At 43.2% G+C, this 51,567-nt stretch overlaps 1 protein-coding gene across 1 annotated transcript; it reads left to right on the forward strand.

Annotated features, from left to right (window-relative positions):
- The first annotated feature begins 2,413 nt into the window (after nt 1–2,413).
- ubl3a (ubiquitin-like 3a) lies at nt 2,414–43,544 on the forward strand. Its single transcript, XM_056409804.1, has 5 exons — nt 2,414–3,071; nt 37,530–37,638; nt 39,258–39,344; nt 40,706–40,783; nt 41,751–43,544. The coding sequence occupies exons 1-5, from the start codon at nt 3,045–3,047 to the stop codon at nt 41,801–41,803; spliced, it is 354 nt and encodes a 117-aa protein (XP_056265779.1). The 5' UTR covers nt 2,414–3,044; the 3' UTR covers nt 41,804–43,544.
- Nucleotides 43,545–51,567: the final 8,023 nt, after the last annotated feature.

Raw genomic sequence — 51,567 nt, forward strand, 5'->3', positions numbered from 1 at the left:
CTGTTTCATATTTATTTTCTTTGGCTTAAGACTGTTGAACACACAGTTAACAAAAACAGATTCACTCACACCTTGTGTGTGTTTGAGCAGGCATACATACGCTTTTGTGTGTGTGTGTGTGTGTGTTTGTGAGAGTGTGTGTCAGACCCACTACCCCCTCTCCACTCTCCCTTTATGGTGGGGAGATTAGGAGGTTAATCCTGTAGATCTCAGAGAAAAGCCACTCCTGATGCCACAATGGATTTAACTCAGTCCACCAGAGAGAGGACAGACCTGCTGCCGATACGCATCGCCACGGAAACAGGAAACAGGGCCCCCCCACACACACACACACACACACACACACACACACACACACACACACACACACACACACACACACACACACACACGTGCACACACAAGGCGGAGCACTTCATCAAGGACAGGATATTATATTACATATGTATTAGATGCATGCTATAAATAACATCACAACCTTATTGAACTAATATTATGAAACTGTCATGGCTTTTTTGCACTCTTTAAGATAATGCCTACTGTATACTGTGTTTATTCCATTAAATACTTACTATATTGTATGAAATAATATATCTATCCACTAAAACCAATTATTCGCCTCAATAAAAGTCTCTCGGGCAGTTTAACAAAGGCGATTATTGCTCTGCCGGACATTCTTCAGCCTCCATGACAGCACATGTAAGGCTAGATACTGATTTGCTTATATATTGATTAAGTCATTACACAGGGGTGAACAGCCTTTCCCATTTATTATCCTCCAAGTAACTAATCACATCCAAGGCAACAACTGTCACCATGCATGGCTGCAAATACTAGTAAAAACAGTCCCTTTTGAGTGGTAGCCTACTAGCAGTGCTGTTCTGCTGAGTCTGATCTTTAACCTTTCCAGATGTGAGAGGCAGTTTAGAGTTTTCTTAGTGGTCAATAAAGTATCATGTTGCTAATATTGAGAAAAGCCTTGATTATGACATTTGTGTTTGGATTAGCATATAAACATTACCAACAGTCTGTCATGAATTTCTTATTTTTCTCAGAAAGGAATTGATTATCTTACCTCTTTTTTTTTACAAGAACCAAAACCCTCTCCATGCTAGTTTCTGAGGTGTGTGTGTGTGTGTGTGTGTGTGTGTGTGTGTAGTTTTTCTTCCATCTAAACTGCCCTCTCTCCCTCTCATGCTCCCACTATTTACAGCACTCTCTTTCCTGTTCAAGCACCCATCTGGGGACTGCCGCCATGTTCTTAAAGGGGCTGCATCAAGCAGCACGTTGAGAAACACTGAACCCGGATGTAAAGTAATTCTGACTTCAAGATAAAACATAAACTTAGACCGTAACATCTAAATACACCTCAAACACGATGACATATATAAACATTGTTTTTGTGAATTTTGGAATACATTAAATGTTCATTTATAAATGTATTATATGTTTATGTTATGGGTAGTTGTTAAGTCAATCTTAATCAACTACAACATTAAATACAGCTTACATGTAAATACGTCGTTGATAATGATGAAATAATACGACAATGTAACACTGACAGGGCGTCTATTCACGCTTAAACTTGTCATACTTTATTTCTGTACCTTTAATTATGTAATTACAATTTTAAATTGGGGTTTTACTTGTAATGTTGCCACAACCTGGCGCTTGAGCCATGACATACATGAGAGACCCACATGTCAATGGTTTAACACAAATTAATTTAGTATTTTGCACTTTACTGATTTAACATCATTTTAACCCCATTTCACCCAACCTTGCACCTCTTCTATTAATGTGTCCCTGCTTTTAGAACAGTGCTAAGGAGTAAGAGTATCAATGATATACAACCTACCTTTCTCCTACTCTTCTGGTATTATTCACCATTATAGGAAGTGTGGCGATTTCATCATATTTAGGCTGATATATGTCCATGTGAATACACATAAATGCAGGAAGTAACACAGATATATATATCTATATATATATATTTGGATGAACATTGTTTTGTATAATACCTCAAGCTATTTATTCTGTATATTGCTATTGCCATAACTTGTACCTACACAACAGCTGCACTTGTTCACATTGTTCATACTATAAAGGTAATATATAATGGGATATTCATATCACACTGTACTTCTTAAGGTATTCATATCTCCTTGTTAATTTGTATTCCATATATTCTATTTATTATCTGCTCTTTCTGGCTTTGCCATACTTGTGCTCTGTGCAGGTAATATAATATTCCTTGTAATAAAGTAATATAATCACCTACAACAACAACAAAGAAAAAAGAAGGGCATCCTGCACAAGAAAGATTGGAAGCAGTTTTATTTTCTAAACCAACACCCGGAAGTCACATGTCTGTTTCCACTGCTGCATTGACGCTAGTTTGTGAGAGGCAGGCTGACAGCTGAACCGGTCGCAAAGGCTCAGCGACGCAGTCTGCAACATTAGCTCCGTAACAATCACAACAAACTCAAGGAAAAGCACCGACAGGTTCCGCCGCGTGACGCGTCTTCTGGACCAATCCGCGGAAGTGTCTCAGTTCACCAGAGGACGGTTCAACAGGGGTAACCTTGCGGATATTGTGGTGTTCTTTTCCAACCAAGAGAGAGAGCGAGAGAGAGAGAACAAGATCCGTGTCCGGATGTGCCAGCAGTGTTGGCTTTTTCGCAGAAGCAGGATACTCTTGATGTTCCGAGGGTCGGAGGAGGAAGAGGAGGCCCACCGGGTCGACGGTGTGTCCCGCTAACGTTAAGCTCACATGCGAATGTCCCAATTAGTGCGGGGAATGATCCACGGAATGGTTGCGCAATAGAGAGGAAGAAGCGTCGCAGAACATCCCTCACTTTTGCGCCTGTGGAGAGAGAGAGAGAAAGAGAGAGAGAGAGAGAGAGTCACCAGGATTACGTTGCGTTTGTGTTTCCTGCTCCGAACAACGACTTTAGTTTGAGCTCTTTGGCTCCTTGTCCTGTGTGTGTGTGTGTGAGTGTGTGTGTGTGAGAACCCATCCGAGGATCGGGAGAACCTTCACGATGACGGGCAGCACCCCGGCGGACATGGTGAGAGCATTTCATCATTTACATCCATGCTTTTTCTCCAGGGGGGTTGAGAGGGTTCTCCAAGAGGGTTTATGTATCCTATTGGAGAACATGTCTCGACCCAGTGTGACCTCTTTGATTATGAACTATAAAACATCGTAGTGGGCTTTTAAAGTTGGGTTTGTGGAGCTACAGTGCAACTCGGAAAGGAAACTGGCAGTTTAACTTTATTATTTTCAAAGTTTGCAAGTTTTATTTCCTAAACTGTAAACTTGTGTATCCCTTTATGCTTTGCTGCATTTTTTATTTGTTTTTATGTATTTTATGGCAGGTTTTATTCCTATAGTTCCAGGTTCATTGGCTGCCATTCCAGTATGAAACTCTATAAGCACACTACATCTCCATGATCTGTAATCTACCAAGTCTGCATTAATATTTGAGTGTCGCATCACCTTAACACCAGACATTTAATTCCCGGTTGGATTTGAACGTTTCCACTGAAATGCACCAGGAAGTTAGTTAATTAATGGAAGTCTGACTAGATAAATGCAGACTTAGAGGTGACACGGTGATATTATATAATAAGTTCATTGGGGAGATGTACGCCCACTTTTGATGACGGAGTAGCCATTTATCAAGTGAACATTAGCTGGTTGCAGCTGTTAAAATGTGAGGATTTGCTGATATTTCAGTTTTTTATATGAACTGTATGTCGAACACATTTTGTTTCAGACACATTAAGATGTCAACATGAGCTTTGGGACATTGTGATGGGCTTCTGCCAGTATTAGAACACTTTTTTTGACGGACTAACTGAGTAATTGGGAAAGTAATGGACAATAATATCAGCAATAAGGAATAAAGTTAGTGCCCTGATGCCCACAGCGATGGTTTATTCCTGTGAACCTCGAGCGTCGCAGAAAGCCAGACAGGAAAGCCGTGGAGCAGAAGGCGAGCTGCTCTGTTGCTGCTCTGAAGTGCTCATACCCGCTAATTGCATTGCTTACTACAACCCCATTATGTCACACCCACTGATGGAGTGGTGCTTTTAAAGGAGGCTGAACTATGACTTAAAGTCTGTGGTCACCATCAGGTGACTTTATCAGCTTAACCCCGCCCCCGCCCTCTCAGGACACTATCCTTTTTTAGAACGTATTTTACCTCACTGACTGTTGTGTGTGTTTGTGAACTCTCATCATAAAGATTTACGTCGGCAGCACGTGGGCAAGCTATTCCACAAATTAAAAGGCGCGTAAAATGAATTTAATTTGGCTCGGCGGGTCTTAAACGTGATATCTCCCCTCTGTCCGTCATCGTGCGCTCCGAGAAAAATTCCAGGTCTATGTATAGAAAGGATAAACCACGTAATGTGCCCCTCCACCACGTAGAGATCAGCTAACCCAGCTGTGCCTGGACTCCTGAGTCCAAGTCTATGATCCCCTGGACAACAGGTCCAATATGTCGTTGGGATAATACCGCATGGAAGTCAGAGGTGAGCCGGCCTCTACTTATACAATATGTGGTCCAGTGCGGCACATCGCAAAGAATTTCTGTGGACAAAATCACGAGTTGAATCTTTCATCCCCTGACCTCTCGTGACCGGAAGCTAAATAAAAAAATACAAAAAGTTTACAGAAGGTCTTTTCTAACATCAATATCTGTGAGGTTTTATATTATGATCTTTAGTCGCAGTGCTATGGGTCAGTTTATAGTCCCTATGCATTTTTTTCTTGTGTATTACATACATTTATCATTCATATAACTTTGATAGATGACTCCAGTCAGGCGGCTGAGGTGTCTTTACATAACACACACGGATTCCCTTGCCAGCTGGTTTATAGCTCATCCTTTTGCTGTGAGAATTTCCCTGTGAGGGGGAAGTATCACATTATTATCGCATCATTTATCGTCAGTGTCGGGCGTAAAGTTCAACGGGAAAGTAATAATATTTCAAACCGCCAACTCGCAAGCTTTGTTTGATATGGTTTATTAAAAAAAGAGAATGCTGTCTTCAGGCTCATGTTATTATTAACATTCATGCAGAAGCAACACAGAGGTCAAAGTCCGCACACAAGGAAGACGCTTCAGGATTACTGCCGGTGGAAATCTCCAGAGCATCGCTTCAATCTATACGTCGAACTAGCTCCTTCCCCGAGGAAATATGCATTTAACTCGTCCCACGTTCTTGATCCCGGCAGCAGGTGCACTCTTCGTTTTCCCCGTCAACTCTCACTCAGTCTGGGGAATGAGCAACACACACGGACACGCACACGCACACACACGGGCACACTTCTAAAGGCCGAGTGTCGAGTGGCAGCGAGAGTAGGAGGAGAGGAGATTGTCAAACATTGTGGGTGAATGAATCTGAGAGAAAGAAAAAGAGAGAAGGAACAGTCATGCCTCTTGAGAATGGAGGATGGGGATTTTTTGTTGTTCTTCTTCTCCTGTCCTGAGAAAAAGAGGAAGGGTGGAGGGATAGAATGAGTGAAGGATGGAGAGGAGGGAGGGGGGGGGGGCTAATTGCCTCACTCCGGGTGGACCTCAGAAGTGCTGACAGGGGCTGAAATGGTTCCCATGGCAACAGTGGGACGCTTTGATCTTTCGAAGTCTGGGTGCCCGTGTGGAGCGCGTGGAAATGGTTGGGCCGGGGTGCACTGCAGCTATGTGAGCAGCGCCGAGCCGACGGGAGAGGAGCACGGGAGAAGCATAAAGCACCTCTGTTTAGATACGATGAATGAATACGCTCCAGGAAAAAGACTCGAGAGTGAATTTCAAACATGAGCGCTTTCGATACGTCTCGGCGCGGCAGACGAGACGCGGAGAGCTAGATGTAGACACGCATGGAGAGGGAAGGACATGGGAGTTCAGCCCGTCTACTTTTATTAATGTTTCATAAGTTAGTTACTAATACTTGTTATTTTACATTTAAGAAGAAGAACGTGTGGGTGAGGCTGGTTTCAGATCTTGAAATCAAAGGGAAAATGAACGGTTTCTGAAAAATTGCTAATTTCCTTTGGTGGAGAAATTATTTTGCCCAAAATCACAAATCACAAATGTGCCTCTTAGGGCTTTACAATCATACAACATCCTCCGTCTGATCGACCTCACTTCCCCCGAGTAATTTCTTAAATCTCTCCTCGGACCTTGTTTTCCCGACTCATATTTATTTTTTCTAGCTTCAGAAATGCAGAACTTGTCCGAACATGTTCTAATAACTGATGTATGAAACATGAGGTAATAACTGAGTCATTAATGAAGCCAAAGCCCGAAGGGTTAGCAACATGACTTCTCCTGCTCGGACGTGTTTACTTAAGTTGTACCGGCACCCATCTGATACTGATATGAATAAATAAACACTGTTTCCACACGTACACACTCTGTGGGTAGTACTCAAACACCCCGTCATTTGTGCTGTGGTGAGTATGTGTTGATCTGTGTTGGAGGGTAATACTCACCCAGACCATGAGGTACGACATGATTAACCCTTCAGATGTCAGGTGAAATTGTTTATGAATGTTCTTATTACCTTCGCATTAAAAATGCGGAAGGTTATGTTTTGATCGCCGTGTATTTATTTATTTGTATTTGTATGCGTGCGTGTTTGCGTGTTATTCGCATAACTCAAAATGTATTAAACCGAATCACATGAAATTTGGTGGGATGATTGGTTATTATCCGGGGACCATTTGATTCGATTTCGGGATCGATCGGGTCAAAGGTCAAGGTCATGAAAAGGTCAACATCTTCTTTTTACCATAGCGCGGTCAATTTTTATCCAATTGGCATGCAACTAATGCCAACATGTTCATAATTCAATGCCCAATCTTGTGATATGCGAAGGTATGCGCTCTACCGAGTGCCCGTTCTAGTTTACAAGTGCGTCGGATCATAAATTCTTGACTGAGAAGGAACCAAAGCATCCCAGACGATTGATCACTTATACTCACCTCATCATTCAGTCATTTAGTCCGGCAGCACCACACGAGGTCTACGGGCTCAGGAAATCTGTGATGGAAACATTAGTAAATAATGTTAGTATGACACAAAATGTTTGACTTTGTAGTTTTTTTTTTAGGGCTGCGACTAATGATAAAAAAAGAAGAAGAAATTTAGATCATCAATTAGTCTCTAACATGTCAGAAAATGGTAAAAACAAGTAAAGCTCAAAGCGATGTCTTTTAAATGTCTTGTTCTTGGGCGACAAATAGTGCAAAACCCAAAATATTCAGTTTAGTATTGTAAAAGGTGAAAAGAAACAAGCAAGAAACCACATTAGAGAAGCTATAACCAGCGATGCTACTTTACATGTATCAACATCGATTCAGAATAGTGTATTATTGTGTTATTTCACCAGTAGTTGGCTAAAAGCGAGTTACCTCTGCTACTCTGTGTGTGGCTATTTATAATGATGGTGCTTTGAAAGCAGTCTATAGTTCATTCCCACATTGTCAGAGAGTCCCCTTGGGGACATGCGCACAAACACACACACGCACACAGGAGTCAAAGGTTGGGGTCGAAGGTCAGCGTTATGTTGGTTGCGTATGAAAGAACAACACGGGGGGGGGGGGGGGGAGGAGGATCCCCTGTCTCTCTTCCCAACTCGAGCTTAACTCAGCACTTATGACATCGGGTAGCCAGAGACGGAGAGAGATCAGCGGGCGGGTCTTCAGCCTCGGGCAGGAGCTGCCGACGGGGCTTTGATTGACACCTTCAGTGGGAGAAATATCGCTCTTAATTCCTGACTGTCGGACGAAGCGTGTCAGGGAATATGTGCACATGTTGCAGACGCCATGTGTCGCAAGTGTGAGTCACAGATCAGGATTACATCACCCATGCAGGACTTACATCGTCACATGTAGGCCTCGCAGGCGCAATGGCAACTTCTGACAGCAGTTCTAAAGATGTGTGTGTGTGTGTGTGTGTGAATGTGAATGTGCTGGGTTTTGCATAAATTTCAAGCATATCAAGAAACTGATGACTCAGAGTTGAAATGCTGACGGATTGTGTCACGCTGCAGTGAAAATATCAGTTTAAAACGAATGACGTACACCCTCACAGTTGTTAATGGTTTTACCGTCCACTGAGTTGGTGAATAATTAATTCACATTTAATAGTTGTATTGATAGTTGCTGGTATTATCAAGCTTCAGCATGTTGTCGATGTGTATGTCCGGCAGCCTTCTGTGATTTGGTACCATCCATTCAATTGTATCGATGCATGTCCGCAGCATAGGAAGTGCTATAGAGAACCTCTCATCCATCGGTTGCTTATGTAACTTTTTTATTTGCATTATGTTTGTCTGTGCATTCTTCAACGCGCATGTGTCGGTGCATGTGATGTCCTCTGTGAATAATGACGACCACTCTACATACCTGTCAACACTCCGCTGTGGCTTTTTCCATCTTTCATCCAGCAGATCACTTATTCATGATAATATGCCCTGTTAGATGCATGTTCCCCCTGCGGGGTTCATATTACTTATGGCGGTGAAGACTGTTTTGTCGGAAATGTATGGGGGTGTGGCCTCTACGTATTTGATTTGGTAGCCGGTGTTAGAGTTAGAGTATATTCTAGATATATTCCTTTATTTCAAGGCTATGATATATGATGCATAATTTGCTCCACTTTTACTATTGGGAATCTTGCACTATAAGCATTTTTTGACTTTTCACTCTTCACTTTGTGGCCTGGTGGTAGTTGAGAAGGCACCAAAAGTTCAAAGGTCACACATGATCAGGACCGTTTTTGTATTATTTTTACGTCGCCAGACAACACATTTTATTTCCGTCATGAAGATGGATAATATCTCGTGGTCATTCTGTCGAGACCTAAAGGAATGCTCCGCACATAAGCAGCTCCGCATGAATTAGCAGGCTTAACACCTAACCACCAACTCGGGTCGTTCCCTCGCGTCCTCGCTAAGTGTCCTCGGCATCTCAACCGCGGCCGCCCGAACGTGGAGTGAATTTTGCCGTTTATATTCTTTCAACCGATCCCATTAAAAGAATATGATGGAGAGGCCGAGCGACTGACATGTTTATTTCCTGGTTAGTCGACAAGGGTCCCGATTGGCCGGACTTCCTTGTATCATCAGCTAATAAAAAAACTGTTAATCTCACACACCCTGGCGTAAAAAGCCAAAGTATGGAGAGCCATTTCGCTTTTTCTTCCACTCAACTCCGACTCACCAAGTAGATTGCAAGTTTTTTTGCCCGAGGATTTGCGCCCCAACACAGTCGTGATATTTAGAGCTTTCGCCCAATGATGCACACTTATACGATATTCATCTCTACGTTTTTTAATGACTCTCGGATACTTGACAACCAAATCAAAGAGAGAGCCACTGAGGAAGAGCGAGTCGGATGGTTGCAACATCATTTAATCACCTTTACCAGAAAGCGTTATTTTTCTACCTTTCCCCGTGGTTACCTGAGGATGCTGCTACAGGCCCAATTTAATTTCTTGACTTTTTTCTTTGCAATGCTTGAAAATGAAACCCTCCCAGTTGACACGTCTGTTCTCTTTAATTAATGGAATATAAAGGAAGTAAAAGTTCATCTTTAGTTTTTTTACATTTTGACGCATGAAGATGAATCCATAATCGAGATTCCCACCCCGACCGGAGCAACATTTCACAAAGCAAAACTGTAATAACCACCCAGATTAAATCTTTAGGATAAAGCTAGCTATTAGATTTCACTCACGAGGTCTGTAAGTGCGACCCTATCTCCTTTTGATGTTGGTTTCTGTTTCTGATCCTCCCAGCTAAAGGACAAGTCCCGATCAAAGATAACGCCAAGATTCTTTACAGTGGTGTTGGATGCCAGGGCAATGCCGTCTACAGAATCCACATCACCAGATAATTGATCTCTGAGGTGCTCAGGGCCGATTAAAATTACTTCGTTTTGTCTGAGTTTAACATCGAAGTTGCAGGTCATCCATGTTTTTATGTCTTTAAGACATGCTTGAATTTTACAGAGTTGGTTGCTCTCCTCTGGTTTTATCGATAAATATAGTTGAGTGTCATCTGCATAACAATGAAAGTTTATGGAGTGTTTCCTGATAATATTGCCCAAAGGAAGCATGTATAAGGTAAATAAAATTGGTCCAAGCACAGAACCTTGTGGAACTCCGTGATTAACGTTGGTGGTTATCGGCGTCATCGTTTACAAATACAAACTGAGATCGATCTGATAAATAGGATTTAAACCAAATTAGTGCCGTGCCTGAAATGCCAATCGACTGCTCCAGTCCCTGTAACAGGATGTCATGGTCAATGGTGTCGAATGCAGCACTAAGGTCTAACAAGACCAGGACAGAGAGGAGTCCTTTATCTGCTGCCATTAAGAGGTCATTTGTAATTTTCACCAGTGCGTCTCGGTGCTGTGGTGTTTTCTAAATCCTGATTGAAATTTCTCAAATAAACTATTATGATGTAGAAAGTCGCACAACTGATTTGCGACCACTTTCTCAAGGATCTTGGAGAGGAAGGGAGGTTAGAGATCGGTCTGTAGTTAGCCAATACCTCTGGATCCAGAGTGGGCTTCTTCAGGAGAGGTTTAATAACAGCCACCTTGAAGGAGTGTGACGTGGCCTGTTAGCAGAGACACATTGATAATATCTAATAGAGAGCCGCCAATTAAAGGCAAAAGCGTCTTTAAGCAGCCTCGTCGGGATGGGGTCCAAGAGACAGGTAGGCGTGTTCAAGTAGAAACCGTTGAAAATAATTGGTCACGGTTGATAGGAGAAAATCCTCAAATATACACCAGGGCATACAGCGGTTTCCAAGGCCATTCCACTTGAGAACAGATTGGCACTGGTTATGGGCAAGAGATTATTAATCTTGTCCTAATAGTTAAAATCTTTTCATTAAAGAAGTTCATAAAGTCATTACCACTAAGGTTTATAGGAATGCTCGGCTCCACAGGGCTGTGACTCTCTGTCAGCCTGGCTACAGTGCTGAAGAGAAACCTGGGGTTGTTTTTATTTTTCTATTATTGATGAGTAATAGGCTGCTCTGGCATTACGGAGGGCCTTCTTATATGTTTTAAGACTATCTCGCCAAACTAAGCGGGATTCTTCGAGATTAGTTGAACGCCATATGCGTTCAAGCTTTCGTGACGTTTGCTTCAGTTTGCGGGTCTGAGGGTTATACCAGGGTTATACCAACTCGAGCTTAACTCAGCACTTATGACATCGGGTAGCCAGAGACGGAGAGAGATCAGCGGGCGGGTCTTCAGCCTCGGGCAGGAGCTGCCGACGGGGCTTTGATTGACACCTTCAGTGGGAGAAATATCGCTCTTAATTCCTGACTGTCGGACGAAGCGTGTCAGGGAATATGTGCACATGTTGCAGACGCCATGTGTCGCAAGTGTGAGTCACAGATCAGGATTACATCACCCATGCAGGACTTACATCGTCACATGTAGGCCTCGCAGGCGCAATGGCAACTTCTGACAGCAGTTCTAAAGATGTGTGTGTGTGTGTGTGTGTGAATGTGAATGTGCTGGGTTTTGCATAAATTTCAAGCATATCAAGAAACTGATGACTCAGAGTTGAAATGCTGACGGATTGTGTCACGCTGCAGTGAAAATATCAGTTTAAAACGAATGACGTACACCCTCACAGTTGTTAATGGTTTTACCGTCCACTGAGTTGGTGAATAATTAATTCACATTTAATAGTTGTATTGATAGTTGCTGGTATTATCAAGCTTCAGCATGTTGTCGATGTGTATGTCCGGCAGCCTTCTGTGATTTGGTACCATCCATTCAATTGTATCGATGCATGTCCGCAGCATAGGAAGTGCTATAGAGAACCTCTCATCCATCGGTTGCTTATGTAACTTTTTTATTTGCATTATGTTTGTCTGTGCATTCTTCAACGCGGCATGTGTCGGTGCATGTGATGTCCTCTGTGAATAATGACGACCACTCTACATACCTGTCAACACTCCCGCTGTGGCTTTTTCCATCTTTCATCCAGCAGATCACTTATTCATGATAATATGCCCTGTTAGATGCATGTTCCCCCTGCGGGGTTCATATTACTTATGGCGGTGAAGACTGTTTTGTCGGAAATGTATGGGGGTGTGGCCTCTACGTATTTGATTTGGTAGCCGGTGTTAGAGTTAGAGTATATTCTAGATATATTCCTTTATTTCAAGGCTATGATATATGATGCATAATTTGCTCCACTTTTACTATTGGGAATCTTGCACTATAAGCATTTTTTGACTTTTCACTCTTCACTTTGTGGCCTGGTGGTAGTTGAGAAGGCACCAAAAGTTCAAAGGTCACACATGATCAGGACCGTTTTTGTATTATTTTTACGTCGCCAGACAACACATTTTATTTCCGTCATGAAGATGGATAATATCTCGTGGTCATTCTGTCGAGACCTAAAGGAATGCTCCGGCATTAATAAGCAGCTCCGGCATGAATTAGCAGGCTTAACACCTAACCACCAACTCGGGTCGTTCCCTCGCGTCCTCGCTAAGTGTCCTCGGCATCTCAACCGCGGCCGCCCGAACGTGGAGTGAATTTTGCCGTTTATATTCTTTCAACCGATCCCATTAAAAGAATATGATGGAGAGGCCGAGCGACTGACATGTTTATTTCCTGGTTAGTCGACAAGGGTCCCGATTGGCCGGACTTCCTTGTATCATCAGCTAATAAAAAAACTGTTAATCTCACACACCCTGGCGTAAAAAGCCAAAGTATGGAGAGCCATTTCGCTTTTTCTTCCACTCAACTCCGACTCACCAAGTAGATTGCAAGTTTTTTTGCCCGAGGATTTGCGCCCCAACACAGTCGTGATATTTAGAGCTTTCGCCCAATGATGCACACTTATACGATATTCATCTCTACGTTTTTTAATGACTCTCGGATACTTGACAACCAAATCAAAGAGAGAGCCACTGAGGAAGAGCGAGTCGGATGGTTGCAACATCATTTAATCACCTTTACCAGAAAGCGTTATTTTTCTACCTTTCCCCGTGGTTACCTGAGGATGCTGCTACAGGCCCAATTTAATTTCTTGACTTTTTTCTTTGCAATGCTTGAAAATGAAACCCTCCCAGTTGACACGTCTGTTCTCTTTAATTAATGGAATATAAAGGAAGTAAAAGTTCATCTTTAGTTTTTTTACATTTTGACGCATGAAGATGAATCCATAATCGAGATTCCCACCCCGACCGGAGCAACATTTCACAAAGCAAAAACTGTAATAACCACCCAGATTAAATCTTTAGGATAAAGCTAGCTATTAGATTTCACTCACGAGGTCTGTAAGTGCGACCCTATCTCCTTTTGATGTTGGTTTCTGTTTCTGATCCTCCCAGCTAGAAGACTGAATAGTTCTGTGAGTAACTGGGAGGGTTTCGAAGAAAAAGAAAGTCAGTGTGTGTGTGTGTGTGTGTGTTGGGATAAGGGCTTATTCTGCTGGAAAATCCCCCTCTTTTCAGCAGCCAGTGTTGGCAGGTATGGCTTTGCTCAGGCTGAGGAATGTGTTGAAGTACTTCACTGGTTTTGGGGCTCCTGAAGTCCTGGTTCAAGAGAAGACTTCTGGTCTACACTATTGATTCTGGTCCTGATCTCTTTTGACGGTGAATAAGCACTTTTTTTTTTAATGCAACATGTCCTCATACCATTGAACATTAATATCCCAGAAGCAAAGATGGCGATGTACTGAGCACCAAATTCACAGCACTAATAACTCATTCCTGATCATTGGGTTCTTCTCCTCTGTACATGCTGGACACCTCAGGACAGGTTTTTCTAAGATATGATCATTAATTTTTAGAAAACATGCCTACACACATGAAGCCATATCCATTAAGGGTCAAACAGTGGAACGTGTAGAATCCTAATAATATCTGATGCCAAAGCCGCGTGCAAAAAGGGGCACTGGCGTTTGTTATTTGAGGAAACTGTCATATTTCCACATGGACAAAACCATGATGACCTTATTTTATCATACTTTTATTGAATCAATTTGATCTTTATCTTTGATTTCATGGTTTTGAGGTCTGTCTTTAAAGAAAAAAAAATATTTACACCAGTGTAGGAGCGCGGGAATTAACGATATGGACAAAGTCACTTTCTTTGGCTGCACACCTCTGTGGCCGTTTATTTCCTCACACAAAACATTTCACCCGTGACACTGACACCTCGTGACCTTTAACCCCCTCGACGCCACCCCGTTGCCCTGGTTATGCTCCCCGGTCACGTATCCTGCACACCATCCTACTAGTCTTGTGAATTATGTGCTCCCAACAGAGTCCCCTACATACGCCCCCCCAGAATTCACCAAGACTAAAGAAAACAAAAAAACCACACTCATAGTCTCGGGGCCCGAATCAACCGTCCTGCCCGACTCCTTGTTACTGGAGCCGGAATTGGAGGCAACGCGGCCGTTGCCGGCAGCTTCTGGGCCTTGCAGCGGCGTGGTGGAAATATAGGATGGCGCCCGCGCCGCGGGGGTTCGGCCAACCTTACCGGCTGGTCTAGGTCGAGCTGTGCTGGTTTAAGGCGATCAACCGACAATTGCTCCACCTTACCGCCAACGTCGACTTTGAAGGTTTTGTCCCCGGCCTCTAGAACGCGAAACGGTCCTTCGTAGGGCGGTTTAAAGGGCCCATGGCGGCCGTCCTGGCGAATGAAGACGTACTCTGCTGTCTTTAGGCTGGACGTGAGGCTGTGCTGCGACGTGGGCACAGGGGTGAACACTCAAGCCTTTTCCAGGAGAGCGGCCCGCTGTTGTGTCGCAGACCACGCGTCTGTGACCTTGGGGATGAACTCTCCAGGAACCCGCAGCGGCTGGCCGTACACCAACTCGGCGGATGAAGCTTGAAGGTTCTCCTTGGGGGCTGTTCTGAGCCCCAACATGACCCATGGGAGCCTGTCCACCCAGCCCCCGTCCTTGAGGCTGGCCCGGAGAGCAGCTTTCATTGAGCGATGGAACCGCTCGCACAACCCATTAGCCTGTGGGTGATAAGCAGTAGTACGGTGGAGCTTCACCCCCAGGCTTTCTGCTACTGCGTTCCAGAGCTCCGACGTGAACTGTGGGCCTCTGTCCGAGGAAGCGTCAGCTGGGGCCCCAAACCTGGCGACCCAAGTCCCAATGAGCGCTCGAGCCACCTCATCCGATGTCGTTGATGACAGCGGGACGGCCTCTGGCCAACGCGTGGTTCGGTCCACCGTGGTGAGGAGGTGTGTGAACCCTCGGGACGGAGGAAGGGGTCCCACCAGATCCATTACATGTTCGAACCTCCTTTCTGGAACTGAGAACTGTGACAATGGGGCTTTATATGTGGCGGTGCACTTGACCACTGACACACCACAAGTCCCTATTTCGCCCATCTTTCTTCCAGCCTTGCCAGACAAACTTGCCATCACCAACCTCTGCCATGCCTTCTGTGATGCGAAGACCATGAATAGTGTCAAACACTTGCTGTCTCCATCCGGTGGGAATAAACGGTCGTGTCTGACCTGTGGAGACATCGCAGAGGAGCGTGGTCCTTTTTTCGCCGAATGGAACCTCCTCCAATTGCAGTCCCGTTGTTGCGTCCTCAATTCCTGGCGCCTGGGTGTCCATCCTCCGCCATTTTAGCATAATCCAGTCCCAAATGAACCGGCCCGATAGCTCTTGATAAACAGTCTGCGACCAGGTTATGTTTGCCTGCCACATGTTGAACATCCGTGAAATTCGGAGATGAAGGAGAGCTGGCGCTTGGCCTGGCTGACCATGACCATGGTTCAGCTGTCTTACGCATAGCGAATGTCAATGATTGTGATCCACAAAAGCTGTGAACCGTCGAGCCTCTAGCAGGAACCGGAAATGTCGAATGGCAAGAAACAGGCCAAAGGGCTCCCGATCAAAGTGCTGCTTTCTCTCGTTAGCTGTCGACTAAAAAAGCAAGTGGCTGCCATGCCCCATTCACCTACTGCTCGTACGGGCCCTGCAAAATCTAGCCCAGTGGTGATGGCGAGCCTTGGGTGCGGGATGTGCCAGCCTTGGTGCGGATGCCAGAGCAGTCTTGGTATTGCAAGTACCTGGGTCCTCTCCCCCTCAGTCTGGTCCTCTGTTTGACAGTCTTGCCTTTCAGGGCTTTTCAGGGCTTAGTCGCATCAAACTGTGCTGCCCGGGGGATGAATCGATGGTAAAAGTTTACCATTCCTAAAAACTCCCGCAGTGCCTTCACTAAGAGCGGGCGCTGAAAGTTAACCACCGCGTCCACCTTCGCTGGAAGGGGAACGGCCCCGTCTTTAGTGAGGCGATGTCTAAGGAAGTCAATGGTCGTCAACCCAAACTGACACTTAGCTGGGTTGACGATCAACCCGTGTTGGTTGAGCCGAGCAAACAATATCCGCAGGTGAGACATATGCTCTGCCCTCGATGAACTGGCAACCAGGTCCATAAGCACAGTGTCCATGAGGCGCTGGAAAGTCTGTGCTGCATTTTTGAGGCCAAATGGCATCCTCAAATATTCAAAGAGGCCGAAAGGTGTGATCAGTGCCGTCTTGGGAATATCCAGAGGTTGAACGGGCACTTGATGATAACCCCGAACCAGGTCGACCTTAGAAAACACCACGCTACCGGACAAATGGGCAGAAAAATCCTGGATGTGCGGAACTGGGTTGCGGTCCGGGATTGTTGCATCGTTGAGCCGGCGATAATCCCCACACTTTCTTTGGCTGCACACCTCTGTGGCCGTTTATTTCCTCACACAAAACATTTCACCCGTGACACTGACACCTCGTGACCTTTAAACCCCTCGCCGCCACCCCGTTGCCCTGGTTACGCTCCCAGCTCTTAAAGGGACCCGGTCACGTATCCTGCACACCACCCTACTAGTCTTGTGAATTATGTGCTCCCAACAGAGTCCCCTACACCAGATTGTTAAATGGTCTAGCAGGCTTATTGATGAGTCCCAGCTGAGCCCAGGGTCCCTGAACACAACACAATTACAACGGATAGCCGGCTCCATCGTATAAGACGACTCCCACCCTTTGCACGGGGAGTTTCAGCTTCTTGCCTCGAGACGGAGGTCTTTAGTATCAGAGGTAAAAGAGGTAAAAAAACATGCTTTGTTCCAGCAGCCATCTTTCAGGTGAACAAATTAGAATTAGAACACTGATTTATGGATCTGTGTACTTCTATCATCATATCTGTCAAGTTTTTTTGGTTTTTATTGGGATGTTTTGTCGAGATGAATGCCTCACTGTGAATCAGGTCTACCTACGGGTACAAATAGAGCAACCCGAACCTGACCTGAGAAGTAGAGGACGCTCTTCAGGTCGTATGCACACTGTAACTGAGTCAGAGTGTGTGAGTGCGAGCACCAACAGGACAAAGTCCTGACTAGACTCTGTACGCCACTTCTGAAGTGTATGTGCATATTTTTGTTTATGCATTTACACATTTGCATGCAGCAGAAACCGGCAGACGCACAACCGCTTCTTCCTGTTCAGTGTGACGTGTTTGCTGTTGGCTTTCCCAGCGGAGCAACACCCACCGCACAAACTAGAGCGCCGCGTTAAAGGTCATCGCTCTACGCACAATGGCGTCGTGGCACAGTCCCTCTTGGCCCCTTTTTATATCTGTTACCTCTGTTTGTCTTACTAGTCACTAAAAAGGGAGAGACATTCTTTGATGTTTTGTATATTTGTTTTAAAATTCGATTTCATTGATCTGTTTTCATATTTTTCTAAATGTACCTCCATTATGATGCTGCCGAGAGTCTTGCCCGTAATTGCAGGGATATCATGCTGGTAGACAAAAGCAGTGTTTTTGCTTTATTTTATTTTTTTGTCACTTACATTTTTGTATTCGCTTAGACATATTTACATCAAACAAATACAAAAATGTCAGACATAAACATTTTAAAAAAAAGATATATATATATACACATATTTATATACATATAAACATATGCAAACACATAAAACAGGACACAATGATATATATATATATGTATATATACACACACATGCACATACATACACATATACATACACACATAAATACATATGCACATAAATACATATATACATACATTCATACCCCAAAACAAACAAAAAACAAAAAGAAAACAGAAAAACAACCCCGACACCCACTTAATTATCTTTTACTTGTATATTTAAGTGCTTACGTTTAAGTGCTTTAAACAAAGTGTAGTTGAGGTGTAAATGTAGAAAGTGAACTCTTCCGCATCTTCTCTGCCTTTTTCAAAACCCAAACTAATCCTCAGAAACCAAACCAAAAGACATGACCCAGTGTCCTCCATGTTAGTCATGTTTCCAGATTTTTTGTTGGTGTCATAATAAAAAGGAGAAGATGAGTTACTACTTCCTCAAGCTGAAGACATGATAGTAATCAGATGATGTGTGCCGGCTGAGTTGAGAAGTGAAAATGAGGAAGAGAAACGAAGTGAGCGGTCAAACACAAGCTCATTTTGCGGAACCTCTTTTTTCATAGAGTCCTCAGTGTGCTTAACCTTTTGCTCATTTGCATTTGTTCAAACCAACTGAGGCAACTTCATTGTGTAAAGCAGGCATGTTTGCCAAGATTCTACTCAGACATATTTTGGCTAATCGGGAATGGAAACTAATGTGACTAATCGATGGAGACGGGGAGTTCCTTGGTTATGCGTTCCTATTTTGGAAACTACGTTTGTAATGAAAGATCTGTGTTCTCAGTGCACACACGGTCATGATTTCAGTTCTTCGCCAGATCAAAACTCTTGTTTTTTTAAATGTTATTTGTTTCAGGTTGGGGTCTTTAACTTTCCACACGCTGCCATTTCTCCACATGTCATTTCAATAGATGTAAAACGAAAGCTCTCGAGTGAAAACGTTGCATTTCCCTGCGAGTCTAAACGTTGAGTAGAAATAGAGTGCGAGTGCAAGTGTGTGAAGGGGAAGTAAAGGATGGGAGGAGGAGGAGGGTCTGGTGTTTGACTAGCTCAATAAAAGGAGCCTTTCAGCTGCACTGGAAACAATTTCCAGCCGAGGGGACATTTATGTTAGAGCTTCGCCTTTTCCAGCACAGACTGTGTGTGTGTGTGTGCGTCAGGGCAGCGAGCTAACAAGAGTAAACTGTCTCTCTTCCTGATACATTTAGGGACAGGGTGCAATTTCTAAATCGGCCCTCAAATCTGTCCCAATATTAGAATGTCCTGGACCAGCGCAGTCAGACGTACTGGGGGAGTCAGAGGGGCAGTGTTGAGGCTCTCTGGGTCCCAGACAGGGCGGACATTAGCCACGCAGCAGTCATCCAAAGGTCAGCCTCATGGACTGTTCCAACAGGACGAGCTGGCCTCTAGACCTCACATGTGGGCCTTCAACCCAGACGTCTACTGTGTTGTGGGTGTTAGAGAATTACCTTTGGATGCTTTCACAATGTAAATGGTTTGACACGCTTTTGTAGTTGAACCCCAATCAGCAATGTGGAATATTTGACCATCTTTATTTTATTATAGCTATATGTGTTCGTAGTCGATTATTCAGTTTATTTATTTAAAAAAAATGTTTTTATTGAAAGTATGCATCAATTTGATATTTCAGACTATTGAAACCACATGTAAAGATTCTCAGATGATGCCCATCTTATCTATACATATCTATAGAAAAATAGAAGAACAACATAGGACAAATAATAATACAAAAATAAAGAATGAAACAAGAACAATAACAAATAAGAAAAAATAAAGGAAAACAACTTATAAACTCTGTGGTGATCCATTTTCTATTGTAAATTCATCAATTTATGAAAATATATTCCGGTCTACGAGTTGTTATGTATGTAACCCATTTTTCCTATTCAGTTTATTTTTGTGTTTAATTGAATAATAGTTTCTTCGTTCAGATCTTCGTAAAAAACATAAAATAAATACCCACAATTTCCAGAGCTCAGGTCAGCCGTCTGATATTTGTCCAATAGACAGTTCAAATCCTGACATTTGAGAAGCTGGAGCCGGAACATGTTTGGCATTTTGCTTTTATGACAATTTAATGGGGATTGTCGTGTTTTAAAGCCGTCCACATTACAACATATTGGACGAAACCTCATTCCCCAGTAACAAGGTTTGAATAATAAAACTTAAAACCATAACGTGAACCTAGAGGATCGTTACATCATCCAGGAGAGCCGTGTCGCGTCATGTGTCCCGAGGACAAGATTTCCAAATCTGAATGTGGAAAAAAAGGCTTCATGAACGTCTTCAGGCGTCTGAACTAAGTCGAGTTCATCCTCCAGAAGCGCGTGTCACATACACCGAGCACGAACTAAACTAGAGCCGTAATCCTCAACTTAATCCTAAACTAGAGCCGTAATCCTCAACTGATATTGTGAACCAGCTTTCAGGGTGTAAATAACCCCATGAAAGGTTTATTGTTTATTGTTGTTGTGTTGATTGCCTGTTTTTTATCTGCGTTATTGGTTTTGATTTATGCCTTTTATATTGTATTGTTTGAATATTTTTTTAGACATTTTAATCTACTTCCTCTTTATAGTTAAATCGGATTTTTATTTTGATAGATTAAAAAGAAGCGCACTTTTATTTTAAGTTTAAGTGCAAACTTGATGATACGGCTATGGATGGACAGATGTGCATTTTATACAAAGTTTAATAGATTTAATGGACCCGTATGAAGCTAACGCTCTTACGGTGGTGACGAGGTGGTGATTGCTTACGAGTTCTAATTATCCTGCTAATTTTACATATGGTCATTATATCTAAAGGTATCGTTTGTGTCAACCACTTTTAATCTTTTTCAGCATCTTCAGTATAAATGTACTTCTCTTGGTGTCTTTGGACTAAGATAAAACTGCTTATATGCTTTACACTGTGACGCCTTTCTGATCCTAATGCTCAAAGATGGTCAAGTTTATGTTGAACGAAATGTGACGAGCATTACGTGTGTCACATAATTTAACTTGTGAGCTGCGATGGCAAGTGGAACACAACGAGCAGGAAGCGTTTGGGCTTGTTGCTGAAACGTCGTTACGTCAGAGGGAACAACAGAGAGATTCGATTTTATGATATTGATGCAGACGAAAACAGAGTCAAAGATAGGGAAGACAGACAAAAACATTTAGTTTGTGTGTGTGTGTGTGTGTGTGTGTGTGGGAATGATCGGGAGAAAAGGCGAGCATAGAGAGAGGGTATATTTGGCTTTCATGCTGTCTTGCACAAATTTGTCATTGCATTTTGGATTCTAGCACTCTGACTGAATATCTCTAATAACCCCAGCAGGGATTTTGTGTGTATTTGTCCTGTGTGTGTGTGGTTGATCTGAATGAACTAGCATTAATGACGCATTGGACCTACTTTCTGAGTTTCTTGTAACGAGGAAGCGTTGGTTTATCTTTTAGGGAACCGGCAGAACCGTGACTCACCGAAGAGGACATGAGCTATCGACGTTATTGTTCTCTGTGCCAGAGATCATTTGGCTAAACCTATGGTTACCAAGGCAACGGCAGCATTTTGTATGGACTCGTGGGTTTGAAAGCTGGCACGTTTTAGCTCAGGTGGGCCAACTTCCATTTAGCGTGGCACGGAACGGCTCAGTCGGCTGACCTCACAGCGCGGTGGTGTTTGAGGCTCACTGGTCGTCCCACTTCATTTTTTTATCTAAATGTCACAGTGTTGAATAAACAGGTGAACCCAAAGTGTGTGTTAATACTTTCCAAGCTGGTTTAAGAAATCTTCTGTATAAATTCATCTGCCAGGTTAGTGACTCAGAAAATGAAATAATAACGTAAAGTTTAGTTCTATGCTCTACGAGTATAAAGCATTCGTAGTTCTACGTATTTAACTTGTGATTTTGTTTGTATTTTACTCTATTTAATGTGTTGTACTATCTGGACCTTGAGTCTGAGATACACGTTTGATTGATTGTGTTTCATTCTCAAAGTGGTCTTGACCTCTGAAAGCGCTCTTTTGTGAACTCGTGGTGGAGTAATAATACAATCTAGCACGGCTGTAAACATCTTAATTATTGCTACTTTACAGGCACCACGACGCCTCTCTTAAACACCGCCCCTTGGCTGTTTATGTCATCTGTATTCATATTTTTTCTGCCTCCGAGTGGAACAATGTTCCTCAAAGATCTTGATTGGGTCCCCGGCCTCGTCCTCGCCGCCTTCCTGTTGTTGCTCGCCTGCACCGCCTCCCCACCGAGGCCGCCTCTTCCTGTTGTGCACAAGGCAAACACAACATGGGCCTCAGATCTCTGACAAGACAACAATGAAAGAGGAAGCACAAGGGAAACCCCGACAGGAGCACGTCGTCTTACATTCTGCAGACGCGCAGACAGTCGGCGTGATAACGTATTCAATTCATTTCACATATTATTTATTTTGGGACGGTTGCATTAGATCACACTATATGATGCAAGGCAGGATTGCATTGTATGCCCCCTCCCCCCCCCTTTATCATCATTAATATTCAGATTCATTTGTAATGCTATATCTACAATAATCAGCTATCTACAACACATCTAATACATTTGATGCTTTAATGTTACTTAAACTTACGACACTCCAAGATGGTGCAAGAGACTTTCATTGCATGTAAACCTGCATCTATTCCTGTCACTGTCTGCTTCTTCATTCCTGAATAGGCCTTGGACCTGTGCGTGTGTGTGTGTGTGGTAATACCCCTGGTTGTTTCTGTCCAGTGCCATCTGGTGAATTCCAGCACAGAGGGCAGTTTAGCTTGCCAGCAGTCTCTCTCTCTCTCTCTCTCTCTCTCTCTCTGTGCCTCTCTCACTCACACACACACACACGCACGCACACACAGTTCCCCTGCTACACACAAACGGCATCCTGGGAGTTGTGACTGCAGGGCAGTACTGTTTTCCGGGGGAGAAAAAAGAAGATGCAGCGTTGTGGATGTAACTGCTGTCTCCCAGCCGTTTCTCCTTTCTACTCTGGTGACGATGCTCTCTCTTTTTCTCCCTTTCTCCCTCTCTCTCCCCCATATTATATCAGTTTCTTCCATGTCTGTCGAGCCTTTATTGTATCCGAGGACAGGGATAACGACAGTAATAGAAAAGGAATGAGTTGTGTTCCCGCAATGTCCGCAGCAATGTGCTTCATCAATGGGGTGAAAATCAGGATTTTAGATTCAGAATTGTATTTACCGGCCAACCGTTCACTTTGAATAATGGATTATGTCTCAAGATGTCTTCTCAACCAACAATCCTTCATGTCAGGCTGAAAACACACAAAGGTCACCTGGCACGAGCAGTATTACACACAGGATCGTGGCAGTGGATATAAACTATGTGACTGGACTGAGTTACATTTGTCTTCCTCCCGCAAAACCCTGACCAGTAAATACTAGATGAACAGGAACGCCATCACATGTTTGTGGATTTTAGAACTGCAAATCCAAATCTAACTCTTAATTGCTAACTGTTGATTTGTAAAACAATTTTATGAACAATCCCAGAGCACAACTCCAGATTGCTCGTTTTGTCAGACCAACAGTCCAAATCCCAAATACTGTATCTTCAATATTATGTAAAAACCGAGTAAAGCAGCACATTGTCGAATCTGGACCCTGTGAGTGAGCTCAGTTTATTAGTAAATGTCTCAACTAATTAATAATCTATCAACATTGTTCTCTGGAAACCGATTTTCATCAATGACGATACTCATTTCAGCATTACAGCACTTTTTCCACAAGATGTATTTCTAAATTGTTTGGGGTTAGCTGCGGATGTAAGATTGCGTAACATCAATTAATGTGTACAAATATATTTTTAATAATCTAATCCCTGGTGCTTAATGTTGGATGCACACTTGAACTACATGGAGAAGTGCCAAGAAAGCACAACCTACACACACACACACACACACACACACACACACTGGGGGGACCACCTAGGGAAGAGGATTGGGCAGGGAGGGGATGTAGAAACAGAATAGAGGGGAGGAGGGTGGGGGGGAGACAGAGGTCACACATATGGTTCTCTAGGGAGGGAGAGAACAGCGTTAGGGATGCTTTACTTGACTCTTGGGCTTTCGCATACTGGGGGGTCGGAGAAAACACGGGGGAGGAAGTGACATTGGTGAGGCACACTGTGACGGAAGAGAGTGAGGGAGAGTGAGAGAGGGGGGAGGGGAGAGGAGGGAGCAGACAGGGCTGCTGCAGAGCAAATGGAAGGAGGTAGAGGACGGGAGGTCCTTTCATCACAGCCATCACCAGGGATCATCAACTCTCTGTGTGGTCCCCTCACACCAGCAGCATGCCGACACGTGGCTCGTTGGCCTTTGGGCTTCGCGTCTCTGCTGGTTGTGTTTTTTCTTTTCTTTCCTAGAAGCGGAAACAGACATCGTTTAGAAGAGCAGGCTGGACAATTTAATTTAATTTGTAAAAAACAGGACTGCACGGAAATTAAGACGAGACTTAAAGACGCTTGATACGGATTTTAAACTCTGCATCTTTTCTTTCAGTCGCAGCTTTACTGCTCAACCGTATTTTATTGCACTATTTAAATATTTTACTTAAAAAGAAAGAACAAGAATGAAGGTGGCATGCGAAGCTGAATACACACCATGCTGAAGAAAGCCAAAATGAAAGTCATATTTACTCATAAATGTTTAGTAAATCCAGCCTGTGCTATTGTTTTGATAATGTTCTTCCAAAAGGGTTTTCTATAAACATAACCTTGAAAATAATTGTCTTATCAACTTTTTTTTCTGAATGGTTCTTGTAGTTCAGTCTTGGTCTCTGCTTCCCAGCCAACACACACATGACTAACTGTTCCCTGTGCTCAGAGATTACCGAGGACATCATGTAACTCTGCAGTGTGCTCTTTAAAGAGAGTGTTGCAGTCCGTTTTAATACGCACAAAATGTACCAACATAATTGTGTCAAGAATGGGGGAAAAGGAGCTTGGTGTGATAAGGACCCAAGAAAAGTTTGAAAATAGCCTTTTGCTTAACTTCCCTTATCTGGAGAAGCAGGGTTTCGAGGCTCCAGACTATCAGTGTTAACCATGAAAAATGGAATTATATGCATTATCCTTTTATCTATAGTCATATTTAGTGGTTATTTGCATAAAACACACAATTTCAAATGATTCGGGGTTAGAGAGCTTGATTTAGGAAGTTAGCCAGGTCATAATTGTCTCTAACATCTATTGTATATTGCTGTGAAAATATTTCCTTGCCTAAAATAGAATTTTTACGAGATTACATTTGAACACATCATGATGGTCGTTAAAATGCATTTTCGAGTTCATCACAATGTAACCGTATGCTAGCTGTTAGCTCTGGTGATGCTAACGTAACTAGCTCTCCTCCAGCTCCTCTCCTTCTGTTGTTCACTATGGAGCGTTATCAGGGCTCTGCGACGAGAAAGCATCAATGGCATAAACCAGATGGCATATTTTAACAATTGGCAGTCAAATATTATTTCACACTATGATGGTTACATTTCCTTTTTCACATATAAGGGGGATCTGTAGGGATCTGAACGGATCGACTCCAGTCCATTACATCGCTTCTCAACCATTCTCTATTTCTTTTCTTGCGTTCGGGAGAAGGGGACAAACAGTCTAGACGCTGACCGAGGGATCAGAGGAGAATCGATCGCGAGCATACGAGAGCCATTTCACGTCTTCAAAAGCGGAGCATCAGCTCATATATGAGCAAATGTGTGTTAATGTAAAAACACACAATAGTTAGTGGATGACCGGAGGAACTAAGTGGATTTCACATTCACGTTTCCTCTTCTCTTCCTCTGACCTTCGTCGTTCCCTCTTTGAATCCTCGTTGAGTTCCCTCTCTCGTTTCCTCCATCAGTCCCACGGGCACGCCTCCAACAAAATGTCAGCGTTTCCTCTGCCCTCCGAGAGCCTCAGACCTCGTCATCACTATCTACTGTCTGTACAGCATCAGCACTTTGGAGGTGACGCTTGATACAGGACTCCGTGAATCTCTGTTGTCTTTTCCCTCTCTTCTAACTGTTAAATAATCTCCCTCTGTTTGTCTTTTTCACTTGTTCGTTTCATGTCACTCTGGTGTTTTGTATTCATGAGAGTTTTTGTTCTCCCCGATAAGATGAGGACAGCGGAGTTAAGGTGTGATGTGGGGATGAAGCTGTCAGTGGAATTTAATCACGTAAAAAAACTTTTGAAAAAAAATAATCTTCTGCTCAGAGACGTTCTGTCTCACGTTACTGCGTTTGCATCCTCTTCTCGTTATGTTGTCTTTACTCTCCGTGTTGGCTATTTAAAGACGAGGAAAAGTTTGAGACGTTCACCTTACGGACAAAGGGAAGAGTCAAGGTGTGTGTGTCTCTGTGTGTGTGTGTGTGTGTGTGTATTGAAGAAAGGTGGCGAGTAGTGTGCAGTTTCATACCTCAGGCCCCCTCCCCCCATTCTGCCTGCAGTAGCAATGGTGATGTCTTTTCAAACCTAAAGAAGAGCAGCAGGCGTGTGTGTGTGTGTCTCTCATCTCATTAGGCTGTGGGTTCTTCGATTTGTCTCAGCAATTTCCATCGATGAGGACGATCGATGAGGTTTGCAGATATTAAGGATGTCAAAGAGAAAAAGAGCTCGAGGCTGCTGTTGGAGCTGCGGTGGTTCTTGGCCAGCTGAAACGAGTTGAGAACACAGCGTTTATATTTCTGAGATGATATGAACATCAACAGCTTTATTGTCATTTGCAATGAAGAACAAGCTGCACGGTTTAATAAAAATATGAGTAACTGATGCTTCAGAGTGCCAAACGGAAACCATTTCAACAAGTTTAGATGTATATATAATACTGTCCTGTAGAGTGATCACTGAGAGCGTGTTAAGGGCTTAATAGTGACAGTACAAGTGTACGAGATTATATCATAAACTATTTGTGTTGTTTATTTCTTCAGACGCATATATGAAAGCATTAAAAATGTGTGCACATGCATCAGTCGGCACGTCTGTGTTTAGCAGAACATCAATTTGAGGAACTTGCGGCGTAGACGAGTGACGTGACCTCGGAGGATCTTCTCTTGCTTTTGTCTGGCCTAAATCCGGATTACCATTTTTAAGGATTCATCAATGAATTTCAGATTCAACAAAACACATTATGTTCAAGTATTCATTTGTCATTTTGGAAATACATTTTCTGTTGATTCACTTTCTTGCCGAGAGTTACAAAAGAGTTGGATATGAGAGGATCAATCTTCTCCACGGCCTGAAGGATTAGCTTTCAACTCTCATAATAGAATTGCAACGCTATCAGAAATAACATTGAAACATTCTTATGTGTCTACAGCTTTTGTCTGCATTCTCATTGTTTGAGCAATTAATCCAGTCAACAATGATGTAGTGTGCGTGTGTGTGTGTGAGTACAGTACTGTACAGTCATGAACTTCAGTTTCGGCTCACACTTGGCATGGTAATTCTTTTGTCCCCGGTGTGTTGAATAATCCATTTTGAAAAAGTGTAGAAGCAAGACAAAGAGTAGAGGGAGAGGCAGCAGGCGGCCATTTGGAGGTAAACCTGCGTCAACCTCTTTTGTGAAAGCTGTGATCACAGAGAGGAAGCGATATGAAGAACGTGTGATCAAAGGCGCCTCCCTGGCGTCTGTCAGGAGGGAGGAATGCAGCCCTGGGTGTGTGCGCGAGTTCAGCCAGTTTCTTCAGAGGAGGAACCAGGAGGGGAGAGATGACAGCCTGAAATGGAGCTCTACCTGTTTCTCGAAACGAGGAGAAGCAGCTGATGGATTAAAGGGTTATCGGGTTTGTAAAACGGGGAGAAGGGGATGATGAAGAGAGAGGACAGAGAGCGGGAAGCTGTCGGGTAGACAGCGCCGGCTGCAGCGAAGGAAGGAGAGGGAGGGAAGACGAGGAGCAGAGTGGCTTCGTGGTTGCGATGAGGAGGAGGACGTCGGCTTTTCAAAGGATGGGTTTCTTTTGAATGACAGTACAAAAGGAAGAGGGCTCTGAGAGAGAGATGAGGTACGATGGGATGACTGTGGAATGAGACGTAGGGCTGATAGTTGGGAGAGCAGCTGAAGGTTTTTATTTTTTATTTTCAGGATTCCAAAACCCAAAGCGGGTAGAATAATGATGCTACACGCGCAACATATTAAAGTTAAAGTCTGACAACAACAAAAAACCCGAAGATACAAAAACCCTCAATTTCCAATGAGTTTTCCCAAATAATGACAGCACAGATATGTGTTTTAGTTTTTTGTTGTTGCTTCTTTTGCTTTGGGCAATTAAACGGCCACAGGATGTGTAACCATATACTGAAGGCAAAAAAAGCCGTAATTTAACTACACAAATAAAGCTGTAATGTAGCCATTAGCCGCCTCCGCCACAGGAAGTTAGCATGATGCACCAGAAAGTGCATCGGATATCGGTATGTGGTGTCGGCCTTTACCATCCCTTTTACAGTAGAGCCTCTCTTTAATGATTAATGGCCTTCGCAGGAAGGTCTGTGTTTTATGTCAAGTGAACACGCTTCTCACTCCATACACGGAAGAAAAATGAAACTCTACCGGGATCTGATCCTAGACATGCAGGATCACATGTGTGGCTTCAGAGTTGCCACCTAAATTAAGCTCATTGTTATGTTTCTGCTGAACACGCGTTACCCTTCGTCACGGCTGATATCTTTGGGCCACTAAAACAAGTTGTGAACACACCGTTGACACCATAGGCATAGCAGGCAGAGGCCTCACGTGGAGTTGTGTGTATTCCACCTGATGAAATCAAGTCTTTATCGCTGCTGTTGGTCTCCACCAACGAGGCTATTTATCTGTTAAATGCTCCTCTATGGTCCCCAAGTAGTCACTATTTCTGTCTGTTGTTCAGTGTTGAGCAGAATACATGGCTGTACTGAAGTCAAAGGGTTGTTTTCAATATGATCTCAGAGATGAGGCCGCTGTATTGTCCTGTAGTATTCCTTCAGCTAATCTGCCTGAAGGAATGCAGCAGAAACATCGGCCGAAGGTTATTTGTATTTTGCACCAGACACAAAGGCACTGCATCATGTTTTTGGGAAGAAAAGCCAAGTTGTTTGCTTGTTAGACACATGATGAAACTCAATCTCTCACATTACAGCCGACATGTCGTGCTTCCGCTTCACGTCGAGGCAGAAGCAGAAGCTGCCGCTTGTGAAAAGGATTTGTACGAAACAGAAGACATGACACTTTTTTCAAGAAATCCCAAAGACAATACAGAGGTGTCTGAAGCTACTTTCTGATCCATTACGATCAAGTCGTTGATTATATGTGAAATCCTGGTGGGCCTTTTAGTCCATTTCATGATGATTCGTCTTATCTGTTGCAAAATCTGGACCGCGAATGCTTCGCCGAGCAATGTATTGTCGTGTGAGTCCTGCTTGCCTTTCGGCAAACACTGTTCATGTTGTGCAGCAGTCACAGCAATAAGACATATTAAAAATACACACACGGTTTAAACGAAATCGAGCAAATCTCTGAAAATCGCGAAACCTTTTCTGGAAGTACTTCTGTTTCAAAATAGTCAAAACATTTATTTTTGTGATTTTTGCCTTTGATATCCACCAAATTTGTTCCATTCACTGGCACGGAAAAGATAAGAAGGCCAATTGGCTTTGGATGAACTTCGGATGAATCGAGGGATTTGAAAGATAGAAGAGCGGAAAGCTCCCCGAGCCTTGGTTTTTGAGGAAACTATTGACCGCTGATTGCGATTTCCCGATATGTTATTGCCCGTAGGCTGAAGGCATTATCGGCGTTGCTGGAATAAATCGTGACCAGTCAGATTGCCTCACTAGAGCTTTCTTTTTTGTTTTCTTACAGTAAAAATAAATCTTACTCTCTTTATTTGGTGTCTTTAGGTACAGACCCCTTTAAAAATGTTTACTCTTTGTTTCGTTGCAGCTATTTGCTCAAATCAAAAAAGTTCATTTTATTTCTCATTAATGTTCACTCAGGACCCCATCTTGACAGAAAAAAACAGAAATGAAGAAATGTGTGCAAATTTATTAAAAAAGAAAAACTGAAATATAACATATAAGACATAAGTATTCAGACCCTTTGCTGTGACGCTCATATTTAACTCGCATGATGTCCATTTCTTCTGATCCTCCTTGAGATGGGTCTACTCCTTCATTGTCCAAATGTGTTTAAATAAACTGATTGGACTTGATTAGGAAAGGCACACACCTGTCTATATAAGACCTGTATTTAAATATGTGTGTAATGCTCTTTTGTTCGACCTTTGTCCCTCATGGAAACAACAGATGCCTCATGTTTTGCAAATGGTGCATGTTGTGAAAGAGAAGCGGTTCGTTAAGCAGGTAAAAACAAACTATGACACACGAGCCATCGTAGATAAGTGCCCTATAAAGATGGTGAAGTTAATAATAAACAAACTTCCGCTGGGTCAAGGTCCTACTGTATATTTCTAGATCATTACTGCAGTGAAACGGTCTGTTGCATCCCCGTCGCTGACTTCTGTGACGCAGATGTTTGTGCCCGGCTCATATAGTCATGTGCCTGTTGATATTGAAGCTATATTTGGATAGCCAACATTATGAAAATATGACGTGCATGAAAATTGTTTTGTATGATAGGACAGCAGATAAATAAATGACAATTGGCTAAAAGCATGGCTGTATATCCCCACCCGCATGTTCCTAAAGTGAAGATTTAAAGTGTCTTTTGAAGTTAGGCTGTAACATCTGTCGTGGGCTCTCTGAAGTTCTATTAAAGTTGTTTGATCACAATAATTGAACCGTCACTGCTTTTATTTTGAAGCAGAACTACGTCCCATTTAATCCAAACTACAGCACCCTCTGCATATAACATGACTTATTCCTGCTCCTTCCCCATAGGATGGAAATAGCCGGTTGGTTGGCTCAACTGTGTTTGTTTATCTCCGGTTAGTAAGAGATCTTTAAGGGAACACATTTTGAAGAATGAAAAAAAAGAACACAAGTTTGAGTGAGTCCTGAAAACACTGATTGCGGTACCACACGACTTCCCTCCACGCCGAGACTCACAACCACGCCGAGATTAGGAGCCCTCGCCGTTGGCTCTTTTTTTCTCTTATCATCATCATCAGTTTGCTGCAGTTACATAACTGCGGTGTGTGTGTGTGTGTGTGTGTGAGAGTGTATGTGTGTCTGTCTATATGTGTGTGTTAGTGTGTCTGTGTGTGTGTGCATCTGTCTCTGTGTGTGTTTGTGTGTCTGTATGTGTGTCTGTCTGTCTGTGTCTATCTGTGTGTGTGTCTGTCTGTCCCTGTGTGTGTCTGTGTGTCTGTCTGTCCCTGTCTGTCCCTGTGTGTGTGTGTGTGTGTGTGTGTGTGTGTCTGTGTGTGTGTGTGTGTCTGTCTGTCTGTCCCTGTGTGTGTGTGTGTGTGTGTGTGTGTGTCTGTCTGTCCCTGTCTGTCCCTGTGTGTCTGTGTGTGTGTGTGTCTGTCTGTCTGTCCCTGTGTGTGTGTCTGTGTGTGTCTGTCTGTCCCTGTGTGTGTGTGTGTGTCTGTCTGTCTGTCCCTGTGTGTCTGTGTGTGTCTGTCTGTCCCTGTCTGTCCCTGTGTGTGTGTGTGTGTGTGTGTGTGTCTGTCTGTCTGTCCCTGTGTGTGTGTGTCTGTCTGTCCCTGTGTCTGTGTGTGTGTGTGTCTGTGTGTCTGTCTGTCCCTGTGTGTGTGTGTGTCTGTGTGTGTCCCTGTCTGTCCCTGTGTGTCTGTGTGTGTGTGTCTGGCTGTCCCTGTGTGTGTCTGGCTGTCCCTGTGTGTGTGTGTGTCTGTCTGTCCCTGTGTGTCTGTGTGTGTGTGTGTCCCTGTCTGTCCCTGTGTGTCTGTGTGTGTGTGTCTGGCTGTCCCTGTGTGTGTGTGTGTGTGCGCGCGTGTATGCGCAATAGTAGGAACTCACACAAAGAAAAGTACGACTTATAACACTATAATAATGTTTGAAATATGGCAAACTCAAAAAGAGTCTTTTTGGCGAATCCAAAGTGTGTTTGTGTTTCGCTGTGCGCTCCTTCAGCGCTCTGCGACATCTGAAGAAGTGAAGCTGCGTTCAGCAACGCTGTCCCATCACTGCGCTGATTTCTTTTCAGCGTGTTTTTAATTAACAAAAACAATGGCTCCAAGATAGAATGTGGGTTAATTATTGCAATAACTCTTTATGCGTTTGCAAAAATGTACTAAGAGCCTGTGAAGCGGATTTGTTTACTCAGTTTTGGCTAATTAATGAAACCAGAAGAGTCTTTCTGGCTGCTCATCTTGCTCTCGTTTTCTTTTCTTCCAGGTTCGTTCAACAAGAAAATACATCTCCTATTTGTATAGCTGTTAGTATTCATTCAGATGCATCGACAGCCGGGCCAGAAAGAAAAGCGCCTCCAAGTAATAATCAATAAAATCATTCATGTGGCATTTGTATTCCATTCTCGAGTTTACAGTTGACTCTTCACCCGATTATAATGAGCGAGTTAAAGCCGGCCGGCTGCTGGATCCAGCCGGCTCGTTTAAAACAGACTCCAGTCGGGCTAATCTTAAACTCACTCTTACGGTTCGGCGTCCGCGCCGACAGCAGCGGGGAACCTTACGCAGGCGGCACATGAAGCCCGTCTGATATATTCCCACAGGAAGGCTTCCCACTCTGTAATTTGTTGACTGCTGCAGAGGGTCTTAAGGGCAGCAATACTCTTTACCGCACTTATAAACACAGCACATATAAAAACATACACACACATACAGGCACACACACTCTATTGCCTTGAGAAAGAGTTGAGAGTGCTACTCGGGGAGGAATAATTATAGATGGCGTTGCATTTCCTGCTCTCCACCGTGTGCAAACAGTGTTTAGCAAAGAGGGTTCTGCTTACATCACATGTTTACACCACGACTCGGTAGCAGGGGTCCCATTGTTGTCGTGGGTAACGTGAGGCTACACCCCGACTAAAGCGAGTGTGTACAGAGATTTTTTTTTTTTTTAACGGAAACAAATCACACAAGGTATTTGTCACCGTTAAAAAAATAATAATGTCCAAAATGACACGTCTGGAAACACATAACCCACCACAGCTCATGTCCAAGAGGCACTAGTGAGCCGTTATGAACGGGAGAGCAGATTGTTTGCTCAGCTGTTTGTTGCTTAGTTACAGAAAATGTTGAGTAGTCAATGAAATGTACTAAATCAAAGTTTCCCTGCATCATGGGGCAACATATTTGTTTTCGTTGTCGTCGTACTGGAAAGCAGCTTTTACGCTTTTTATGTTCATAGTTGTGCAGAACAAAATAAGAATAGATAATGTCCATCGCGCTACTTCGTGCCTTCAAACTTCCGCTCCATCGGGTCGATAACGCCACTGGACACGGCGCTCGCAATAAAACGCTCAAATAATATCTGGCCTCCTGCGCTTGCAGCAGGAGCGTTGTAACACACGCACGGTATGAACACGTGTTGTGGGGATGCAGCCGGAAGCTGCTGCTGCGCCGGAAAGATTCCACATTCCAAATACTTCCACATGCTCACACGTTGGGGAAGTGGTAGCCTCTCTATCTCCTCGTTCTCTACGCACTTTGCAAACTGGTGACGCCTTCACACGGCAGATTTCTGACATCACGAGCCCGAAGAGAAACGAGTCGGACATGAACTTTGTATGCACGAGTGTCTGCCTGCAGATATGGATGCTGTATATGTCACGAATTCCCCACCTTCCTAGCTAAATTCATCCTGCTTACATGTTTAATTAACACTCCTGTCATTCCAGATCCTGTCATATTCACCTGATTGTCTCTTATTCCCTTCACCTGGTCCTCACGCCCTTCTCACCTACAGCCCATCCCCTCATTAGTCCCTCATTCCCTTCACCTGGTCCTCACGCCCTTCTCACCTGCAGCCCATCCCCTCATTAGTCCCTCATTCCCTTCACCTGGTCCTCACGCCCTTCTCACCTGCAGCCCATCCCCTCATTAGTCCCTCATTCCCTTCACCTGGTCCTCACACCCTTCTCACCTGCAGCCCATCCCCTCATTAGTCCCTCATTCCCTTCACCTGGTCCTCACGCCCTTCTCACCTGCAGCCCATCCCCTTATTAGTCCCTCATTCCCTTCACCTGGTCCTCACGCCCTTCTCATCTGCAGCCCATCCCCTCATTAGTCTCTCACTATTTAGCTCCCTCACTTCCACTTGTCCTCTGCCAGATTGTCTTGTGTGTCACCGCCAAACTTTCCAGCGAATTCCTAGTACTTGTTCTGATCTGCCTGTTACGACCCTGTTTGCCTGTTCACCCGACTTGAGATTTTTTACCTGCCCCTTTTTGGATTTGTTTCCCTGTTTGTCGGACCACCCGGTTTTGACCCTGCCTGAAACATTAAGTAAAGAGCCTCCTCCTGCATTCCTGTGTTTGTCGTGCTTTTGGGTTCCAGTACCTGTAACCATTACAGTATATTAATGTTTATGCACGAGTGCATGATCCTGCCCAATGCCGGGAGACATTCCAGAGGATGGATGATATTTTGAATAACTGGCTGTGAAAGCTCATTATCAGGGAGGAGGCAGGAGGGAGGGGCAAGAGAAAGTCAAGACTTATTTTAAGTTGAAGTCAGAATAAAAGTATGAGTGTGACGCGAATGATCTCACCCGACGAGATAAAGGTGGATGTGAAAAGCAACATAAAGTGTCCTTGTAGGTGTTGCTTTTAGGATATTAAACCTTTGTTTCTTTATAATGTTTGTAATACAGGACTTGTAGAAAGGAAATACAGTAGTCAATGAATGAGATCCGAGTTTACAGATAGTTATAATCCCCCCTCGGCATTGTTGAGGGTTTTCTTTCTTCTTTTTTTCCATTTACCCGTACCGTCTCTGGGCATCTGTTTGCGTTTGCGATCGTTTTCTTTTTAAATCTTCACGGTTCAGTTTGTTCGTGCACCCTCTGCCGTTTCTGAGAATATTTCAGCGCTCTTCCCCCCCTGGAGTACAAACGCCTCCTCTCGTAGCTCTCGTGGCATCCGCGGAGGCCGGCGCCAAGCACGAGCATAAACAATGCTCCGCTTGGCATTGATCCTGCACGAGAGCCATAGCAGGCACTTTAATTCAAAATCACCTGTAGGTGGTACATCTGAATAACGGAATAACTTACATTTCCCTGTCGGCCGGTCACTCACCGGCATTCTGCACACTCCCGCTTTATGATCCGTGTCTCATTAGTACAGTTGCAACTGTCCATTGTGAACCACTGCAGGAAACTGCTGTCATGTACCATTCATTTCATTTTCTGTATGCAGTCCAAGAAAGTAAACACACACACACACACACAAGTGTAGGTTCATTTGTGTGTCTCTGCCCGTGTGCTTTCTGTGGTTTAGAATATTCTCCATATGCATAAAAAGCTCAAAGCTATCCCGTTCATCTGATCTCTTTGATGGAGGCTTTACTCGTGTACTCGTGTTTGTGGGGTCAATGTTGAGGTCATCTGCATCTCTTCCTTCGCTGTTTGTGTCGATACGAGCTCCTCTGTCGGTTCTCCGTTTTTAAACCTATAAGCTGATTCGCTAACATGCTTACAGAGATGTCGGTTTCAATCCATTGGTGTTATCGCAGTTACATCACTGTATGCACATGTGTGTATAGGTATACACGCGTGTGTGTGTGTGTGTGTGTGTGTTGCTCAGCAGAGTGGTTTGGTGGGGCAGCGGCTCGATGTAGAGGGCTAACAGACATGCTAGGAACAGTGACGCTTGTGCCATGCACGCACTGCAGGCTAGACACACACACACACACACACACACACATATAGAAAGCAAAGTCAGACACACACACCACAGAACTCGGTTCTGGCTCTTCACAGCAAAGTCACAGCAATCTAATGTAAACAAGGAATTGGTTTTTTCTGTCTTTATCAGGCTATTTGTTGGCATGTTTGAGAGAGGAATCTGTCAAATAGTGCTCAGAGTTATCCAGTTCGACAGGTTTCAGAAGTTCACACTGTTTCGAACGCATGTCCGTTTTTATTTTGGTATCGAAATGTGCAAGAAAGACTTTGATTGATCAGGATTTGAGGTATTTTTACTATATTTGGACCATAGCAAGAAATGAGTTGTCCTTAATATTTTCTCAGTTATTAAATACTCTTCTGTCTTCATTAATAATCTAACTGTCTAAGATAATAATAATAATCAGAAAGTCTTTCCACACCTAAGTCATGTGGTACACCCCATAATGACAATCCCCTACCTTTTCTAGCGATTCTGTTCAGGTCTTGCACTGTGAACAAGAGTCTCACTCTCATTAGTCGTTTATTGTTTGGCTTGGCGCTCCCCACTGACTGCTGGCGTAAGCCGTCTGAGGCGGGTTGCACATTTTTACAGCCTGTCGTGGTGGTCCAGCTAATTGTTTGGGTTTGGTGGCTGGTTGTGTTGAAATTACTAAGATACCCACAATTTCTTTCATAAACGATTGCGATCAAAGTTATGTGTATGCCCACACACCAGAAGGTTTTAATAGTGGACTCATTTTTCGAAATACTCAAATTAACCGTAAAATGTGATGCGAAATCCCAAAATTCGCAATTTTTCAAATACATTGTCATTGTAATCTATGCACAGTGCCTCTAATTTTCACTCCAATAGATGTGTGATGGAAGATAGAAGTTACCAAAACTTCTATCTTCGTCTCTTGAGAAAAATATAGTAAATATATTCAAACAATTTTGAGTGACTGAGGTATGTGCACCTGTGTGAACTGGGTTATAATGACTTGAGTCTTAGTTTTGGTTTTATTCATGCTGTGATCTAAATTCTTTATTTTTATTTTATTTTTATATTGTATGTCACTGTTTTATGTTGTATAGTCTGAAACTTTGTGTAATGTGCTATTGCTGCTGTCTTGACCAGGACACGGTTGTAAAGGATTTTCTTTTTAATCTCAATGAGGCATTTCCTGGTTAAATAAATAAAAAAATAATAAATAAAAAAATTGGACCCGGGGTTTCAACTCCATCCAGTATAAACAATTATTTATTTTTTATTCATTTTTATATTGTCTGTCACTGTTTTATGTTGTATAGTCTGAAACTTTGTGTAATGTGCTATTGCTGCTGTCTTGACCAGGACACTCTTGTAGAGGATTTTTTTTTTATCTCAATGAGGCATTTCCTGGTTAAATAAATAAAAAATAAAAAAAATAAAAAATTGGACCCAGGGTTTCAAATCATCCGGAGCGTGCGTGGTGAAGGTGAGAAGGTGACAGCCGTGACAGAAGTGTGAACCGAAGACAAAGAAACGAGAGAGCGCGAGGGATGAGAGAAAAGTGAGGAGGAAGTTGGCGAGACAGATGGGAGTTAATCCTGCGGAAGGACACTCCTCGGGGTCCTCATATCCTTCTCCTGTATCCTATTAAATTACTTCCCTTGAACCCGTGTGCTTCTGGAGTAGTACCGTGTTTCACGTCACGCACGGTGGCTGCTTGTGTTTTTATTTGACGTTTCTCCTATAAAAGCTCTGACAGACACATCTTGCTTTTTGTTGCAGATAAACCTGCGGCTCATTTTAGTCAGCGGGAAGACGAAAGAATTCCTCTTCTCTCCCAACGACTCGGCAGCGGACATTGCCAAACACGTCTATGACAACTGGCCAATGGGTGAGTAGCGCCATTTAGATACGTCAACGAGTGTTCCTGGCAATGGCAGATGATGAACGATGGAGCAATAGTTCCATATTGAAGCCAATTGAATCACTCCGAGGTGATCCTGACATTGTTATTACTTCACTCAGACATTCATGTCTTTGTAACTCTTCACTATTAATTAAAAAAAGTCTTGCAGGCCTACTTTTGGGCACCATCGAACTAAATACCATCACACATCTACAAACTCATGTTCACATCATTTGGATTGTCCAATGCTGATTCAACTGACTTCTAATCAGATGTTGGTATTTAGGTCAAACATATTGAGACATAAATAAAATAGAACCATGTAATCTGGTCTAAATGTAATCATTGCGTAAGCCTAGCCGCAGTGTGTTTGCAGACGCTATAATTGCAAACAATCTAGAAGCGAATGCACTTATCGCGGCTGTTTCTTTAACTGAAGATGAAGGGAGCTGAGGGGCCACACACTGCCCCCAGAGAGCTGACATCCCATTTAAACCGCCTGCTAATTACTTGCGTGTAGGTCTATATCGCAGTGTCGGAACGTGCCCATTCTTCGGTGTAGGGCAATTAAAGTGCCCTCCTCCTTTTTTCGGCCTGATTATCGTTGCATACAGGAATGTGGGATCGCAGCAAGAGCCACCTCCTTTTATGTAACACACCCACATCCTAACTGCTGCTACACCCGCGCTATAATTGACCTCCAGACACCTTCAAATCGGCTTTTCCCACGGGGCTGGGAATCTAATCCAATTTTGGAGGAGCCCACAGCCACGGAGAACGAAAAAAAACCTCTAAACTATACTGATAGACTCAATGAGTGAAAAGGGAAACTCGAGGAGAATCTGTTGGTTTTTGGAAGCGTGCGGTGGTCCCCCCCCCCCCCCCCCCTCCCCGCGACAACGGATCTGAACCCTGTGAGACCCGGAGCAGGCATTCCGTCGGCACCACCACCCTCCGCTCAGCTGGAGACAAACATCTGGTGGCCAGACGCTGCTGCTGTGCAGCTCCCCTCGGCTTCCTCTCTCATTTAACGCCTTCACTTTTGTTCTGTCGCTCGTCCCGAGCCACACCTCATGCTCGTCTTTTGCTTTCCTCCTTTCTCACGGTCATCCCACGGAGCCCACGTGTCATACCGTCTGTATACAATGATCTTTAAATGCAGGCCCTGAATGTCCTAACATATCTCGAGTGCGGTTGTTGATGGTCTCTCCGTCCTTTCGCCATGCAACGACCGTGTTTACTGATTTGGGTTTCACGACACTGTTTGCGGTATTTTATATTCACCAAGATGAGTAGAGTAGTTCAGAATTGAAAGGTTTTTTTCAGTATAATTTAGACTCTTAATGACATTTTGTAGTTTCTCAATTAAATTACACATTCAGAGTCTGGGGGAAGCTTCATTAGCAATGTTTAAAAATAAACTGATCTTGTGTTTTTTGAAGAATACTCAACACGGTGTAAAGATAAAAGATGAGACAACGGTAATACTGAATGGGGAAGGAGGGGAAATATGAAGAGATGAGCAGGAAGTAAAAAATAAAGGAGGTCTTGTCTTCCAGATTTCTCCATGCCGATATTTCTATTTAACTCTTCTTTTTTTTCAGACTGGGAGGAAGAGCAGGTCAGCAGTCCTAACATCCTGAGGCTGATCTACCAGGGCCGGTTTCTACACGGCAACGTAACACTAGGAGGTGAGAAAACACAGACGGTGCACCCCCCCCCCCCCAAAAAAGTAAAAAACAACCTTCATGTGCTCGTAGACATGCACACAAAATCCCAACAGTGTGTCGCTGGAAAGTTCTTTTGCCGTTCATCTTTTCACCCCGAGACAGAACAGAGGTACCTCAGTGCTCCGGACAAGTCTGCTTTGACGGAGAGAGGGAGGAGAGAGGAAATACAGAAAAAGAGGGGAGAGAGATTGGGCAGGACGGGGCCTTTAGTTTTCGACCTGAAGTGGCACAAAGGAGAGACGAGGAGGAGGAGGGGGGTGTTTAGAGGGAAAAAAAGGACAGCAGCCCACTTCACTTCTCTCTGCCCTTTAGGCTCTTTGAGTCTACTCCACCCAATCTAGATTCGTCGAGTGCTTTGTTTGCTTAATGGGGTTAAGGCCGCCCATAACCCTTTTCACACGGGTCCCATTACTGCCAGCTCTCTGATAATTCTCTTATCTTTGGTTCAATGTCTTTGCACGATGACACAGAATCCTCTTTAAAGTCGAGCCAGAACTCCCCGTGGTTATGAAATGCAAATATAGTCACTGCACGCGTGTGAAGGCACGCACCTCGTGAATCACGAGCAGTTTTTTTGGGCGTTACAGATGTGAACTACAAATGAGTGTGTGGATCAAGTTCTAGCAGCTTTTATGATGAATTTTTTCCCCCCATCAAATACAACGTTATGGCTCATGCTACTTTTTATATTACAAAGCATAAACATAATATGAGTTGAATGAGTAGAATGCCATTGATTTACATACATTTTGAGCTAAAAAGCTTTAGACGGGTGATCTATCAGTGAACATTGGGCATGATTATGTTTTTGTCAAAGTAACATAATTTTTTGCATTGTAACAGTTAAAATAAAGACACGGAGATATGGATGAAATAAGATATTTCTGAAATTGATATACAGTAGTTAATAAGGCAAAAACGTGACACATATGTGATGTTCAAAGCAATTGCTGTGTTCCAATTTTAGCTCAAACTCTTCCTGTTGACAAAGGGATCTGTCAATAACTGATTCTGACAAGCATAGATCTGGACAACATAAATAACATATGGTCACGTCAACGAAGCGCGTATTGATTCATCTCCCAGTCCCGTTGAAAGTGAACGCCTTTTGAAACGTTTCCCTTCTCTGAAGAGCTCGCTTTAGTTATTTCAGGCTCTTTCCTGACCGGCAAAGATAATATTATTATTATTCTGCAACAAAAGGACCTGAGCCATAGTTTATTATTTGACAAATGACTTTGTGAAGACAGATATGCTGTATTTCCCTGAATAACCTTTACATCCTCTCTCTCTCTCTCTCTCTCTCTCTCCTCCCCCACTAGCTCTCAAACTGCCCTTGGGGAAGACCACAGTGATGCATTTAGTTGCCAGAGAGACTTTGCCCGAGCCAAATTCCCAAGGTAACCAGCCCTTCCTTCCTTTCAGCGAGCCTTTTCACACGCTGAGCAACATTTATACGTTCTTCTCGCAGCCATTCTCTCAACCTCTCAACGTGGCTTCTGTTTTAGGAGCGGCTACTGGTGCAAATAATTGGCCCTCCTTTTAAGTGTATCCCCAAGATACAGCACGTTGTGTAGAATAAACAGCTGATATAAATCATATTAGGTGGCAGGTCTCCTGTTTGTGAATGAGTGGTGGAAGGTGTATCTCCGTAGAGACGGGGGCTGACTTCAACCTCACAAATAGTCATTTAATGGGACATCTAAGGTCAGTTATTGACTATAATCAATTTGCTTTTCATTGTTTGTAACAACCCCCAAAGTAAGACGAGCTAGAAATGACGAATTACCTCCGTTTACTCCTGAAAGTGTTTGTGTGTGAGGGTGTGTTTAAAAAAAATTAGCGCGCCACAAACGGAGCCTTTGTTTTCACCCTTTTGACGGCTGCAATTTAAGTAACGATGTTTGTCGGCTTCCCCTGACTGTTAATAGAGAAACAAAGCTCTTAATTCTGAGATGACCTGGAAGTGAGGCGGCAGAGTGTTACGCGTTCAGTCTGTTTTTATGCAACCGTCACGCGGAAAAAAACAAAGTGAGCGTGTTGCTTCAGGTATCGACGACACAGCAAATTCATTCCGGAAAGACCAATTTGAGTCTCATATCCACGAGTTTAAGGGCTCATCAGACACCAAAATGCACAGTGGGTTCAACTATACGACAGGATTTTTACAGCTATATTATATTTTAATTGCAAACAGTTGCGAGGTAAACGGTAGAAGTACAGCGCTCGCATTATAAAGTAATCCAGCAGGAATGTGTGCTTGCATGTATTTGATAGGCCGACATCGCTCCTTGTGAGACGATGACGCTGTCTGTGTATGTTTGTCTTGACGTGTGTGTGTGTGTGTGTGTGTGTGTGTGTTTTCAGGTCAGAGGAACCGAGAGAAGACCGGGGAGAGTAACTGCTGTGTCATTCTGTGAATACACAGCGCCGCCGCCTCCATCCTTCTCCTCCGTTCTCGCCCTCAAACATCCTGGACCCGCGGAGTTTGTTCCCGGTCCTGAAACTCGTCCATAGTGCGGATATGCAAACGGACAAACACATACACTTTTGCTTCTTTTTGTTTTCCCTCTCTCTCTCTCTCTCTCTCTCTCTCTCTCTCTCACACACACACACGTATAGAAAGCCAGCAGGCGGAGGCTGATTCAAGACACACACAGAGTTGGGAGCAGGACATTGATTATCATTAGAGTTGATTCTTTTGTCGTACTTGTTTTTTTTTGTCATAGCAGAAAATTTGTGGAAGGAACTGGATTTGCATGTGGGTTTTGTTGTTCTTTTTTTTCTTAATGCACACCTTGTGCACACCTTCTGCCACACACACACACACACATACATGCAATACACATAGACAACGTGTCTAACCATCCTCAGCCGGTCGGTTAAAAGCTCCTCATTCTAGCTGGTTGTCATAGTAATGCAGTGCCCAAGTTTGTGTGTGGCCTTGTTTTCTCCTACAGACCGCTGAGAATTTTCACCACTAACAACGCTCCAACACACAGACACACACACACACACACACTCTCTATGACATCCCGTCTACAGGCCCAACCACATGTGCTTGTGTGACCTCCCTCGGCGCAGCAGAAGAAGCTCAGATGTGCCTGATCAGAGAACTCAAACCAGGACACACACACACACACACACATATATAAACACACCTGTGTCCTTTTTACTGCCCTCCTCTGCATGTGCCCTTAAAGGTCACATGAGAGAAATTTTTCTTTTTTTTTTGGCTCCGCAGAACGCCGTAGAGGCCGAACACGTCCTGCGTCTTCTAGTCGTCATATTCTTAGCCAAACGAAGCCTCTCAAACAAACAAATAGAAAAACAACCGATGTTGGTGGTCTTGTTTTGGTTATTTGTTTGTCCATGACATTTTGTGACTGTGTTTTGACAGTCCATGCATATTACTGACCGACCCAGTGTTGTGATTAATGAAACGTCATGGCAGTTTTTCTTCCCTCCCTGATGCACCATCCCTCCGTCTCTTCTTTTGAGGAAAGATTCATTGTGCTCCTCTTCGTTTGAACAGTGTTGCGAAAGGATCTCTCTGAAAAGGTTCCTTGTTTGTCTTAATTTGCTTCTCTCTCTCTCTCTCTCTCTCTCTCAGCATTAATAAGTCCAGTTTGCACAATCGAAGCATGTGCTCCTTCATCAGATTAATAAAAATGTATAAAAAGTTCTATGGTTTTATTTTATATTTTTCCAATGGAAGTAATGTTCCAAACTATGGTAACGTGTAGAGTATATTTAATATGAATCTTATATAGAACATGATCACTCTAATCTTGTTGATATACAGTATATTGGTGTTTAGTCTATGATTGTGTATACGGTTAGCTTCTAGCCAGTTCACAGCAACAACAACAACGACTCCCTAAGCATCAACTTTCTTCTGTGCTCTTTTATTGTTATTTTTAAATTTGTTTATAATTTAATGTAATCCTTTTTTTCTGTGTTTTTTTCTTTGCTTTAAAGATACGCTTTATAACAGCACTAGGTCTTAAAAATATATATTGTTTATATTGATCAGGGTTCAAATCTGTACAGAGCTAAATGTTTTCAAACCAATTGTAAATAGCACTAATGCTCTCTCTCCCTCCTCCAAACTCCAAAATGGAATACATCTGTAAACTAAATAAAGGTTATTCAAATGCATTGCCTTTTGTCATGACTGAATTTTGTCGATCTTTCCGGTATCAGCTGACTTTCACAGCCCGCCGTGAACAAGAGCGCTACATGTTTAGCTGAGGGCGACATAAAAGTGGACTGGGAAGTATTTCTTGAGTTAGGATTATGTCTGGGTTGAGCTCTACACACATAATACACCTAGTTACAGTTATTCTCCAGTGATGTGTAGTTGAGTTAGTTATGAATAAAGTTATGAAAAGTACATATTAAGAATCATTTTCTTAACTTAAAAACTTAAACTTAAAAACTAAAGTTACTCAATCACAAGTTAAAGTACAGAGGGGTCAATAAAACAATCAAAATGAGCCCTTTGAGAAGAATGGTATGTTATTATATATACAGTATGTTTTATATATATTCTATTTATTATCATTTCTGCATTTTCTGACATGTAAACATAGTTCTCAACCTTTTTGGATGTGACCCCTAATGCTTTTCATCATCTGTCTTTTGTTATTATTATATATATATATATATGTTTTATATATATTATATTATCATTTATGCATCTTTCTTTCCCTTTTAAAAAAAAAAAGCAAAATTATTGAAAACATTGCTAATTTGTTAAGCAGAACATTGACTTTGTCCTTCGTTCCTGCATAATTCATCATCTCACACAAGTAAAAAGATCTGAATACGTTTTTTAAACACGATTATTGTGTGCTGTGTGTTAAGTAAAATGTATAGTTCCAACAGAAATGTGATATAGTAGAAGTATAACTTAGTAAAACAATAATACACTCGAGCAAAGTACAAGCAACTGAAGCGTGTGAGTAGAGCTTGAGTAAGTGGACTGTGCAGCGCTGCGAAGGACTCTCTCTCTCTCTCTTGTGTGTTGGCGGTCAATTGCTTGTGAAGGTGGTTGACGACTACTCGTGACACCTTGAAGGCAACACTTGTTTAAATTGTTGCCTGTCAGCTAAAAGTTGATGACAGTCAATTTACATGAAAGAGATTCAGTGGTGGGCGAATAAAAGATGGCAAACTTATATAGTCTTACATGCAAGAAAGAATCAAATTTAATTGCATAATTCTTGCGTGACAACCATGTGATGCTGCCGAGTCATTTATCCAGCTGGCACAACAGAAGGTTGGCCAAAGTGCGGCAAGAAGAACAGAGTGGAACATGGAGAAGGGACTGCCTGCCATCCCAACGGCCCTTTTTCAGATGTGTTTAGCCCAAATAGTTTGTTAATCACACACTCAAACAAGAGATGCTACATTACCGCGGAGGTGGTTTTAAAGTAAAGAAACGGGGGGTGAAAGTCTTTAAAATGTGTTTGTGACATGGCAGCACAAGTATGAGGGGAGTTCTGAGCTGTGAAGAGATGTATTTTATTAAAAGATGACAGTACGAGTTGCTCTGACTGGACTTCTGTTGCCTTCAGTGAACTCCTGTGTAATTTCTTCCTCCTCCTCCTCCTCCTCCCTGTTTTCATCCCCTCCTTGCAATCATGCTGTGTCCACATTGTGACATGAATGCAGCTATTCTCCTGGTATTCACACACACACACACACACACCTACACACACACACACACACACACACACACACACACACACACACACACACACACACACACACACACACACACACACACACACACACACACACACACACACACGTATACTGTTTAAAGAGTCTAAATGCAGACAGAGAGGATTGTGGTTACGGTAGTTAGTACCACTCAGATTCTGTTTGCCACTCACTATGGCCGCTGCCAGCCTCTGAACAATACACCAGTGTCTTCATACACACACGTTATTGTTTCAAAGGTAATGTGTGAAACTGCATGAGTAAACATTTTTGCAGAAGTGATATTATTAATATCACAGTGACATTTAAGTATAGACTGTAAACATGTGTGACAGATGACACGATCGACTACAACAGGGTGTAAGATGAGGCAGGCAGGGTGGTTGTGAATGAGGATACACTCACACAGTCATTGCTCTTATTTGTATGGGTCATATCGGCATATCATTATGGGATAACATCCCACAATCATAAGCCACACAGCATGGCAAGATATGATTTTCTAATATATATGTTTGACCCACATGTCAGGTTTGAGGATGTCGCCATCTACTGGCAGAATACCTGCATAGCAACATTAACCACCAGCGCTGTAAATGGACACCAGAGGGTGCTTTGGATGAAATATTACATTGAGTGGCATATGGTATATTAGATGGATGATTTAAATGAGAAAATATTCAGGAACCTTTTTTGAGTCAATATCATGTTTAGAGAATAACGTGGATGGGCGACTGAGAGAAATCTCCATTCCACTGCCATGTCAAAAATATCATTCATATTTTATAATCATCACATAGTTCATTACATAAGACATTAGCGCGCTTGTGCCACTGACAGGAAGATGTATGATAGAGTTTTGCCACATTAATCCAATAATCAGCCTATGGAAACACACCTTCAACGTGATTGACATGCCCCGAGGAGAGCTCTAATTCTCCGTCCTCTGATTGGAGCAGACGGGATGCTGCAGTGATCCACTCCCGCCTCTCCAGGAGGTCGTTCAACAGAGAGGAGAGGCGATATGACGCAATACATATACCTCATGGATTATGTCAACACAAACCTCTCCACATTCTGTTGATAATCGTCATATTTTTGGGGGTTTTAAGCTGAACATTCGGGCCATATTTTACACGTGGCACCGTTAAATACTTCCATAAACACAGCTTTCCCGAGGTTCTGCCATATTACTCTAATTTCTGAAAATATTTATTTATTTTATAAACCAACCTTCTGTTTTGTTTTCGACAGGCCATATGTGATATGTCTGCAGCTTATATCTCTCGCTCCGTGATTTTTCTTAGGGGGTGTTAATATTGTTAATGACAACATCCACAATGTCCAACCACAGCAGCCATATTTTGCTGCAAATAATTATGACTCAGGAAATATGGTGCCTCAAGCCATGTAAATGTCATCTGTGTCTTCTGCAAAACTCCAGACACCCTCTCTTAAAAGTTCAGTTTGCCATAACACAACTTACTGAGAATGACATTTCAACATTTTAAACACAAGAAATTGTCACTGGATGCGTAATTTGTCTTTTATTCAGGAAATAAAGCAGCATTGGTACAAATACGGATCGAGCGAAAGCAGGACAAAAAGAGAGTGGACAGACCACGCTGGGGAGAACGACCTCGTCCTCAACACAGACAGGACCAAATAAATAAATACTGGACTTCAGGAAGACTCCTCCCCCTCTACAGCCTCTCATCATCAAAGGGACTGAGGTGGAGAGGGCTGACAGCTACAGATTCCTGGGACAGCAGGTTACATCTGACCTGAGCTGGACTCTTAACACCACAGCCATAGCGAAAAAAAGCCCAGCAAGGGCTTTATTTCATCAAACTGTCAAGAAAGCTGCACGGTCTGAACCACCGGCCTCTCACCCAGGCCGACAGAGGACTGGTGGAGAGCATCCTCACCGCATGCATCACTCTCTGTTATGGTAACGCCACACAGGCAGAGAGGAAGGCTCTCCAAAGAGTCATGAAGACTGCAGAGAGGATCACAGGGACAACACTTCCTCCCATGGACTCTCTGTATGTCGGAAAAGAGCAGAGGGAATCATCAGAGACTCACTCCACCAGCTCACTCTCAGACACAAACACTGCACCTACAACCTTAGACACAGCAGAGCGGACAGCAGCATCTCTCACAGAACACCTGTTTTCAACAGCTTCTTCCCTGCCACAGTCAGACTGATGGCCAAACAAAACTACTGAAACAATTTAATTAACCCAACATCACCTCAGCTCCCTTATCATGTGCAATATGGGACATATTAGTTACTATTTGTCATTTAAAACGGTATTCAAAACTGTTGTGTTGTTGTACATATCAACACCACCTTCTGTATCGTGTGTTCTTTTATGTTTTTTATTCTTTTCTTTCTTATTATAGTGTTATTTATATACGGTTGACTCGGAGAGCCCTGCACTAGATGTACAATGTGTCTGGACTGTTGTTCAAGGCACAAATGGCAAACAACAACATGAATCTGAATCTCTACACCTTGATTTTCCAACCCTAACCCGATTCCTTTTGCATAATCAAAATCACAGATCACCTGTCAGTTTGATTTGGTGACGTTGAGACATTTTGTGGAGGCGTAATGCGCTGTCGTCTCTCTCTGATGTCGGCATTTGCATTATCTCCCGTGTTCTCAGACAGTAGAGAATTGGGTTGATCAGCAGAGGGAGAAGACTGAAGAAGATGGTGGTGACGTTATATGCTTGTCAGGAGTCGTGGTCAGGTTAGAGTAGACGAAGAATGGAGTGGATAGAAATGATACCGCCCTGGGGGGCACAGGTAGAGAGCAGACGGACGGATACTTCATCCTGTACACATGACATCTGTTGCTTCTGTCCATCTGGAGAGGGATCCTCCTCCGTTGCTCTCCTGAAGGGTTCTTCCATTTGTTCTCTGTGAAAGTTTTTTTCTTCTCTTTCTTGGGAGTTTTTTCTGATCCGGTGTGAGGTCAAAGGTCAGGGATGTCTTATGTGTACAGATTGTAAATACCTTTGAGGCAAATTTGTAATTTGTGATATTGGGCATAGATAAAATAAACTGAATTGAATATCTGTCCAGGGCCATAGTCGGTAAAATCAGAGGGTTCAAGGATCCCAAAGAGTGGATGATGAGCTTTTGCAAGAGGCAAGTGTGAAAGCCAAGGCTCCTTCATATCACCAGTAGCGAGCGGTTAGTTTAGGTAAAGCTGCTGTGGTAAAGCGGAAAAAGAGATGAAGATTGAGAAGACAAGAAAGCCGATCAGGACAGCTCTTCCACTTCATCAGACGACACGCAATTTCAGGATAATTCTCATTTTGAAATCTATGGTGTTAGTCACACTTGAATGCACTGATTAAAACTAAAGGGCAGACTGACTTATACTGTTCAGTACACACTCTTCAACCTGAGATCATACACACCGGTTACTCGAGACAAAACTGGGCTGGACATTGATTTTTAACCCAAAATGTGGTTAATTCCTTTTTATGTCCTCCAACCTCTTTCATCAGAAACTTGGATTGCACTGCAATTACTAAAATGTTGATTATTTCTCTCATATTCGCAGTTGCCCCTGTTGCCTCTATCGTGTTCCAGGTCCACCACAGTTATTTGTAATTTGTACAATCAATGAGACCATCAATGTGTGTTTGACTGTTTTAAATACGACTGTTGGGAGTTACATGTTTATTAAAGCAGTAGCTAATTCACAAGATCCTGAGAACAGAAGATGTATTGCAGGTGACACAAACAAAACCATAATAACCAACGTATGATGTACATGGTCTTCTTAACCCTCCTGTTACCTTAGGGTCAATTTGACCCCATTCAATGTTTAATGTCGGTGTTCTTTCGGGTCAATTTGACCCCAGGCTGTTTTTCACTGTGTCAAACATATAAGAAATATCAACTTTTTTATATATTTAAAGGGTTGTTTAGGTAGTCAACAAACAAACATAAAGTACCTAACACTTAAACTTGGGAAACAATATTAATTCTAATAATTTTCTGGAGGTTTTAATTGTTGGGGTCAAATTGACCCCAAGGGTAAAATATGTCAGTAAATATAAAGGTAACAGGAGGGTTAAACATTGAATGGAGTCAAATTGACCCTAAGGTAACAGGAGGGTTAAGACATGTGATCCAAAGCAAACCACATAGCAGCAGAAGGTTCTCCGCCACTGAGAACACGTAGAGCAGTGGTTCTTAACCTGGATTCGATCGAACACCAGGGGTTCGGTGAGTCACTCTCCGGGGTTCGGCAGGGCTCAAGACACACAGAGTACAGCCCGGTTCAAAATAGCAATCTCTGGCCTTTTTGTCGGTAGAAAAATTGGTATGAAAAAAAATGAAATGAGAGTGGCACATGCCAAGGTGAAGCCGCGTATTTCTGAGCTTGTATCTGAAAGGCAACAGCAAAAGTCCCATTGATTTGCAGTAAATATTCACTAAGTTATATATTTGTGTGAAATTCATGTTTTGTTGGTTGAACACACTGATTTTGTGTAGAACTGATGCATGGTTCATTTTGTGCACTAATAAAATATATACCTATGTTTTGAAGAAATCACATTTCATTTGACCAATTACGAAGGGTTCGGCTGATGCACTGATGAAGCTCGCAGGGTTCAGTGCCTCCACTAAGGTTAAGATCCACTGACGTAGAGGAAGAAGAAGTTCCACGCTACCAGGTCAAAATACTTCACCTGGACACTCAGAAAGCCAACAATAACAAACTGCAACACCCGTGTGTAGTTCTCATCCACCTGAAACATGCTGAAGTAAAGTCGGGCAGATATCGCTTCAGGACATCACGTGAATGAGAGGGATTGTATTTGCAGGGTGTCACAGAGTTTGAGATGCACAGCAACGCTTACCTCACCGGACAGAGAGACCAACACAAGAAGCAGTCTCTCTGCTTTTGACAGGCAGCAAGCGCTCAGTATGTCGATCACATTTTGTATCACTAGAAACAACTGTGTGTGTGGGGGGGGGGGGAGCAAACTCAAGTTGTCCAATTAACCAGTCCACAACAACTTTATTCTCTTTTTTAATGAATCCTAATTACGTTTAACGAAACCTAAATAAGGACTGACACACACATTCCCTATAAGTAACATCATGATAGGCTGGAGAAGAACAATGTAGACTTCATGAAACTACAGGGTATGCTCTACTTTACTGTTTAGCTTCTGGTAAACATAGGAAACATGTTGTAGTAAAGTTAGAATGCAATGTTGCTTTTATTTAAGTACGAGGATATAAAATACAGCGCCTACAGTCCAGTGTGGACTCAATATAGGCCTACTCATGACAGTTGACTGAATATACAGACGGTACTTTGCAAATATATGTGCACACACTACTGCTGTTCAATGAAGTGCGATAATATTTTTAAACTTGTTAATTTAAGTTCAAGTGTCTACAAACATTAGAATATCTTCATACAGTGTTGTGTAATAATAACGTAATGCTAGAAAATATTCTGTGACGAAAAGATGTCGATGACTAACCTTTCATATCCTTTCATTTATGTGTGTCAGTCAGTGCATTTACATGATGGAATTACATTACATTACATTACATGTCATTTAGCAGACGCTTTTATCCAAAGCGACTTACAATAAGTGCATTTCAACCTAGAGTACAAACTAAGAACAACAAGAATACAGGAAGTAACATTTCCTCAACATAGTCGAACTACAAAAGTACCATAAGTAAGTGCTATTTAAGTGCCACTGAAGTGCTAATCTGTGTTTTAATCCAGATATAGTCGGAAAAGGTGTTTTCAGTCTCCGACGGAAGATGTAGAGACTTTCTGCTGTCCTGATGTCAGTGGGGAGCTCGTTCCACCACTGAGGAGCCAGGACAGCAAACAGTCTGGATTTCGAGTGATTAGCTCGAGGTGCAGGAGGCACAAGTCGGTTGGCTGTTGCCGAGCGGAGCGAACGTGCCGGGGTGTACGGTGTGACCACATCCCGGATGTAGACGGGGCCCGATCCGTCTAGAGCACGGTACGCCAGACCAGTGTTTTGAAGCGGATGCGAGCAGCCACCGGTAACCAGTGGAGAGAGCGGAGGAGCGGAGTGGTGTGGGTGAATTTCGGGAGGCTGAAGACCAGTCGAGCTGCTGCATTCTGGATGAGCTGCAGGGGTCGGATGGCCTTAGAAGGTCGACCAGCCAGGAGGGAGTTACAGTAGTCAAGGCGTGAAATGACCAGAGCCTGGATCAGAACCTGCGCCGCCTTCTGAGTAAGAAGAGGCCGTATTCTCCTGATGTTGTGCAGCATGTACCTACAGGAACGCGTTGTCGCAGTGATGTTGGCCGTCAGGGAGAGTTGACTGTCGAGTGTCACCCCGAGGTTCCTGGCAGTCAGGGTAGGGGCCAACACAGAGCTGTTGAAGGTGGTAGTCAGGTCATGGGTGGGGGAGCCTTTCCCTGG

The sequence above is a fragment of the Pseudoliparis swirei genome, chromosome 3 (genome assembly GCF_029220125.1).
Source record: "Pseudoliparis swirei isolate HS2019 ecotype Mariana Trench chromosome 3, NWPU_hadal_v1, whole genome shotgun sequence".
NCBI lineage: Eukaryota > Metazoa > Chordata > Actinopteri > Perciformes > Liparidae > Pseudoliparis > Pseudoliparis swirei.

Coding starts and splice junctions, on each gene's coding strand:
- ubl3a (XM_056409804.1), top strand. CDS start 3,045: ATGACGGGCAGCACCCCGGCGGACATG. Junction 3,072..37,529: donor GCAGCACCCCGGCGGACATG/GTGAGAGCATTT, acceptor TTTTTGTTGCAG/ATAAACCTGCGGCTCATTTT. Junction 40,784..41,750: donor GCCCGAGCCAAATTCCCAAG/GTAACCAGCCCT, acceptor GTGTGTTTTCAG/GTCAGAGGAACCGAGAGAAG.